This window comes from Lampris incognitus, chromosome 2 (assembly GCF_029633865.1).
Source record: "Lampris incognitus isolate fLamInc1 chromosome 2, fLamInc1.hap2, whole genome shotgun sequence".
NCBI classification, from domain to species: Eukaryota; Metazoa; Chordata; class Actinopteri; order Lampriformes; family Lampridae; genus Lampris; species Lampris incognitus.
The window spans coordinates 133,556,075-133,609,509 of NC_079212.1; the positions used below are offsets into that span (position 1 = coordinate 133,556,075).

Below are 53,435 nucleotides of genomic sequence, written 5' to 3' on the forward strand. Positions count from 1 at the left end.
AGCTTCCTCAGCAAGGAAACAACAGCTGGCGACATTGCTTCAGACTAGATGAGACTGGTTGGTCAAGATTTTGAAACTGCATTTCCACTAGAGAGAAAAGGTGAGAAAAGATAAATAAAGCTAAGAGCAAAAAAGAAATTAACTTCCAAGCACACAAAAACACATATACAAGTCACACTGTCTCTGACAATGGAAGAAGACAGTGTCCCACTGATGCGTCTTGCATAATATTAGATATTTATAATTAATTCATAGATTGTCAGGATAAAAAAGGAAGTGAACACCACTGATTAAATGTATCCAATGGAGTAGTCCTTGTGAGCAAATCGGTTTTGTTTTACATTCAAACGTTTCTCACCAAAACAACACCATGGGTGTCCTTGAGGCCCAACAAACATGCTGAATGCATTTTGGATCTCATAATAGATATGAAAAGCACTTTTTTTTAAATTTCCCCCTGATGTGTCTGATGGTTTGAGACAAAAAAGCAATAGAGTTTGTATGCTGAACATGTCATCTGGTTTTTCTTGTAGGAGTTTTGCACAAACTGGTCAATCCACACCCCACAGTGAAGTAATACTCACTTCTCAATATCTCAGCGGCGTAAAGGCTCTATTTGAAGTCGGATAAGACTCGTCTGATTTGGACCCTACTCCAACAATTAATGTGAACTAAAACATATTTCTCTAAAATTGTCAATTTGTGTCCCTAGTTTATGATGCATGTATTGTACCCTTTGAATTACACAAAATGAACATACACCACAAAACATGTGAATGTGTGTGTGTGTGTGAGAGAGAGAGAGAGAGAGAGAGGGCAGAGAGAGAGAGAGAGAGAGAGAGAGAGAGCAGAGGAGAGAGAGAGAGGAGATGAGAGAGAAGAGAGAGAGAGAGAGAGAGAGAGAGGGGTAGGTAGTTAGTATATCGATGCAATGCAGGTATTGTATCGAACTGTGGTGATGAATGATTGCATAAAATTAGCCCAAACGATAAGTTTTTTTTTCTTTCAATTCCTTCCTGCCCCTCGTGAGGAATCAGTACATGCACTGCAAAACCCCATAAATAAGGCTGAAATGAATCTTCTCCCAAGTTGGTGGATCATTTCTCCTGTTACTACATGTATTGAAGACCAGCATTGGAAAATCGTTTCCATGCATAGTGTCGCTTCAGTGAGTGGTGTGTTATCTTTACCTTTGTTTGCTGTTAGAGCTGATAACCTACCAAGCCAAGGTTTGTTTCACTTCTTTTGGTGTTACAGTATACTTTCCCAACTCCCCGAGCACTGCTCAGTAGTCATTTGAACCATTTAATTGCCTTTCTTCGAAACTACCACAGCTACCAATAAGTTCCTTGTAACATGCATCTTTTGCATAGTATATTGTGTTCACTGTGACTAATAAGTAACCAATGTGTGTCAACGGTGAACTCACGGTTGCTTAACTATCCGAGAGTGGCCCCTTGCACAAATTCAGATTAGTGTCGAAGCTCCAACATGAACCAAGTCAAACGTAACTAAAGGTAGTTTCAACGTTTTTATATTATAGATTTAATCACTTAAAAAAAAAAAAGACAACCAGCATCCGATTCTTTTCTATATAAAATGTTGCTTGAGCTGGGGGAAAAACAAACAAACAAACATGAAGGGCCTAATAGTACAATGGTCTGTTGTAATGGCTGTGCACCTGTTGCTTTTGACACACCGAGATATCCAGTTCGTCAGTCAGGCAAAAGGATAAAGGACTTACCTTTTCGTCCTCAGACGCTCATTCAGGCAGGAAAACGGAAAATTGGCTCTCCTTTTGTCTAGTTTCTGTTACTATTATTATTATGGATGTTTTAAGTTTTCGCTGTCAGTTATTGTCAAGTCATTAGAATGAGTCTGTAAGTCCCCTACCTAGGCACTCCTTCCGTCCACACAAGTCATGCTCAGCTGGACAAACAGGTTCTGGATCAGGTGTATAATATCTTTACAGACGGAGGGAGTATAGAAAGGAAGCTCAGCGCTATGGGGACTTGTTGCACAAGCGGACGTGTCCATTCTCAGTGACATGCTTGATACTAATTTACATACCCCCCCCCCACATGTACGATACTCGCTATGTAAATAAACCCGAAGGGTGTTTAAAACGCGCTTAATGTGACTGTAAGATGGTATAATTTCACTTAGTAGGTTGATCGGTTTATACTGTGGTCATCGGTAAAGATTTCAACCTTCAATTGATTAAAAAAAATAAAATTAAAAACGTACGAGGGCGTTCAGAAAATCAAGGAGGAACAAGTGGGGACTTTTACAAAATGAACGTTTTTTTTATGAAATGAAAGATTCCCAATTTTCTGATTTCACAAAAATTTCATTCGTAAATTGCCGCCCAAATCCCGTCATATATCACATAACAGATATCTATTAAGAAGAAGGAAGTTGAATATGTTAATTGACTGAAAGATGATAAGGAGGGGGGGGGGGGGGACAAATGTGTGAGGAGTCAATGCAAAAAATAAATAAATAGAAGAAGAAAAAAAGCACGCCAACGCTGTCTGTTAAGGAACCCATCGGAACCAAACTCCGGCGCTACCGGGCTAGCAGCGCCTCTAGTGGAGATTAGAACGCCTCACAGCCTCCCTCCGCTATCCCCGCTACGAGTCGTCATGGCAACTGTTCAGCATGTGCGCACAAAAACAACGGCAGCAGTCGTTCCGTCGTCAACGATTTTTTCGACGCCATCTTCTCCGCATCGGAAGGAGGACCGGGAGTGAGGCGCCGAGCGCCGAGTCGTGTCGTCATGAGCGGAGCTAAAGCCCGCAGCGACGCGCCTGTTGCTGAAAGCATCACCGGCGGAGGAGGCGGAGGAGGCGGAGGGCACGCCACCACCGCGGCCTCTACTCGGATCGTAAGCCCGCCACCGGAGGCATCCTGAAGCGGCTGAAGTCCCGGAGGAGCCAGGTGGACAGCAGGCCCGTCACGGAGGAGGACCTGCGGGCACAGAGTGGACAGATCGCGCCGGAGCAAGTTTTGGGACTGCGGGTCGCGACGAGAGGTGTGGGACTCTTTGTTTGTTTTCTTCGCGGAGTGTTCGTGTTGGTTCTGCTGACAACCCCCCCCCCCCAGGCCAAGTCTGCTGAAGCTTGACAGCTGAAGTTTTCATACCAAGATCTGATTATTTTTTTATATATATTAATTAAAAAAAAGCAAAGTCCGTCTTTTCACCCCAAATTGTCGAGGTGTTACACTGATATATATAAAACAACCCATCGGCAGGTCATTGGTGACAAGGCGTAACTGACGCTGTCGAGTTGCCGAGAAGACGTTATCGTCCCCTTATTGCTTCACGTGTGACGTTAAAGAAATGTTATACCGAGTCGTTTATCATCGTATCGCGTTCAATCAGTTGACTCTAATCACAGATAATCAGATCTTTGATTAGGGAACTGATGCGCTCAGAAAAATCGTCTTTTTAAGCCATATAAAAAGTACAAACTTTTATCAGAGATGTGGAGAACTCGGCTGTTGGTTGGAAATGAGACGTTGTGGACCGTGAAACTTGACATCTTTACATTTACTCCCTCTTTGGTGACAAGCACTAATTGAGGAGTACTTCTGGTATGCCAGTATTAAAGAAACCATTACTTTATATATATTCTTTGTTCATTGTATAACATTGTGTACAAAGGTCACATTAATGTACTCTGTGTGTGCATGTGTCTAAACAAATAAAAACATTTCATGGAGGGGTTTCAGTGTTGGAGCATTTGCTTTACATGTGTTAAACAATTCATACACAGTTTGTCTGAGAATCATCGAAGCGCTTTGCTAAATGTTGATGTGTCCCCCACTGTTTACAGGGTATCTCTGCAAACCTGAAGACAACATCTATAACATTGACTTCATACGCTTTAAAATCAGGGACCTGGAGACAGGCACTGTCCTGTTTGAGATTGCCAAGCCTCCACATAAAGGTAATATGCCACGGCTCATTTCGTGTGTTGTGCTGTATTAAGTTTTGATATGTGTGTGTGTGTGGGGGGGGGGTTGTTAAATGGGGTATGCATATATATGACCTTGTGAAGAGTTTGTGAAAACCAAAGCCTTCAGAGGCAGGTATAATTCACTCTATACCCTCAGTATGGTACTGTCACCTATTAATATTGTTGATGAGGTTCTCTGTGTTGTTGGTCCCAGAGGAGGATGAGGAGAGCAGAGATGGAGCCGCCAGTGCTGGTCGATTTGTACGGTACCAGTTTACCCCAGCCTTCCTACGACTGAGGACTGTGGGAGCAACGTGAGTGACTTACACACAGAGTCCAAAATTAACATTCGCTAGTTGCCAAATACGGGTAAATTTAGTCTTTGGTGAGTAATTATGGGACCACCCACCACCTCTGGCCGCTAGAAAAAAATTAATTTCCTACACTGTACTGGAGAAGCTGCTGTTTGCTGTCACTCCAATATGCATGATCTGCCGTGCCTGCGTGTGTCGTGCGTAGTACGTAATGCGTCAGTAATCAAACCATGTGATTTTTTTTTTGCTATAGTATTTGAATATTTGAGCACTTGTTGTCATCAGGGCAGTTGAAACAAACCCAGCTCTGTAGAGATTAGACAAGAAAGAGGAAAATCGCTTTGAGAGCGAACTGTGAAAAAGACTGAACATGCTACTATAGAATAAAAAAACATATGAACTATGACTCTGAACTTATTACTGTTATCTGTTTTTACTTGCTCTTAATTCCTCTATAATTTTTATAATCTCAAACTCTGTAATAAATGATCCTTCTTGCACTTAAAGGTGAATACCACTTAATTTATTAATTCAAATGCTTACACTTTAGAGTTGAAACAGTTTAATATTTCACCATACAGTTAGTGTTACTACTATTATTACTGTACACAACTATAATATTGATTGAGAATTGCATATGAGACCAAGATGACATGCTAAATAGTAATAATAACAAATTGCAATAGTAAAAAGCAAAACTTTATTTATTTATTTATTTACGTTTTTGCTGGTAAAACATCTGTCTGGCCAGTAAATTTTTAATTTTTTTACCAGCCACCTTGGCAGGTAAGCCAAAAAGTTAATTTCGGACCCTGCTTACATGTCACTGGTACACACCTTAACAAAACATAATCACCTGGGAAACATACAATACCGTGTACTGACAAGCAAACATAAGCCTCTAGCCCAAGTAGCTATAATAATGTAATAGTTGCACTATTCTAACATAATTACAACTTTTTTACAACTTACCTCTCTCTCTCTCTCTCTCTCTCTCTCTCTCTCTCTCTCTCTCTCTCTCTCTCTCTCTCTCTCTCTCTCTCTCTCTCTCTCTCTCTCTTTCTTTCTTTCTTTCTCTCTCTCTCTCTCTCGTTCTCTCCCCTTTTTATTCAATCAGAGTGGAATTCACTGTTGGAGACCGACCTTTAAACAACTTCCGCATGATTGAGAGGCACTATTTCCGTGATCACTTACTGAAGAGCTTTGACTTTGACTTTGGTTTCTGTATCCCAAACAGCCGCAATACCTGCGAGCACATTTACGAGTTCCCTCAGCTACCTGACAGCCTAGGTAAGCCCACCCGCATCCCATGCCCTGTTTGAAACCAATTTTGGAAAAATTTGATGAGCGACGGTCATCGCACAATACTTTGTGAAAGCAATCTCTGCACGTGCAGAGGAGCTTTTAACAGCTTATCACAAGCATTTGTGTGGAAAATGATGTGGTAATAATTGAGAGGACATGTATGTTTTCTGTCTTGCAGTATGTCAGATGGTGGAGTGTCCGTACGAGACCCGATCAGACAGCTTCTATTTCGTTGACAACAGAATGGTCATGCACAACAAGGCAGACTATGCGTACAATGGAGGCCAATGATACTTGTCTGAAGTCTAACTCACAAACGAACATGTAAAAATGCACACATGCCTACGCATACACATACATACTGTGTGTTTATGTGCTCATGCTCGGACGACACACACACACACACACACACACACAGATGCAGCCACAAAGAGTGGAGCATCACCTATTTGATTGTAAACACAAATCCCTTGCCCTCATTTTCAGATGATTTTTTTTGTTGGTATTACTACTACTTTCGGCTGTTCCCGTTAGGGGTCGCCACAGCAGATCATCTGTTTCCATCTCTTCTTCTTCTCTGCTTCTTCCTCTGTCACACCAGCCACCTGTATGTCCTCTCTCACCACATCCATAAACCTCCTCTTTGGCCTTCCTCTTTTCCTCATCCCTGGCAGCTCCATATTCAGCATCTTTCTCCCAATATACCCAGCATCTGTCCTCCACACATGTCCAAGCCATCTCAATCTTGTCTCTCTTGATTTGTCTCCAAACCGTCCAACCTGAGCTGTCCCTCTAATATACTCATTCCTAATCCTGTCCTTCTTCATCACTCCCAACGAAAATCTTAGCATCTTCAACTCTGCCACCTCCAGCTCCGCCTCCTGTATTGCAGGAGTTGAAATTGCCATGGTGTCAAACTCTGGTCTGACACAGAAGTGGAAGGTCTCTATTACGGAGGGACTCCAAGCTCATACATATGGTTGGATTACTTTCTGATTATTTTGAGCAATGAAAAATCTCATTAAAACCAAAACCAGGCTTGTTCACTCCACTGCCCCTGTGATGTGAGTCTCAAGCGGACTAAAGGGTTATTAAATAGATCGTTAGTTCCCAATCAGCAATTTTAAAAGGACATTCTCATGGTGATATCCTCCCCAATACACACATGAGCGTGTGCGCACACACACATACATGTACATGCAATCCCCCCAAGTGACACATAAAGGTTCTCAATGTTTGTCGTAAGCAGCTGTTCTCAAACGTACGGCCTTCACAATTCACTAAATGGCATCGAGGAAGGGAGAGAGAAGCTATTCGCAGACACTTCTGTCAAACACATATGGTCTCTCCTGCAACCGCCACCCTTCTCTCTGTTTCATATCTCATGCACATGGACACACTTAACTAAAAGTACTGTACATGAGTGTGACTGCAGTTTGTGCAAATTTATTTTGTTAAGTTTTTCTATTTCTGTGGCAAGGGAGTAGATCCGACAACCCAGCAGCTGTATTTTAATGTTAACTATTGGCAGCAATCATACAATAGATGGTAAACCACATCTAATTACAGTAACGGTCCAAGAGAATTACAGATTGTTTAGCAATTTTAATAGTTCAGAGAAGGAAAACAATCCGGCACTGACACACTGTCTAAAGCAGGGGTGCCCAACTCCAGGCCTTGAGGGCCGCAGTGTCTGTGGGTATTTGTTCCAACCATGCACTACACCACCTGATTTAACTAATTAGCTCACCTCTTGGACCAAGGAGGGAAAGGAATTAGTTAAATCAGGTGGTATAGTGCATGGTTGCAACAAATACCTGCAGATACTGAGGCCCTCGAGGCCTGGAGTTGGGCACCCCTGGTCTAAAGTGTATTCTGATTGAAGGTTGTGTTATGGTGATGTAAACAGTTTGGTATTTAGGGAACGTCCATCATTTTACCTGGTATATTGGTTTGGGAAACGTGAACAAGACATTCACTTGCTCCGAGGAGATGGTTATGTTGGTCTGCACAGAATAAGAATTTAAATAATTTTCCACATCCCAGGCTAATTTGTCATATTTTACATTTCCAAAATCCCCTTCGAACAGCATCAGCCTACGTTGTATTTTGACATTGAATGGTTGTTGTGTACCTGTAATGTACTTGTGCTCTTAAGTGTTTAGCTTTAAAGGTGGTGATTGTAAAATATAGTTTGTAAAAAGTGGGGAAACAAAATAAACAAACAAATAAATAAATAAATGTACATTTTCGAAGAACATTTCTGTGCGATCGTGGTGTTTTCCATTACAAAGTTGGCCCCTAAGAGTTAAATTGTCCATTTTAGCCACTAGGGGGAACATTATTGTTAGTACTTTGTTGGAAGTGAGAGCCCTGTTTACGTTTAAGAACCTCATGTTTGGTTAAATAAAAAAGAGAGAGAGAGGAAAAAGACAAAAACGCCCACACCAGCATTTTACAGAGTTGCACTGAATTAATTTTAGAAGGATTTTTTTTCTTCTATTTGTCGATTGGGTCCCTTTTTTTCCACGTCATTCGGTTTTGGGGTAAGGCAATTGTGTGATATGGTGTTGTCACAGAACAGACACAATAGTACTACGCAGCCATCTGAATTCCCAGATGTTACTGTGCGCTGCTAGGTAAGACGTATTTTGAAATCGTTTTAGGATTGTTACGCTTTGTTCACCCATTTTCTCGTTTGGTTGACGCCAAACGAGTCCTCTGGGTTTTAAACCAAATCTCTCTACCTTTCTCAAATTATTCCTTTCTCCATCCCCTCCTCTCTTATCTGCACGCCCGGCTCTCGATCTCGCCGAGCCTTTCTCAGTTTGCATCTCTCTTTCCAACTCTAATGTCCAAAATCTCATGGTGTTTCTCTCGCCCTCCTTTCTGTTCCCTCTCACCACACCTATGTGGCCCTCCCTCCCTCGCTCTCCCGTTTTGTTTTTCCCTTTCTTTCCTGCTCTCTCACCTGGTAACCAGACCTCCAGAGAGGAGTGTTGAGTTTCCACTTTCCCAGAGAAGAGGACAATCTAGGCTGCATAGAGAACCACAATGGAACCCCTCTGCTCGCTCTCTCTCTCTCTCTCTCTCTCTCTCTCTCTCTCTCTCTCTCTCTCTCTCTCTCTCTCTCTCTCTCTCTCTCTCTCGCTCTCTCATATTCTGCCTGCCTTTTCGACCCTTGCTCTGACATGCGCATATGTACTCGTGTAAAATAATATGTAAGACAGTAAACACACACACACAAGTAGGATTACCTTATACGCGTATTCTTTTTGTCTTTCTTTACCCTTTCATCTGTCGCTATTTCAGTCTCACATTTACATTTTCATTCTTTTCTCCTGATGAATTCCTGGCTTTCCATTGCTCCTTTTTTTTCTGCCCTGGAGCGACTCGTCTTTGTTGTTGCTTACCGAGTTTAAAATTTGAGACGTGCCCTTATACAACCTTAAGCTTAAAAACCATCGGTTGCATCACTTTCCCCCTAATGACATCATCATGGGCCTGCTGATTGATTGGCTGATGGGAAGATAGCTGATGTTTTGGGGTTGCAAATAAGGTAAGGACGTTTTGGTGATCTTTTAACCCTGGAAACACAGGTGGCGCTGTTAAGAGGCTTAACTTCCCCATAATTATCACTGAAAATGTTTAACCTTCAACAAAATCATGATGTTTTGAGCAGTAACTACTGGCAAATATTAAAACTCATGCCTAACTTAGTTAGGGTAGAAGTAGCCTGACAGACTCGCACCCACGCACACACACACACAAACCCTGTATCTTACTCTTCCCTGACTCACTGATTGTTTAGACAGTAAAGCTCGCTGATGAAATAGAAAATTACTTTTGGTCGGGCTGTAGGAGGATTGTGGCACTTTCCCTCTGTGGCATTGTACCACCACACTATGAATCATGGGTTGATTCAAAACAAATCCCACTGTCCCTGAACACAAATATTACCAACCAATACACACTTAGACACCCACACCCATGGACACACACGTAGACACAGTCATTTCCCCAACTTTTCAAAGATGAGCTGTCTGCCCCATAGGCTTAGTGGAGTACTTTTTAGCAGTCAGTTAACTCACACACACGCACGCGCGCACGCACCCACCGGAAACAACGACACGTGGGATAAATTAACCTCATTTACTCCTCCCCCAACATACACATACACACAAACTCACACGTACGGACACATAGACGCACACGCCACACAAACCTTTTAAAATTAGCTTCCTAGATATAGGTTTCATTGAATCGAAGCAACCCGAGATTAGGAGTGAGTTGCATTGGTTTATTGTGGTATCCCCCCTTGACACACACATACATACACATATAAGCGTATGTACGATCAGCCAGGGGGACGGGGGGGACAGCAGCCCCCTATAAATAGCAACTAGGAATGGCGTTGATAGGCCCTGTGAAAAGCAGTGGAGGGGGTAGTGGAAAAAGGATTAAAAAAGATAGAGAGACATATTGCAACTCAACTTGTACATGCCCACTGCTCTTCTCTCTCTCTCTCTCTCTCTCTCTCTCTCTCTCTCTCTCTCTCTCTCTCTCTCTCTCTCTCTCTCTCTCTCTCTCGCTCTTGCTCTCCTCCACTCTCGTCCCCCAGCGTCTCAGTGTGAATGTTTGACATTTGACGTTCAGTCGACTTAACTGCTGGTTTGATGCCTGCAAGTGTGATTCGTATGCTATAGCACACAACAAAAATAGCCCAGAATAAATCTATAGGAAAGCAGGGATGACTCGACCACCAGACAACAACACTTTTCCGGTCGGCGGTCTCAAATGATTGGTCCTGACTAGGCGTCTGTATCATGATGTCATCTCTCCAGTTGTTCAGCGGTATCGTTTCACTTCTGGAAAAAGATCAAACCAGACTTGCAAGCTCTGCGTTAACATCCGAAGTGATATTTCAAAGCGTTACATTCCCATTTTGAGAGTATAAAAAAAAGAAAAGAGTAATGTTCATCATTAACTATCTCTAAATGCTCTCCAGACACGGAGGACACGTTCTTGTTACAGAGGACCTGCTCTGCCAGGCCGTCTTCATGTTGTCAACCAAGGTCTTGAATTACCCACCGCCATTTAGTAGAAGTATTTTCATTCATCCTAATTTGTTGTCAGTCTATTTGGAAGAATACACCCTCCTTTTTTTAAAAATCACTGGATGTCTCGTTCTCGAGTTAAATGCTCTAACGTCAAACAGAGATTTTAATGGTGTACACATGACACGTGTTAATAGATGATTAGTTTTCTGCGAGTCTTATCTGGGAGTCTAACCGAGACAACAGTAGACTACCCATTAACACACCGGGACTGCGAGGCCAACTTCCTTGGCGGCATCTTTCATTTGGACGATCTGTCTCTGAATGTTAGGTCTCAAATGCACTGTGACTGGAAGCATTTGTGTAAATTGTGTGTGTGTTTGTGTGTGTGCTCATGTGCTGAGTGTGTGTGTGTGTGTGTGTGTGTGTGTGTGTGTGTGTGTGTGTGTGTGTGTGTGTGTGTGTGTGTGTGTACGCACTCACAGACCTTGTTATATTAATAAAAGGATAACTTAACCTCAGCCAACTGTTGAGGAGGCCTGGAAATCTCCCCCACAATCTCTTCCTTCCTCTCGCTTTCTCCCCTCCCTTTGTCTCTCTCCGTTTGCCACACCTTCCCCTGGGGGATGGAGGGATTGTGATCGGGGAATGGAGGTGGGGCTCCTGGCACAAGCACAGGTGTGCTCGTTTCCACCCCTCACTTCTCTCATGTAATGATTTCTTTAGCCTGCCACCTGCCAGCTGGAAAAAATACCCACAGCAAGCGGAGGGCTTTAAAATGGCCTCCTGGCCTCCACTCAAAGACATTTTTTCCCTCTCCTTCCTTCCTTGTTCCTTTTCTCTTTTATCCCTCGACAAACATCGCACTCGTTCTTTTTTTTCCTCTTCACTATCTGCTGTTAAGTCGGCGAAGTTTTCCGAGATCCACTCGCTAGTTGTTTACATACTGCGCTGCATGCAAATGATGGACGGTGCCATAGGAGAGCGCTGCTTGCAGAGGCCCACGGCCCACACAGCGACAGCCACTGGCTTTTAAGATGGTCAAAAACTGCCCGCGTCCCTCTTTTCTTTTACGGCGTTCTCTCGAATCTCTTTCAAACTGCCTCAAGGGTGTTTGTAAAAAGGTCCCAGGCCCTTAGGGGGTCAAAGGTCACTGCTAGACAATAGTTCCCCCACTCCGGGTCAGCTGTGGTCAAGGAAACAAAGGCAGGGAAGACCTGGACTGGACACACCATCTCAGTGTTTGAGGTGGTGATGTGGCAAGAGACAGAAAGAGGGATATGATGTGGGGGGAAAAAGAGTAGGGGGGATAGAAAGGTGCAGCGTGGACAAACTGAAAAACTCTCTAAAGCACACATATTAACACACGTACACACACACACACACACACACACACACACACACACACACACACACACACACACAATTCTGCTTTTCTTCTTCTCCACACTAACTTTACCAACTTGATACCAAGTTGATGTGCCAGAGGTGTCTCTTCAGCCTATAAAAGCCAAGTTTATTTGTATAGCCCACATTCACAAGGTAGTCCCAAAGGGCTTTACAATCAGCACAATATACAACAGTATACAACATATGACACCCTCCATCCTTGGACCCTAAACCCGAACGAGGGAAAAACTCCACAAGAAAAACCTTATCAGGGAAAAAAAAATAAGGGCGAAACCTCAGGAAGAGCAACAGGGGAGGGATCCATCTTCCAGGAGGGACAGACATGCAAATAAGTGTTAGATGCAACAAAAAAAATAATCTGACAAAGTTTCTGAAGTATTGCGAAGAAGAAAATAAATCTCTTTCTTTATGGTCTGACCAGCTTTCACATTGCTCTCTTGTAAATGATACACTTTCGTGTATGAACTTGTTTTGTAGTGTGATCACAAATAAAGCCCAGTCCCTATCTCTCCTTTTGCTTTACTTCATCTTACTCGTTTTCAACATTTCCTCACTTCTTCCCTCCCCTCCCCCATGCTGCTCTCTTTCTCCCTCTTTTTTATTCAGTGCCATTGATCATGCATGCAGAAATTCAGCACGCCCAACCACGGCCTTAGCCAGGATAGGCTAGCTGGTGCAAGGCCCTGTCCTACATACTGTTCTCTCGCTCTGGTCCACCAGGCCACAGTCACCCCCCCCCCCGCTCCCCACCACCACCTCCCCCATCACCAGTGCACACAAACGCCCTGCGGCCTGTCTCAGAATGCACACAAACACATACACTGATTATCACATGGCGCTGAGAATATTAGCTGAGCATTATTAAAATGCAGTAGTGGATTTTGAGACTATTTTTGTCTCTTCATCTGGCCCACACTAGTACGCAAGCACTTGCAAGCACACAAACATCGACAGACACACATACACGTGTTCCCACAGTAATACAAAGGGCGACGCTTGTACCACTGTAATCAGATCTCGGCGGCCCTATATAAGGGCCTAATATTCATCTTAATGGGAGTTATATGTGAGCTAGTTTTTGCAAGTCACAACTAACCTAAACTTGTGGGACTCTCCCACAACAGATAGTTCATCCCTCCCAAAAATTCACTTTTGAATTTATGATTTGATCTTCAGTTAGTCCTGCAGGTTAAAGGCACAAGCTGGTGAGTTAAGTGAGTGTATTTCCTAACACTATGTGAGCACTTCACTGTTTCAGTGAGTGCAGCCAAGGTGGTGAAAATTCTCAGCTGACCTGTCTTGCCCAGCCCAAGGAAGTAGCAGTCTAAGAGGCAACAACACTAATCTGCCACTTAGCTGGTTACAGCCGGTCATGTGGGGCGCGAGGGTAAGGCGCCCACCGGGGTTGGATGAGGCTAAAACATGGAAGGTTGGGTGAAAATATTCATGGAAGTTGGATGGGGAACAACCAAGAACTGGATGAAAACTGGACGAGGCTTTAAGAGATTTTCTCACGGCGTGTAGGGTTTTTAAGCAAAATCAGGATGAGAACTTGAGGGGAGACACTTGGGGTTGGACTGAAAACTGTCTGTGGATGGATGCAGTGAATAATTGTTGGGTTGGGGGTTGAACGTAGGTTGGATGACGGTTAAGGTTAAATGGAGGTCATTTTAGATTTCACCAGACCGGGCACAGATTGAATATAAAATATATTGTGGATGCGATACTAGGGATTGAAAGGAGGTCGGATGATAGTTGGTCGGGTTTGATTAGAATTGGATGGAGGTTAGACAAAAGGCTGGATAATGGAATGAGGCAAGCCCGGCTCCCTCGAGAGCGGAAGACATGACTGCTGCTGCCATTCGTCATCCTCCTTACCATCCAAAAACTAGAAGTATATTCCACTGATTTCACAGTCCATGCCACAATGCCTGCGTTTATATGCGTTGTGTTTATATTGGGGTCTCATATCCTCTTGCCCCCCCCCCCCCGCCCATTTCTGCGTCCCATCGAGATAGGCTGCTGCACATCTCAAAACATTCAAACGTTTTAATGGCCCACGTTGTTGTGATCAACGAATGCCGTGTGCGGTGGGGGGAACACTACAGAGAGCGCCACTTGCATGAATAAAGGCAATGTGCAGAGGGGAAGGAGGTTCGACTCTGTGGTAGGCTACGGGAAACGAGGTAGAGGCGGAGTCTCTTCGTGTGCGTGTGTGTTTCAGTGTGTGTGTGTGTGTGTGTGCGTGTGTGTTAGAGAGAGAGAGAGAGCAGCTCGATCCGCACTTGTCCCTCCTCCTTCACCACCCCCACCCACCTCTCTCAACCACCCGCCCCTGAGTCTGGAGCAGCGGTGCTCACTGCCTTTCCTTGCCTCACAGTGCGGGAATACAAGTGAAGCAGAATGGATACGGAAGGGAGCCAAAGCAGCCTGTCCTCCACGGACAACTCCCCCCACGATCCCTGGTAAAGCCTTCCCGCCGCCCGGCCTGCTCCTCAGACCGGCCCCGTTTCCGTAGGAGTTCACACTGGACTTTTTTTTAATTTATTGCGGAGCTCAGCGGAGCTGCACCGAAACAAAAGACAAGCATGCTCTTAATGCGTCCTCACTGTGTGTGTGTGCGCGCGTGTGTATGTGTGTGTGTATGTGTGTGTGTGTGTGTGCGTGCGAGAGAGCCTCTCTATCGTGGTGTAGCACTGGCGCTCACAGACGAGGCGCACGGCTCTTTTCTACTTTGTTTTTCCTCGGTTGACCAAAAAGACGTATTGCAACTTTTCCCTCGTCATCTGGAAAACGAGTCTTTTTCTCTCCCCCCTCCTCCCCCTCCTCCTCCTCTAGGGATTATAACGGCCCGAGTGGCCATCGGTGACTTCGCAACATGGCCGATATTTTCTCCTCACTTTGATGATGCTCTTGTTTTTAATCTAAGCCCCGGCAAACGCTTCGCTTCGTTGTGTGTGTTTATTAGAGTCGAATGAATGTTTCCATCTGTGTCACTCACGGCCTCTTGTCTCTTTTATTCAGCAAAATGTTCATCGGGGGTCTGAGTTGGCAGACGACACAAGGTGAGCTGTCCCGCACGGCACGCTACTTTAACAAGTCTATGGAGAAAGCCCCGGTTCTGTGCCCCCCCTTCCCCCTCCCCCCCCCGCCATGCCAGATAAGCGCAACGATTGTAGTGCAAATCGGCCCGTTTGCCAGAATAATTCCGTATGTTTCGTCCTCGGGACGCCGTCCGTACAGTTTGTGGGAGGCAGTGAATAGTTCGTGTAGCCCACGGTCTAAATCAAAGCCTCCTATTCACCAAGGATCAGCTCTTGGGATTTAGATTTGCTGAAATACTGAAGGATCGACAATGAACGTGCATATACAACTACTTGTCTGGGGGTTTGTCCCCCCCCCGGCTGCCATCACGTTATTATTAAGTGAATTCGCGGCGTATCAAATCGTCGATCGTGTATTTTGCACGCTTAGAGAACTTCGTGTCGTTTGACGCTTATAGGACCGTGTTTTGTTTTCGTCACGGCAATGCTGCACTTCTAGCTTCACTCCACTGAGCCCATTCATTTGTTAGCTAGGACCTACGAAGTCCACGTTGGGGAACACAATTTGCTCTGTGATGTAACGGCCATTATATTACGGCTGTAAGAAGCGATCGCTGTGTATCGTAGCTTTCTTTGTGGTCTGCAGGCCCTAATGGGGCTGTTATGCCGAATAGCCGAATGGCCCATCTTTGACTGAGCACTCGAAGGACACAAACACAACGTGGTCTTGCCCGACCCCATTGTTTCCGAGTCAGCGCAGCCCTTTTAGTTTTTTTTTCATCAAGGCCTCGTTCTGCGAGGCGATATTGCACGTCTTGTATTAACGTTATCGTTATGTTTGTCTCCCCCCCCCCCCAGAGGGCTTGAAGGAGTACTTCTGTAAATTTGGCGAAGTCAAAGAGTGCATGGTGATGCGGGATCCCGTTACCAAGCGGTCGAGGTAAGGGAGGCGTGAGCCCCGCCGTCCTATCACCGGCCTCTCACCACTTCGTGCTTGTGACTTTGTGTCCGCACCAGTGTTTCGGTGTAATCCTAAAATGTATATCTGCACATGTGTGCACCCTTTTTATTCACAGGGGCTTCGGGTTCGTCACATACGCAGACCAAGCTGGCGTCGACAAAGTTTTGGCGCAAAATAGACACGAACTGGACTCCAAAACGGTAAGTTTTTTGGGGGGGGGGGGGTTTGTCCCGTGATTTGTAGAGAAACCTCCATCGTCTTGCGTGACTTCTTCTTCTTTTCTTTCTTTTTTTTACATTTTCATTAAGGTTTTGGGTTCTGTGCAGTACTTTCTTTCTTTCGCGGTGCAGTTTTCCCACCGATGGCTTGTAAAAGTTAAAGAGAGTGTTCTGGAACAGTCCCACTCTCTGGCTGCTCGTTTCCCCTCCAAATCCCAGTTCAGGGCGCCAACATGAAAGCGTTCTTTCTTGCCCGTCATTGCTATGGTTACCTGGGGGACCTGAAGAGGGCAGCGGCTACTGCGCAACTCAGACTTCTGCAGGGAAAAAACAAACACACACACAAAGACAGTTCCGTTTGGTGGCAACTCTTGTCATTCCTTAAAAGAAAAAATTGGGGAGGGTAAATGATTGATGACAACTCCTGTGATGGACACTGTGAGCCCCCCCCCCCCCTCGAGATTGTCTTTTTCAACATGGCACAAGTCCCACAGTGCTGGATCAGATTTGAATCTCTGTGAAGGTGTGAGCGCTCCTGTCTTGGGTCATTTGGATGTAGGTTGTTGAAATGGAAATGATGGCGCCTTCGATAGTCCCCCCTCCCCACGCACACACACAAACACATACACAAGGTTGATTTGATAGTGAAAATCGGTGGCACAGAAAGGCAGCAGAGTGGCAGGGGTGGAGGAAGAGGTTAAATTGGCTGGTTGTCGCAGCAGGCCTGTTGCTGGGGGTGATACAAGCCACAAGAGACAGTGCTTTGACTCCAAAGCCTTATGGGATTTTCATCTCCATAACAACTTCTCAGCTTTTTATTTAACATCACCTTAGACCCAATTGTTTGATACGAGGTTTCCGACAGAGATTGTAATTGCATGTCGAACCCAAAGACATTGGTGCCTGTGTGCTGTGTTTGTGTGTGTGTGTGAGGGAGAGAGAATATCAGAGACTGTTTTGTGTGTTTTTAGGTATGATAATAAAAGTTTTATGAGTTTAAATCTTCAACGAGTAGATCAGGGAAGGATTTTGGAACTTCTGAAAAATTTAGGATAGTGAAACAGAAAAATTGGATCTCTAGAATTCAAAAGAAGTAAAAATAAAGAATAGCTGTTACTGTTTGATAGTCCCATTTACCATGAATTCATATCAAAAGGAGAACATATCAAAACCAATTGTTTTTTTGTTGTTGTTTTTTTTTTTTTTTTTTTTTTTACCTTTGACTAGCTGCCCAGGGTTATTTTTTAGGGCATTTAACTCCAAACTATGTATTGCGGTAGATGATAATTAGACATTGTGTGTTTGTGTGCGTGTGATGGTAATACTGGTTCACTGGCGTTGGCTTTCAGAAGCTCGGTTTGCCAGGACACCAGCAGGGTTAGGCGTTGCCCTATTATAAACCAAAACGTAGCACAAGGCTAAACAGTAATAACGGGAACAACTCGAATGTAATTTTGGGTTTTGGGGCTGTTGGGAAAGCGGTCTGCCTGTGAGGTATGCTGTGGTGACATCTCTCCATCCCTTTTCACGCATTTTTAATCAAGGTTAAAGATTGCCATTTTGTCCCATTTTCCATTTCTAAAAGACAGCGCAATATTTTGTACTATTTGCAAAAATAGAATTTAACATCCTACATTGTTTAGAGCTGTGACAAGTCAGAATATTTTTGCGACTTATGTCCACAATAGAAACCAAAAATGTAACTTACATAAAACGGATTGCTACGCTAGAAAAGTAGATCCACACTGCAAAACAGCTAAATTCTAAACCACAAAGACTTTTATATTTAGCTGGTTTTTCACCTGAGAAAGTAATTTCCTCATAAGTAAAGCACTTCTTAGAAGTTCACGTTTTCTTGAAACAACAGCATGGGAGGGGATAGAGCCTATGCAATCTATGTCAGGGGTGCCAAACTCAACTTTATTAAGGGCCACACTGGGAAATGAGACTCACATCATGATCCACATAAAGCCCTAAAAAAGTAAACAAAAAAATTTGCTTAGCCATCATAGTGTTCAGTCAAGCAAAATAATGCATTCTGAATACATTCTTATAAGTAGGCAACCATACAGCCAACTCACAACAGTCTGTTTCACAGACCTGAATATGACAACGCAATAGTTGTATCTAATAAAACGAAATACGTCCTGATGTAAAAGCAAAATAATGAAGCTTTAATTTTGTTCTTGCCCATATTACTGTTTAAAAAGCCCAATTATGACAACTCAATGGTTGTGTTGGACATTTTAATTAAAAATAAAAGTAAAAGGTCTTTGTTCATGTTGTTTACATGTCCCATACAGCCTAGCCTTCTGGCATGCAATCGGCTGCACATAAAACCCTAAAAATTACAAATAAACTTTGCAATCAAGCAAAATCACATGCAGCCTATTCCACAGACCTAAATATGACGCATCAATGTTGGCATGCTATTTAGCCACATGGATTGGCCTATTTCCAGCCACCAGACAACTGACATCTTTTCTTTGATGTAAGTTCATCAATGCTTGTCTTAAAGTCCTGAGCTGTAGCCACTTTCAGAATGGAGGCAAGATGTTTGTCTATGAGGCAGAGTCTATGAGAGGATTCGTTGATCTTCATCGCTGAGAACATTTGCTCACACAAATAAGTGCTCCCAATCATGCTCAGGACTTGAAGGCGGAGCTGTGGCATCGTGTTTGGGATGAATGGTGTGAATTCGCCCGCCCCAACAGAGTCAAAGCTGGCCTTCAGTGTGCCATTGCTCTGTAATTCTATCAGTTCCAACTGAAAGTGCTCTGGAGTGCTGTCCACAAATGGATCTGTAATCGTTATGGATCTGTAAAAAGCCCAAACCTAAATTTCAGAGTCTCAAAATTGGCAAATCTCCTACTGAATTCTGCTGAGTGTCTTCAGTTTTTCCGCGCACCTCTCTCCTGGGAAAGCAGTGGTAAGCACGTTTGCCACTGACTGACAGGTCGTAAAGTGAACGTAATTTCTCTGCTGCATTTGGTTCTCCCACAAATGCAGGTTTTGTTCGGAAGGCTTTCACTGCGTCATGCATATACGTGATCAGCTGTTTGCATCCCTGCAGACGGCGCACACATCTGTTTGGTTTGGCGCGTGCATTAGGCCTGTGTCACTGTGCAGACCACAGCTACAACTAGGCGGGGCAACTTATTGAGAACCTAAACTGATATGCTAGGGGCCGAATTTGGCCTGCAGGCCTTGAGTTTGGCATATGTGGTCTATGTTTTTACATGCTAACCTACATGAAAGGTAAGAAAAGAACGCGAAAGAAAGGGAGAAGGGCAAAAGGGAAGTAAAATAGATGAGAGAGGTTTGACAGAGTGATATGATGTGAAGTAAGTAAAGCATTGAATAAAGGCTAAATTTGTCGCATTGTTTTGCTAAACCACCGGTGCAAGGAAGAAGAGATCTTGGCAAATGACAGAAGTGGTCATGAATTGCATTGAATATATTGTGTCTGTCCCATAATGTGTGGAAAAATTGTAGAATAATCTAGCCATGCAAAATTTAGGCCATTGGCAAAATACTTATTTGATGCAATAATTGCAGAATTTCTGTTAATATGTGCTATACTTGAAAATTAATAGCCAATAAATAAAAGCAGGTCTTAATTTGGAGAGAGGTCTATTGAAGCTGTTTTTTTCACAAGAGGTTAGATTTCCTGTTGGTGCAGAAAAGATTGCCTTAGGGCAGTGGTGTGCTGTTGTATTATTCTGGACAGAGGAGAAGGACACAACTGGTATTTGTTTTCTTGGTGAACAGTTTTTCTGGAACCAGTTATGAGGAAGAGAAAAACATATTAGATACTTTGCAAAGTGCTCCCCGTGTTCATTCACTCGGGCACAGTCAAAAACTGTTGTTATTTTACCAAAATGTTCCATGGTAGGGCCAATAGAGTTTATAAGCGGTCTGTAATAACAAAGTGACTATCTATTTAATCTGCATTATAGTGGTTTAATGGCTAATTCGTAATTTGCATCCTCACTCATGCACTATGTGGTGGGTAATTATGAATTTCAAAGAACTGTCGATTGGTTTATTCGCAGTGTGTGAGATTCAGTATGGGTGTGTATCAAAATGACCCTGAATTCTTAGTAGGATTTTTGAAGAAAATACTATGGATTTGGCTTGAAAGAAAAATAGTGGGGGCTTATAAAAGTTAAAATTTTGTATTTAAAAGGAGAAATAACCATGTGGATGTGAAAGGCAATATTGCAAAGTTTTTTTCATACACATGCTCATTTGTTCTTGGTTTTATATTTCACGCACATAAACTAAACAACCATACTCCAAAGGAAGCATGGCAGGTGGTTGCTACTGCTTTTAGCCTGCCTGCCTGCTTGTAAATGCAGTGGTCACCAGTGGGGTGTTAACAAAGCTGCATCCGTACGCATGCTCGCCGATGACGTAGACTAGCGTCAGGCTCTATGAACTGATCCACAAGGACCGCTCGTGCTAAAGCCAGCAATGGCTAGTGGTTCAAGGCCTAGGCAGTGGTGCTACATGCTAGTGCTAGCTCCTAGCTGTCTGGAGATTTGCTGTTAATGCTGACGTGGACAAGACAGGAGGGGGGGGATGGGAAGGGATGGAAGGGAAAGACACACAGCCTATCTCTCCTGTGCTGTAATTAGTATAGATCGCAGAAGCAACTGATCGGATTGGAGGAAACAAACTGGATTGGGCTTCCGAGGTATAGCCACTGAGCTGAGGCTAAAGCCTGGACATGTCCCATAGTTGGATGCAGACACACTTCATACCACATGTGTGTATGCACATACACACACACACACTCATTAAACACACATATACACAGACACACAATAACTCCAGCAAGCCGTTCTAGCAGGGTCGTAGGGTAAGGGTTGGGGGTTCCTCATTAGAGAGCTTCGTTTACTAATTAGAGTGCCATTGTTCAGCTGTGCAGATTGACCCGGTTGGCCTGGGCCCAAACCGTCTCTCTCTCTCTCTCTCTCTCTCTCTCTCTCTCTCTCTCTCTCTCTCTCTCTCTCTCTCTCTGTTTCTCTTGTCTCTTTCTCTGTCAATGCACTTACATTCAAATTCATTTTGTCGCCTTCTCTCTTCATTACATTTTGCTCTTATTAAATGTATTATATCACTATAAAAGCGTAGTCCACAGTGCTTCCTATCTAACCCGGTGTTGTGTGGAGGGTCAGTGGATGCTGTCTGGGGCGGATGTGTGGTGTGTCATCAGAGCTTACATTTGGGTGTATTTGGCTTTGTTTTGCTGTGTATATGTTGATAAGCCTCTCGTTTTTTCTCGGGAGAGGTTGTGGCGTGTGTGTGTGTGTGTGTGAGTGACATGGACAAGACAGGAGAGGGGGATGGAAAGGGATGGGAGGGAAAGACACACAGCCTACCTCTCCTGTGCTGTAATTAGTATAGATCTCAAAAGCAGCTAATCGGATTGGAGGAAACAAACTGGATTGGGCTTCCGAGGTATAGCCACTGAGCTGAGGCTAAAGTCTGGACATGTCCCAAAGTTGGATGCAGACACACTTCATACCACATGTGTGTACGCATGCACATGCACACAAACATATACACAGACACACAATTACTCCAGCAAGCCGTTCTAGCAGGGTCGTAGGGTAAGGGTTTGGGGTTCCTCATTAGTGAGCTTCGTTTACTAATCACAGTGCCATTGTTCAGCTTTGCAGATTGACCCTGTCTGCCTGGGCCCAAACCAAGTCTCTCTCTCTCTCTCTCTCTCTCTCTCTCTCTCTCTCTCGCCTTTCATATTTGGTCTCCTTCTCTCTTCATTACATTTTGCTCATATTAAATGTATTATATCACTATAAAAGCATAGTCCACAGTGCTTCCTATCTAACCCGGTGTTGTGTGGAGGGTCAGTGGATGCTGTCTGGGGAGGATGTGCAGTGTGTCGTCAAGAGTTTACATTTGTGTGCATTTGACTTTGTTTTGCTGTGTATGTGTTGATAAGCCTCTCATTTTTTCCTTGGGAGAGGTTGTGGTGTGTCTGTGTGTGTGTCTGTGTTTGGGCATGTCCTTCTGTTTGTTTGTATGTGTCTCTTTGTAGCTTCATACGCTACATGTGAACTGTGTTTTGTTATATAGGTGTGTGTGTGTGTGTGTGTGTGTGTGTGTGTGTGTGTTTACACCGTTTTATATGGGTTGTTAAGTCTGCTCATGTGTGTACACATGCATGTGCATGTACGTATGTGTGCATGCAATGCGTGTCTGTGGGGGTAGCAGGGGTGCCCCTGTTCCTCTATGGGCCCATCTGTTTTGTCCTCTTTGTCCTGTTAATTAATGAAATCAGAGGGGCTGCCTGCTGGGACGGCCCCACTGCACCGCGCCACACTGGACAGGCCCACTTTCTCATGGGCTGGCTCGCTGTTAACCAGATGCATGTCTTCCTTTATGCCCGCTCTCTACCTCTCTTGCTCTCTACCTCTCTTGCTCTCTACCTCTCTTGCTCTCTCTCTCTCTCTCTCTCTCTCTCTCTCTCTCTCTCTCTCTCTCTCTCTCTCTCTCTATCTATTTCGTCCATTTTGTTTGTCTGTTTTGTTTGGCTCTTCAATCAGTCTGTCATTGCAACTTGTTATCCGTCCTGTGTTTTATCCTGTTGTAATGTTGTATTTTTATGTCTGTTTATCACCTCATTTAAACACCTTGGCCTTTCTTGCTCTCTTGACTTTACTCTCCACTGTAGCTTTTATTTCCACTTCTCGCTCGCTCAAGTCCTCTCCTCCGAACACATTTGCATACACACGAGGCTGTAGCTTGGACACAAGTACGTTTTCTTTGGTAAGAATTTGCTAGTAATGTGGCTGGTTGGACTATATAGCAGCCTGTCTCTTTGGGCCGGTGTCATGCCATCTCATCTAAAAGTGTGGTTGTGTTATTTTTCTAATTCTCCTTGCCCTGGATTTTTGTAAATCGAATGATTTGACCAACTTTTGCTTTTTTTTCTTCTTTCAGTTTATTACACTGGTGGACAGGCTGGGCCATGTGAGGTGACTATGGGATGTAGAATAGTTTAGCTTAACCACTAAAATCATATTCTAGCCTCAAATACAGCTATGCTACTTAAAATCAGTAGAGATCGGCTGTCACGAAGCAGGATGGACAAGTCAGTCGGACCATTTCATGCAAACTCAGTCATAAGTCTTTCCCAAGTGCCGAAAGAAAACGGACAAATCCCCCTTCTTCTTTTTTTTTTACTTTACCCCAGACTGGCTACCTTTTCAGTCAATTTGATTGGGCTGTTGTCTTCACGTCACGGCATCACTTCTGAAATTTCAAGCCTTTCCACCAAAGGAACAAAAGATCTATCTCTGAGTGTTGCAAACAATGAACTGGCAGAGTGATTTTATTTTTGCTTTGTGGCCTATCTGTCTTCTCTGAGGTTAACCTGCCATCCTAGCATGCAGTGTTTCTGATAGATGCTTAGGCCTCGTTTTGTAAAACCTGCTCCATCCTGCACACGAAACTGGATGTAGAAGCTACACACGGTAGTTTGGGCTTAAGTGGAATTATTTTTAACAGCATGACAAGTGACATAGCTGAGTTAGCGCTACTGTAGACCTTGCACCGGGTCCTGATTAGTCCGTTTGGTAGCCTTCTTGTTCATTAGATTATAGTCTTCATCAGTTGAGTACATGAAACATGGATGTTCTGCAAATGTTTAAAGAGTGGCGGCATTTTTTTTCTTAAGTCAAAATTCAACCGGTTACGACATGCAATAATGGGACACAGCTCACAATTTGTTCATTGCAGTTGCACATGGTACCACAAGTATGAAATAGACCCTTTATAATCCTTGTATTGTGAATGCTGCATTTTTTTTATGTATGTATTTTACTGACAGTATTGTTTGCCACATTTATGGCGGAAGGTTACCACAGTAAATATATTAGACAATGAACTCTGTCTTGTCTCATTGTAGCATCAGCACAACTCGTGTCCCTTTGTTCTGGCTCAGCAGTTAAGGTGAAGGGCCCTCAACGGGAGCCAGAAGTCCGTTACTGTCTTAAGTCCGCCCCTCTACCTCCTTACCTTACGCTAGGCTAGCAACAAGTCACATAGACAATGTCGCCTGTGTTCGAGTCGCAAAGTCTAGACCGCACATTTTCATGTGTGAGAATAAAAGTGTTAATGTGTTCAGAAAGAAACATTTTACAATACTGTGTAATATGATATCATGTTTGTACAATGCTGGCTACAGCAGTACTCCCTCATCATGTGCCTATGCCTTTATTTTCAATCCTTTAGAGTCCGATTCAGCCTATTCTGTCTCAAATGTCACACAGTAGAAGTGAATACTAGACATATATATATTGTGTTTGTCTGGGGCAACTGTGCGTCAGGTTATCCCATATGCTCTTGAATAGCTGGGGAAAAAAACCCCCCTTTTTTTGGGGGGGGGGTCTGTTAAAGCACTTTTAAAAAAAATCTTTCCTGCTAATTTAAGCTTTGTCTCATTTTCAATTAAGCGACACCAAGCCACTAATGTGTGACGTTAAATGTGGAAAACTTTGCAGTCTTCCTGTGCAGATTACAGCGTGGCCTTGTTTGCTGGAGCTGTAATACTGTTGTAGTACTTAGATGGGGCGGGGGGGGGGGCTTCGAGTGTCCTTGTCAACATTGTCTCTGTGTTAAGACCAGCTGGAGGTGACATGGCTCCTCTTGTCTTTGTCCTACTTCAAGGTGCAAAGACACCCGCCCCCACACACACACACGCCCGCCAAGGATTTTGCCCCTGCTTTTTTTGCTGCTTTGGTGTTTTGCCCGTAAAACTAGTTTCAAATCTTGTGCCATTAACGTGCCACGTGTGATATTTAGTTCTGTCGGTGTGTAATTATGCAGGCAGTAATTGGTATGTTTATTTCGTTAAGTTTATTGATAGTTATTTCCAGCTGTTTGAGTGTACCTTTGTAGGTGCTAACATCAGCCTGTCAGAGCTGCCCTATTTGTGTCTTGGGGGGTTAACACATGCCATTATCTGAGCAAAGATGGGATTCTTAAGTCTGTAACACAACACAAGGTCTTGTATTATAAACTCTTTATTCTCACTGGCTGGAGTCAAGATTATCATGAAATTCCACACAAGTTTCAGATGCTAGGCCGGCCTTTGCATATTGAGCATTATTAAAGGCCAGCTCATTCAAAATTCATTACGTTCTAATTTTATCTGTAACCTTGACGACTGATGACATTTCACTGGGGCAAAAAAAAATATGGGTACAGTAAAATCTGGCTAATCCAAAATGGAGGAAGCCTGTGCATTTAGAAAAAGAAAAAAAAAGTCCAAAATGTACTGTGATGACTGTGTATTTGAAAATACCCCGTCAGATTTGTGGCGTCGGTGAGATTGGAGGTATATTTCAAAACAAACTCAATGCAGAAATTCAAATAGTTTTAGCAACCAGTTAAACACATCCGTGTCCTCTTGCATATTCTTGCACCTCCAGTCCGTTTGTTTGGTCGGTCTGTTTTGGATTTTTGAGGTTTGCATAAATTAGGTTCTCCTGTATATCCACAAAAATTTAAGGCAGTTTTTTTATTACCAGGTAGTGTAAAAGGTTTCTCAAGGAAACCAGAAACAAATGCTCTGTGCTTATATGCTACTTTTATCGATCCCCGTTAGGAAATTGTCTCTGCACTTGGCCACCTCCGCAGGGAGGCCAAGCACAAGGTCAGCTGCACAACAGATTTTGCTCAAGGACACTTGGAGCCGTGTGGCTGCGTGCCTGCACGGGGGGCTCGGACAGGAAGGGCAGTTCCTCTACTAACTATCACAGTTTGCTAAGTGTAGTAATGTTGCTATCCTCCAGAGCCGCTCGTATACATCTAGCTACCATTGTTCTCGAGAGTCACCTCATCTTTCACCTCTTTGGAAATGAATAGTCGTCACACTCATAGATCGGCCGTGCCACCCTACTAAAATCCTCATTGAAACAGCAATAGAACTTATCATTAATACTTGGGCCGCTTGAAACTGTTTGCATCGTTGTCATCATGTAATATGCGAGTGTCCGTGACAGTGAGTGAGCTTTAAAAAGGAAGCGACGCTTCGCCTTCTGTGTTCCTCACGTTCTTCCTTCCCTCTCTCTCCTCTTTAGATTGACCCAAAGGTGGCGTTCCCCCGTCGTGCCCAGCCCAAGGTGAGTCTGGCTCGAAAGAGTTAATGTCAAGACCGAGTAGTGATGATGTCATGTGTGTCACTCCTAATCACCCAGCTGCAGTAGGCTGGATTTAGAGTCAGACACGTGACCAAGGTGGGGCAGCAATCTACTTGTGCGCCCTGACACTGTGACCCTCTACCCTGACCCGACCGTCAATACTATCAGCAGGCTGCCTCAAATACACACACACACACACACACACACACACAAATTGGCCTTGTTGACAGCCACTAGTGTGGCTGCATGTTTGCCTAATTACAGACATGCCCACAAATACTCTGTACACTCATATCTTAATCCACTACATGTTTTGCAGCACTTATTACACTTATCCATGTGTCTGCGGTTGCACGAGAGGATATCTTTTGCATGTGTTTTTTTTTTCCACTCCCCCCTTAAAATGTTGCGGCTTTCAAACTGAATTGAACGAGGTTGAAAGCTGAATAGTGTACACAGAAATCTCGAAAGATTAGATAAACACTAACAAACACAAGTCTCTTTATCGCCAGCATCTCCCCCTTGACTAATGTGATTAGTGGTAATGATGGCCTCTTCTTTTTCCATGCTGCTAGTTGGTGACCAGGACAAAGAAGATCTTTGTCGGAGGACTGTCAGTTAATACCACCATCGAAGATGTGAAGCAGTACTTTGACCAGTTTGGAAAGGTAAGTCACATTAGTGCGGGGCACCGAGCGCCACACAATGTTCTGTTTATTTGCATCCATCATATACCATTACATGTTAACGGAGACCCCCCTCATTTCTCATTCGGTCCCATTTTCCCTCTTTACACAGTTAATGCGAGGCAAAATGGGGGATGTAGAAAGTCAGCCTAGTCTTAAGAGAAAATTTTTTAAGAAGATAAAGAGGGCAAATGAGGGGAGGTGAAAGAGACAGCTTTTGGGAGAATGGCAAGGAAAAGGCTGCTTGGGCGTCAATTGTTCCGCTCTGTCAGACACCGTATTAGGTTGCGTGGTGTTTTTGTTTATCTGTTGTGCTGGCTGTTCTGCGGTTGTCGTATACAAGTGCTCTTGGGTTCTGCATTGGATTCGGATGAAATTCGGTCAAAAGGCAAACGCACACTGAGGAGAGAGGACGAGTGGCCTGGGAGGGGGGGGGGGAGTAAGAGGGGAAAGAGATGGAGAGGGTCGAAAGGCAAGAAAGGACCCTCCCGTAGAAAGAGCAGGAGGGAACAGGGAAAGTTTGAAGGGCAGGAAAAATGTGCTCAGAGGAATGTTGAGATGACCTTAGCTGACGAGGACAGACGAGCAACAGATTGATAAGGAAGTAACGTGCCACATTTTGCACTGCCGTTCTGTGTTATATCGTGTCTTATATATTCGATTTGGTTTTTTTTTTTACTTTGGACTTAACTTCCAGGTTTCAGGATAGGGATAAACGGAGGACAGGGGGAGTTTCCAAAGTGAAACGGGGAGCTAGAGAGGGAGCTGGAGAGTTAAAGTTGGACCCGAGGCCCTAAAGAGAAGTGCTGTTAGTTTGGGGCTCCAGTATTAACTAATCTAATGCAACAGCTGCTCCTGCTATAGACCCCCTCCATCGGCACAACCTCAGACACTGACTCCCCCTCTCCTCCCATATACAAACACACCCTGCTCCTGTCCCCACTCCGCCTGTTGCCGTGGCGACCCGCTTTTGCCTATTGTCCTGCTGTAATTCTGTTTTTTTTCTCCTCCAAACATTTTTGTGAGAAGTGCGTTTTTGCATGGATGGGACATGTGTGTGTGTGTGTGTGTGCGTACGAGTGAAAGCGTGACAGTGGGATTGCAATGGCAGTGAAGGCTTGGACACACACACACACACACACACACAAAGACACTCTGTCATCCAGCTGTCACACACACTCAGTGTCTGGTTCTACTCTTGTTTAGCAGCATAATGTCCAAAAATGATCACTTTTGGTCTAATGGGTTGGAAGAATTAAGCTGCAGCCTTAGCAGCTTTTCGTGTCCCGAGCCACCATTTTTCTTCAGCTGTTCGCCTCAGCAGTGGTCTGACTCATATCTGAGATACTGTAATATTACAGGAATTTGAATATTTGTAAAACGTCTCCCCCACACCTGTCTGTGGATCCTGGTCAACCCGGGTCACATTTGCGGGCCAGCATACAGTTAAAATCAGCTCGGGCTGAACAGTGTGGCTTTGCGACACCGCTGCTTGATTCGCGACGGTATGGTTGGTGGGAATGGATTCCTGCTAGGCCGTACACTTCGACCAGCGGTGGCCACAGCACTGCGAGATGCCCGGAGAATATCGAAAGAATAGAAAACGCGTAAGCTGCTCTCTCAGATCAGGGCTGATAGCGCCAATCCCACAGTGCATTCCTGCCGAGCAGGGGGTACTTTGTGTTTATTATCTGAGCCTGGTTACAACGTGGAGGCTTGGATGGAAGTAAGACTCAGTGTCCTGTTTATTTTCTATTTAAGTGGGGCCGCTCTAAGAAAGAAAAAAGAAAGGGGGGGAAAAAAGTGCTACACTTGCCCTTCAACACTTGGACAGGTGTTGAAGATTATGTACTTGAAGTCTGTGTTTACCAGTACGGATCTGTGTTCAAAGCATCTGGCTAGATTCGGATCAGTGTTGTGGTCCGAACCGAGGCATCACAGTCAAAGACCAGGTGCTCCTGCATGGTTTCTCCACCTGAACAAATCTGCATTTCCACGGCTCAGCCCCGATAGGCCAGTCAGGACATAGCAGCCTTGTTTGTGCCAAATTTCCAAGGTAAAGGCCTAGCGACTGTACAGCTTACAGCATAACCCGTGGGGATGTGGAGTCTCCCTTCCTAACTTAAAATCAGGCACAGGAACTGGTTGGCTTGGTTTGCTTTTCTTGATTTCAGTCCATTTTTTGGTTACATAGCTCTCAGTATTCTTTTGAAAAATCGAATTGTTTTCTTTCACTTGACCCTTGCTTTTTATTTTGTGTTCCTGATCACATCCAAGAAAATGATCGCTTGGGTATTTCGCATATCCCGGTGTGTCAGAATCCCTTTCTCAAACATTTGCTTTGATGTGAGAGAACGGGCCAGAGCAGGCGAGCAGCAAAGATGGTGGACGAGGTGAAAAACAAGGCGCGTAAAAGGACAGAAGGGAAAAGTTGGGACTCCACTCACCCATGCGAGCTGGCGATTATGAGGCTTGACTGAACACTTTGTCTGTTGCCCCGGATAGAGAGATGGTCAGAGAGAGAGAGAGAGAGATGAGAGAGGGGAGAAAGAAAAAAGGGACAAAGTGGAAGACAGTGAGGAGAGAATATGAATGCCACCTTTCATAACGTCGAAGGAATATTTTGGCCACTTTGGTACTGGACCTGCCGACCGGCGGGTTTTTTGTCGAGACAAAAGGCTGCATGCCTCACCGATAAACAAGGCATTTTTAACTGCTCCAGAAATCAGACGGGATCACTGTTGACTCCTATGTCAGTACTTGGTAGAACGTAGGCAAATCATGAGAACACGACCTTAACATTCCTCCACTCTTCAGATGCACACCGAGCAGCCAGCGGCTGAGCTGCTACTAAGTCCATCTCAGACCCCTATAGCTATCCAATCAGATTGTCTTACAGCATCCTGGGCCGCGGACATTGGAGATCGTTTTCTTTATTGGTTCTGTCAAGGGCAAGAGGCTAGCGTATGACCACGGCATAAGCTAAAACACGTGACCGAGCCCCACGCTAACACGCTACACATACGCGTACCAGCAAGGCAGGCGAGGCCAAGGCTGAGTGAGCGCACAACATGGCAGCGCACATATGTCTGTTTGCCTTTGCGTGTTGGTAAACTGGGTTTCGACTGCGGTGTGCTCGAACACATTCCCGCGCGCAGTGTTAACCAAGAGTCGTCGTCCAGAATAGACGTTGGTAATGCTAACAGGAGCCTGGTTGAGCTTGTAACTTTACCCTTATGATAACATGTTAGCTCGCAGCAGCTGTCTACTTACTTTCCCGATCCCTTGCTCTCTGCTGTGTCACTGAGTTTTGAAGACCGGAAGAGATAAAGTATGTTTGTGTGGGGGATGGGGGGGGGCATATTGGGTAGGGGGTTTCATAAGCAGAATATAGGGTAGCAAAAGGAGGGGGGGCAGAGTGTGTTGGTGTTTTATTCTATATGTTGAGTGGGATGAGAGCCCGGAGGAGGGACGAGGAGACCAGTTCAGTTGGTCTACTGATCACAGTGCCAACCTTGACCTTTTCCATGCTCACCATCACCACTCTGGCAAGGAAAATCCCCCCAATTTTTCCACTCTGTCACAGATATAAGTACACACCCATCCACACACACACACACACACACACACACACACACACGGTATTTGTTCCCTAGCACAGATCAAACTTGGGGACGTAGATGTGTTTATCATCAGAAGTAAAGGTTAGAAATCGGATGGCCTGGTCACTCAGAGCCTTACGCCACTCATGTTACACTAGCTTGAGTTTCAATGCTGTTGGCTAATGAAAATAACTATGTAGTCATACTCCACATGTGTCTGTGACTGTGAATGTGAGGCAGAGAGGGAAAACTAGGCCGAGGCACGGCGTTCTGTGTTGCGGGGGTTTTTTTTTTGTTGCAAGATGTAATAATTTCCCCTCTTCTCCACCGTGTTTTCATCAGGTTACCGCTCATCAGCACGGTGGGTATTTTCACAGCAGTGCCTCATCACGCCGCCGGTTTGTGCAGAGGCAGCTTTCCTCCGAGTGAAGGACGCGCGAGGGAGAGGGGGAGCGGTGGGGGAGGAGGGGGCTGAACAGGGCATTGGAGAGAGCAGAAGAGGGGAAAGTGGAGGGAGAGGAAGAACGAAAGGAGAGCATGTTGACAAAACCCCCGCTTCACCCTTCCGACCTTTCTCTCTCTCGCCCTCTCTCTTGCTCTCTTGCTCTCTCACCTGTCAAAGTATCCACTGACAGACTTTGTAACTTCTCTCAAAAAAAATAAATCTTCCATCTACTTGTTTTTAGCACCTCATTTTTCATCACCGTTTCCCCTGCCCTCTTTTTTTTGCCTCACAAGCTTTTTCTTTGTCTTTCTCCCCTCTATCTGTCATTCTATTCATGCAGAGGAGGGGGGCGAGCTCTTCTAATTGAAATTCTTTACAGGGTCTCCATGGGAATAGTAAACTTTGTGGAGAAGGAAAGAAAGACAGCGAGGGTGAACGAATGCAAGGAAGAAAGGGAGAGAGAGAACAGGACAGTTTGTGAAAAGCGAGCCCTTGCTTGTAGACAGAGGAGAGGGAAGGACAGAAAGAAAGGGAGGGGGGGAGGAGAGAGAGAGAGAGCAAAGAGTGGCAAAGAATGAAGAAGGGTGAATTTTTCCCTCAGCACTTGTAACGGGGAGCCTTCAGTCATTCTAATTCACACTGCTAGATTGGACCCTGTGTTTTCATACATCCCTCTCCTTTCATCACTCTCTTCCTCTCTCTCCCACTCCCCTTTCATTCTCTCCTTTTTCTTGTCTCCCTCCTTTGTCACCTGTCACCCCTCCCTCTCCCTTCCTCCATCTGTTTTCCCCACTTTTGCTCCTAAGGAGGGACAATGGAGCCCCATGCTGTGTAATGATGTGTCTGTGTGCGCGTGCTTGTTTTTCTTTTTGTGCATGCGCACATGCTTGTTGCGCGTGCACGTGTGTGTGTGTTAATGTGTTAACTCGTTGAAGTTCATCTATTCGTTGCTTTGTTCTCACAGGTTGATGATGCCATGCTCATGTTTGACAAAACGACCAACAGACACAGAGGTGAGGTATTGAAAATGATGTGCTGTCACACACACACACACACACACCCTGCATACTCTCGCAAATGTATACTAAACATGGTAACACAGTAGATGCGGCACCCAGAAGTTTGTCTCCAGAGCTGGTCGGACGTTAACAGATATTTGACCGTTCTGATATCAAAATTTAGGTTGCAGTGTGAAACCTGTGAAGATTTTGTCTGCCCCGAAAGTCATCGAAATGGGGACCTCCAAGAAAATATGGTTTAAATTTTTAGAGACTACACCCCGCTTCATCTCTTCTTTAGTCTCCCTCGCCCCGTCTTCTTCTCTGTCCTTTCTCAGAGAATCAGAATTACAGTGCCAGTCAAGGATAGGTACGGGCAGGGTTTAGAGAGGAGTCGGTATAAGTGAGTGTAAAAGTGTAATCTGAGAAGGGATTGGGAAAGTGGGTGCGATAATTAGTCACATGGCTTGATATGGACTCTGCGACAGCAGTTGCTCAGTGTCGATGCCTTGTGTGCAGCAAACTGACAGATGGGGCGTGCAAGGCTCCTCTGATCTCTTCAGGTCCTTGTGTCACGGAGGACTGGCAAATGGAGGAAGGGCACAGGGGATGGGGAACCATTTGTGTGTCAGAATTTCAGTCAACCCTTTTTCCATTAGCTGTCCATCCTATCAGCCTGTACATTCGAGTGTTACCCAGCATGGGTAAAAATGTCACTTCACGCTCATCCATTCATACCTCTGACCTTTAGGGTGAACCGGCTGCACTTGGCTTGAACTCTGTAAAAAAGATGCTGGTTGTCTTGCACGCTACTGATGCACTTGTAATAATCCTCGAGACCATGCAAGGTTGTTACGTAAGAAAACATCTGTATTTTAATTGACACTGTCATCTGAACTGTTCCAATAACAGTATTTTCCTCTCTCCTCCAGGCTTTGGCTTTGTTACCTTTGAGAATGAAGATGTCGTGGAGAAAGTGTGCGAAATTCACTTCCATGACATCAACAACAAAATGGTAAAATAAATACAGTGGGTTGTAAATTCAAAGGCCAACAGTGGTTTGGGTTTAGGAGTTGCATTTCCATCCGTGGGCACGTTGTTTTCATGTTTGTTTCAGTGTTTCAATTGTAAGCAATAGTCACAATAGAATATCAAGATTTATGCTTGAGCTGCATTTCTGGGTTTTCTGCCAGGGGTAATTATGCGAGATTGCAGCAATGAATAGTTATGGGAGGTTGGTTATTGCAACTTTGCGACTGAATTAATCTTTATAAATGATTAAATGTACTGAACTCCCTAGGTTGAATGTAAGAAAGCCCAACCTAAGGAAGTGATGTCACCAACGGGTTCAGCCAGAGGCCGTTCCAGGGTGATGCCCTATGGCATGGATGCCTTTATGCTGGGAATCGGCATGCTAGGTAAGATCCAAGTGTGTATGAAGCTGGGACCATGATATTCCACGATATAACCAAACAGGCCCCTTTAAGTCAAGTCAATTTTATTTGTATAGCCCAATATCACAAATACAAATTTGCCTCAGTGGGCTTAACAGCAACACAACATTCTGTCCTTAGACCCTCTCATCGGATAAGGAACAACTCCCTAAACTCCTTTAAGTGCCTTATTCATAAGCACCACTGATTCAATTTATGAACATGCGCCAAGGCTCAATAATCGAGAGGATTATTGACATTTAAGTGAAATTTTGTAAAGTAGAGCAAAGTGGATGAAAGTTTAATTCACTGTCATCGGATTGCTTTGCACATTCTGAAGTTTATTTTGGGGAGGAGGTAGCGCCACTTCAATGTTGCTGAATCCACCTCCATACTTCTCACGAAGGCCCCATGCTATTCGTGGTAAAAATTGATAATAACTAACAATAATAACTGGAGGAGTCCAATATCCAGAGTTTACTGGTTAAAAGTCGATAGGCCTATACACTTAACCGGGGAGTAAATGTTATGAATAATGCTCTTTTGTTCACATGGTGGTCCACTACGTGGAGATGTTCGACTTATCGGTGGCTGTTTGTCACCCTCTGCTGGACGTTTGCATCCATTCCTCTCATTGGACATTAATATATCAGTATACTTAGAGGTGGCTGCACGGGGTTGGTCCAACTTTGATATAATCATGAACGGTTAATCGATAATCCAGTTTATTAGCTTTTCAACCGCAATTAAAGCAGGGAAATTGTCCTTTGAGGTGACTTTATGGGTTTACTGCATTTATCAAGGAGGGACTCGTTTCTTTCTCACCTACAGGGTATCCAGGTTTCCAGACTACTACCTACACCAGTCGCAGTTACTCTGGCATTGCTCCTGGCTATACTTATCAGTTCCCTGGTGAGTGCATGTGATTACTCCTAAGTCAGCATTTGTAGCTCCGCTGAAAGAAAATTGAGTGTACAGAAAAGAAGAAAATGTGTAAGGATGCTGTCTGTGGTATTTATTTGTTCAGCTTATCTCCAGTATTTATGTTTTCTGGAGCGTTGGTGGCGGTGTGAGCTACCTGCACATGCAATGCACATAAGACACATGCATGTAAATGGATTGGTGGACGGCAACACAAACACACACACATTATAAACTGGACTGACTCTATGGCTGCATGAAAATGTAAGAGTGACTTCTATTTGTCCTTCATCCTCTCTCTAAAGCCCATGTGTTAGCTAAGCTATTTTTTAATCTTTCCATATCTTTAAATGCCAAGCTGTTTTTTCCCCTCGAACACGGATTTCTTGGCTGTGTACTTCTTGCTCTTTTAGTCAATATTCATGTTTATTTCATAGTCCCATTGCCTTTCTTTGCTCAATTCTTATCCCAACTCTCTCCCTTTCCTTCTGTAGATTGTTATTCCTTCAGTATCGTGCGGTAGTATGCATTTCCTTGTGCTTTTGCAACCTTGGTAGTTTCTTGTGGCCAGGTGTACTTGTTTATGTGTGTGTGTTTGTGTTTGTGTGTACAGCTTTGTAACCTGGCCGGTGGACGGTTACTTTATTTTTAAAGCGCTCTCTCTTGACCTTCTCTGTTTCTAGAGTTCCATTTAGAGAGGACCCCCCTCCTGACTTCATCCCACCCCCCTGAGCTGGCAGGTCAGTGGTCCTCACTCCTCCAGGAGTGCCTCAGGATCAGTGTGGCCTCCTGGGTCTGGAGGCTGCATTTTCATTGTGTTGTTTGTCACAGTTTGACATCTGATTTAATGTTTGATTTTAACAGCTCAGAAAAGAATTGAGGTATTACTCAAGTTACATTTAATGGTTTTAATTGCATTGACAATCAACAGTCAGATACGCCAAAACATCATTGCGGTTTTTAAACAGCAGTGAAAAAGCCCTCTGAGATAAATGTGCGCAGTCCTGTGACTTACATATTACCCTTTTTACTCAAGCAAGCTTATCACCATGGGCCTTGAGCTACGAACAGCTACTACAACTGTCTTAACACTGCCGCCTAGTGGTAATGAGTTCTATTTGTGTTTTAACCTTGGAATAGCATCATCGTCTTTCTTAAAGGTATCCAGTACAGTTTTTGTATTTTTTCTTTATATCCAAAGTTTATATCCAGAGCACATTGTGTGTCAAGAAATGTGATGTTACAGTGTTTAACTATTTTCTTGCTTACTGCCATGATACTCGTCTGCTCTAAAATTCTGGAAATCTGCCTCTGAAAATCACCACATAGCCGAAAGTGGCGTAGAATTTATTTCATTTTTTGGCCTTACCCTGCTATTATTATAAAGGGCTTTGTACAATGCTAAACGATGCTACTGTAACCTATAGTCTATTTCTAAATTCCTCTTTGGAGCTTCTGAAGCAGCAGATACGCACCACTAACAGTAGGCTACTACTTTTCAGTTAATTAAGAAGTTGTCTGTTTCATTACATAATATTTATCTATTAAGTGTACACATGTCAAATAGATGGTCATCAAAAAACCCTCGACTGCTTAAAAGTGATTAACTGTAGTGATTTTGATTGTGTGTTCAGTGTTGACACGAGCCTGGATGGGAGTGGTAACTATATTCCACCGAGATAAAACTGGGTGCTTTAAGTCCTGGTGTGCTGGAAGGAAGGCGAAACAATTAATAGGGGGGGCTGTTTGCTCTATAGTGCCACTAGTGGTCAAAAGCTGTATTGTATACCTTCAGATATCGGATTTACTTATTGGGCAAACCTCAAGAAAATGTTCCTAAATTAGATTGCGCGGTTTCGAGCTTGCTGAAAGGAGGTGAAAGGTGGGTGATCCCAGCTGTTCACCTTGGGCCAAAATCCTTTTCCTTTCTTTGGCAGTTGCTTTGGAGTAGGTACCAGTTCAGAGTTTGACGATAACATTATGCCAGAAGGTAGAGCGTATCTGAAAATGAGATACCTTTACGTTTTCTTTGAATATTTTTGATATTCTCGCATATGGCCAAAAAAAAAGGTTAATAACTTGTCCTTGATCAGGTGATGTCATCTAGGTCAGTGTTTCTCAACCGGGGGTCCGCGGTGTAATTGCAAGGGGTCCGTGAAAATAAAATATCTTTAAAAAAAAGATCCTATGACATTTATAGAAATAGGATTATTTTACTCAAATGTGACTGAGACCTTTATCTACCTAAACTATAAAGGGTAACGGGACTTTTTTCTCTAATTACATCTGTTTCACAAGTGTAATTTATTGTATTTTAATAAGAGATCTCGCTCCCGTTTGCATTGTTAAAAGTTACTGCATAAAAATTCTGTTGTTACATATATCTGAAAGTTACTGAATACATATTCTGTTTTGTTACATATATCTGAAAGTTACTGAATACATATTCTGTTTTGTTACATATATCTGAAAGTTACTGCATAAGAATTCTGTTTTGTTAACTATATCTAAGTTACAACTGAAAGCTCTTATTTTTGCCCCAAAGAGTGAATAAATGCTATAATGCAATTTAAAATGCAGTTTCTACTGTTTCTATCAAATTGCAACCCCCCTCCCCCAAGATCAGGTGGAGGGGTCCTCAGGGTAGATCAAAAATATGCAGGGGGTCCAGGACCCCAAAAAGGTTGAGAACCACTGATCTAGGTGATGTCATTCTGGCCATGTTTTATTACACGTGATGACGTACTGATGTAAAGCACCAACTTGTTTCTTCTGTCCCCCCCAGCCATTCCTTTGACAGCATATGGACCAATGGCAGCAGCAGCAGCAGCCGCAGTAGTTAGAGGTGTGTGTATTTCTTTGTTTATTTCTGAGATAGTATGCTGCGTGTATGGCTGAGACAGAGACAGGGCAGAGGGACAGGATGCATATGTGTTTTGTATAGACAAGAAATAGTAAAAAGAAACACCAATGACACTTAAAAATACATTTTTTAAATATTTGTGTGGGGCGTCCAGGTTGCATAGCGGTCTATTCCGTTGCCTATCAACACGGGGATCGTTGGTTCGAATCCCCGCATTACCTTCGGCTTGGTCGGGTGTCCTTACAGACAAAATTGGCCGTGTCTGCAGGTGGGCAGCCGGATGTGGGTATGTGCCCTGGTCGCTGCACTAGCGCCTCCTCTGGTCGGTCAGGGTGCCTATTCGGGGGGGGGGGACTGGGGGGAATAGCGTGATCCTCCCATGCGCGCCGTCCCCCTGGCGAAACTCCTCACTGTCAGGTGAAAAGAAGCGGCTGGCGACTCCATATGTATCGGAGGGGGCATGTGGTAGTCTGCAGCCCTCCCCGGATTGGCAGAGGGGGTGGAGTAGTGACTGGGACGGCTCGGAAGAGTGGGATAAGTGGCTGGGTACAATTGGGGAGAAAAACGGGGCAAAAAAAAATAAATTGTGTGTACTTTGTGAAGTGCTAAGTGGGTAAGTGGGGACATATTGTAGGTCCTCCCTTCTTCAAAGGGCTATTTAAGGGTTAGGACTTGGGTTTAGGGTTAAGGTTAAAGTTAAGGTCAAGGTAGGGCCCTATGATTTCCGTGATATAGTGAATGGATGAAGAATGGAATGGAGACATGAACCACGGAAGTGCACAGAATTTGGAGATTTGGGGGAATATAACAAAATTTATGACCATATTAGGAATTGAAAATAATTTGTCCTTAGACTGTCGCTCTCCCTTGCAGAAACCTTGTCACACTTCTGTGTCAGTGTGCATGTGAGTGTATGCATCACAGTGTGCAAACGTCACTAAACTTACATGGGTTTGCTGTGTCGAACACACACAAAAAAAGGGTCAGACATCAGAGAAAATGACGTCAGGAAAAACTAGGAAACGCCGCCATTTGCTTTTATGATTGCACAAAGATAAAAAATATGATTGATACAAAATAAAACCAAGAAATAAAAAATGGGAAAAAACAAAACGAATTTCATTGGGTCGGTCCCGTTAGTCATGCAGTGCCGACGGTCAGTGTTGGGGAGTAACAGAATACATGTAACGGCGTTATGTATATCGAATACAAAATATGAGTAACTGTCTTCAAATACAGTTACAATTTAAATTTATGGTATTCAGAATACAGTTACATTCTTGAAATTAATGGATTACTTAACATTTTTTTTCTTTGGTGCCATTCTTATTTGAAGAGGATTGTGACACAAAATGCAGTAAAAGTGATAACTAAATGTTAGTTCAAGAGTAAAACAGTATGCTATATTTTCATCTTTGTCTTGAGGTTTTTCATTCTAACAGCTATGGAAATAAAGAAAAGGACATGGAAAAGTTCTCTTCTTTCTTTCTTTTTTTACCAGATTAAAAAAAATCATAGATCTTTTGTGTTTACATACTCTTCAAGCCCTTGATAATATATATTTAAGGTGACCCATATCAATTCAGCCAGTTGATACAATAGAAGAAACAGAATAATCTACTCAAGTAAGTAGTGTTGTGTGAACGCTTCATATACTGTTACACAAAATGTAAGAGAATATTAAAGTAATCCAAAGTATTTAGAATATGTTACTCACTTTGAGTAATCTAACGGAATATGTTACAAATTACATTTCATGACATGTATTCTGTAATCTGTAGCGGAATACATTTTAAAAGTAACCCTCCCAACACTGCCGACGGTTAAGATTAGTGGCTAGGGAATAAATCCTACTCACTGAGGCGCCCTGTAATAGACAAACCGTTTGTGTGTTTGTTTCCCTGAATTGTGTAAGCAAAGCCCGGTGTTCTCGAACCCATACCTTGCTTTACTTCACATCCTTCAGGCTCCACCCCTTCTCGTACAGCAGGCTTTCTGGGCACCAGCAGCCCCGGCCCATTGACTGAGCTGTATGCTGCAGCCAATCAGGACTCAGGAGTCAGTAGCTACATCAGTGCTGCCAGTCCCGCCCCCAGCACAGGATTTGGCCATGGTCTAGGGGTACGTCACACCCACATGAGAACCTACCCAACATGCTTGTATTTACACCAACACTAGAACATGAACGATATGTATACACAAACACTAGCGAGTCGTGGAATTCGCATTTATTGTTGTCGCCTTTTGTTTTCCAGGGCCCTCTGATTGCTACTGCTTTCACTAACGGCTACCACTGAGACGGCTCAGGTAACTGAACATGGGAGGAGTTCTCCTTTTGCTAATCAGCCAATCAAACTGCTGGGTGCCTGCCGACGGCACAATTTGATTGGTGACCATAGGCTCTGCCAGGATACTGACTCCCTGCGACTCCACTCACCGACTGAAGATCTTTTTAAAAACGTGATCTGTTTTGCTGTACTAATTTCACTTCGACATTATTTCCCCTTGTCTTTCCTGTTCTTTTCCCCCACCGTTAGACTGATAACTAGATTCCCGCTATCCCCCCCCCCCACATTTGCTGCAGCTTGGAAGAAAGAAAACTGCAAAAATCTCTGAGGAAATTTGTTGCGCTCATGACGAGCACACAGAGAACTCTCCTTTTACTTACTATTTTTAGTTTTCTATTTTATTATTTTATTTCATTTCGATGTTGTTTCGTTATGAAATCCTTTGAATCTGTTACCGAGGCGAGTAGAGGGAATTGAAATGATGCGTGAGGTTGGGTCATCTTTGTGTAGAAGGAACCTAACCCTTTTTTTTTTTATCAGAGGAAGAACAAGTTCAACGGGCAAATTCTTTTCTTAACTCAAGTTTCACAAGAAACCTGAAAAAAAAAACAAACAAACAACTAAAATGTATATTTTGGTAGTCTTTAAAAGCAAACCTTTGTAATATTGTTATTAATATTGACAGTAATGATGATGATAATCTGTAAGGTATTTTATTCTGTAATTGGTTTCAAAGCAATGTTTTTATGTCTTCCTGTAAGATATTGTACATAGACTTTTGGATGGGGGGGTACTGAACCAGTTGATTTGTCATTGGTTGGTCTGGAAAGGGTTAAAAGTACTGGCAGCAATTTAACTGGACATTATCAGTCAATAAGTTTGGTCATCTCACTATTTGTGTACATATGGTATATGTATACACACTATAGAACAGTCTCCATCTGCAAGTGGCCAACCTCGGCACTGAACAAAATTCATCAGGCATATATCTAGTCGCCAAAACTACAATGTCAGTCTTCTCACAAATTTATCACTTGTCATTATCCTGTCTCGGGAAAAAAAAAAAAAAAAAACAAAAATACAAAAAAAACTTGTACGACTTTGTTAACTTTCTGATCATATTGATGTCATGACGATCCATACTTCTTTACGCATTGCTGAAGCACAGTGAGCAATTAAATACCGAAGTCACATCACAAACTGTTTTCAACTTTCGACTTACATATATATATATATACCATCCCATCCTGTTGACTTAAAAAAAAAAGAAAAGAAAAAAAGGCAAGACGAAAGGAGTTTCGAGAGAGACGAAAGGAGGGGTTTATGGGATCTGGGGTTGACCTGGAGTACTGCTCTTTGGAATGGATTATATATATAAATATATTTTTGGGCAATTTCTTTCAGTTTTTTTTTGTGTTTTGTTTTATTTTTCTTGTTTTTCTTGTCATTCTCTTATGCTGTGTCAACAGCCGTGAAAACAAATGAAGGACATTCTCGGAGGAGCATTTTCTAAAAAAAAAAAAATCATCACGGCCTTGTTTTGTCCTTTTATTGCTATTGAAGGTGCATGAGCTTCCGTCTGAGCGTGTGTTGTGTGAATGTTTGTGCGCATACATCAAGATGTAATATGGAACTACTTATGGAAACGAAGGAGCATTTCGATTGCTGTTTTTTTTTTTCTTCCTTTTTTCCTTTTTCTTTTTTGGTACTGAAAAAGGCTGCCTGGTTCCGTTTTGGTCTTTGACCCCTTTTTCTCTGCCCTTGCTCCATTTTGCATTGAGTGGTTATGTACTATATGGTATGAGCGACGTTTGGGGTCCCTCTGGAGGTCACACTCATCTGTTTGATCACACCTTCACAGAGGGGTCGGGGGGGGAGGGAACCAAGAATGGAACTGGGTCTCCTCCGAGTCAGTTCTGTAGAGAGGTCCTCAGTGTTGATAACACTGCCTGGCAGGGTGAAGGAAATGCTGGAATAAAAAAAAAAAATCAAATATTTGAAGCAAACTACAATATAGATACAGGTTGCTTGTTTGTGTAACCCTGGTGCTGCAGCCTGTCAGGTCCTCTGCACGACTTGATGCAGATACAGGCGCAGGCGTAGGTTTTGACTGAACCAGGCAGATTTTGACATGACTTCCCGGCCTGGGCCACAAGTACCTCTCTCAGACTGTCTGGGACACCCACACTGTAACTACTGCTGGACACCAACACTGTAACTTTTTAACTTTCAATAAAGCAATAAGTTATTTTTTACCTTACAAATAATAATAATAATACTATTGTTGCTGATAAGAGAAAACATGTTGATAATTCTGCGGCATTAAGACTTATTTTCAGAAAAAAAAAGAAACTATATTTTTCTGTTTTCAGATCTTGTTCCCCTTGTACAGTGATTTTAGTGAACCTTTTTTTTTCCGTTTGTGTTGATGTCAGGAAAAGGGCCAATGCTTTGAACGGAGCTTGAAGCTCCGACTACGAGGTCTTGAACAGTCAAACTAAACTCTCATTTGGGTAGTTTCCTACCAAGCTTTATCACAATGATTTTTTTTTTCTCTGGAAATTCCAATTTTTAAATTCCTAATAAATTATTCTAAAGCCTTAGAAGGTGTTGATGAATTATTGTGTCTTATAGCACTGTTTTGTTGTTGTTGGTATGAGAACCTGGTAGCAGGCAGGTTCAAACTGGAATAATAGCTGCTAATGGACATGTTTATGCTGTTCAGCTTCAGTCAAAGTAATGTTCATTGGCTTTGTTCAGTCAAAGGTCACTTGCTCTGACATCTGAAATATTTTGTGGAGGGCGATGTGCCCACTGAAAGCCTGTAGACAGTAAAATGATGGCAAAAAGCAAACAGATTAACCCTGATCCTTCATCCTCCCTGCAATTATGTCTGACTTTCAACTGAATTTCCTTCCACTCGAACCAACAACCCGTGATGGAGACAATAAAAAGGAGAAGGCCTAGTTTCATGTATGGGCGGGACACTTTGAATACTGCTCAGCCATTGAAGAAGTAGTTTTCGTGTGTAACGATGTTGTGTATTTCTGCAAGGTGCCAGCACTTGCCAACATAGTCCGATCCCCAACACCTCTTCCCGAGGCATAAGCCTGGACTGAGGCCAAAGGGTTAGTGATCTCCTCCCCTCTCACACCTCTCCCTCGCTCTCTCTTCCCCTCGGGTAGTTTTCTCTACTGAAGCAGAGGAGATCATACTCTGGAGGAGGATTTCAGCCAACAAAACAAATCTCTCACCCACCGCCATCAACCTCTTGCTAGCACTAGCAGATCCTTGAGTCCGACTGGTCTGGCTCATCTTTTCCCCTTCGGGTTAACCAATTTCTTAAAATGTTTTTTCCTGAAGCCTTTTCTTTTGGATTTCTTCATCATCCTTTCATATCCTTGTTGGTGTTTCTTTGACTTTATTTCCTCCTCTGTGTTTTGTTTTGCCCGGGAAGAATGATGGCTCTTAAAGTGCTTCATCCAGACGTGAAGAGTTCCCTGAACGGAGGTTCATTTTTTAGCTTAAACTCTATCGAGGGCCACGGACCCCCTCCTCCACTCCGTAGCTATCTTTTTTTGACCATTTTCACCTGTTTTTGTCCTGCATATCCCATCAATATTGTAGCCCTTGTCTTCTCTATCATGGTAAGTATTGAAAACCATCTAAAAGAAAAAAACAAGTTTGTTTGTGACCATTATCAGTAAAATACACTACATGGGGGATGCGACTGCATGGTAAAACAACTACAAAAATGTCCAAGCTATAATCATTTTTTCTTGACATGACAATAACAATAATAACAATAAATTAAACAAATGTTGGGTCTATTGTATCCCTCAACTTAGTCCCTCCAGTGGTCTATCACAGAAGTTTTGTCAAGGTTCGAAAGAAATGTCTGACTTCTTACCATCTAGAGGAATGTACTGTCATATATATATATATATATATATATATATATGCGTGTGTGTGTGCGTGTATGGAGAGAGATTGTCATAGAGTGGAGATAAACTACTCTGTTCGTGGAGTTTAGTATGTCATGTGACAGAGTTCTGAGGTGTTGACTTGAGGGGAGGTGGGGTCTTAAGTGTGGATGCACTCGACACTAAGATGTAACCCAGTCACCTGCACCTGCTCTGCCCATCAAGCAGACTCATCTAATTTTCCACTTAAGAAAATTGAACAAAAACAATGCATGTTACACATTTGCGCCATACATGTAAACAGCCAGTGAGGGGTTTAACTACAAACCAGCACGTTAGCACTGTACTGAATGACCTCACCTAAATACCCACATTTCGGATGTGCAGAGTAATGCCGTTTTTCCTTCAAAATGTTGTACTGCCGACGAAGACGCACCATCCAACGACTTTTACTTCTCACCTGGAGTGTTGATTTTGGAATAATGCTTGGCAATCAAATCTTTCAGAAAACAACAGCCTATACTTTTAACTGTAAATTGTTCTAAATAATTGATCTGCAAATCCTGGACTTAAGCCTGGTAATTCTGGTTTTGAAATTTTGGGACTTGGCAAAGTTAAACGCATGCTGAACTGTTTGTTAGTGTCAAACGCAGCAAGATAGTATCTAAATGACAAGGACAGCTTATAACACAGCAGGCATAAAGAATAAAGAGACTTTTCTGGTTTTCCCAGTCCAGGAACAGCTACGAGCTTGGGGACTATGAAGGGTCCAAACGACTGGGAAGAAACGCTCTCTATGTTGCCATCGCTTCCATCATCATTGGCCTCCTCATCATCGCCATCCTCTGCATTGTTCATTTTACCACTGTAAGACATCGTCCTAAGTGAACATTTCAAGTAGATATCAGCTGGTTTTCCTTTGATGCAAGAATCCTTTGTGTAATATAGTTTTCTTTCCATTCTAGATGGACTTTTGATATTATGGAACTGGAGAAAGGGGTGGAAAGAAAATGAGGGACTCAACAGTCTGGTGAGCTCTGGACTGGCTGAAACCAAGCAGCTCATAAACTTGTCAATCCATGAGAGGAATCCACATTCAGCAGGGCCCGCGTTTACTTGATATGCTCATCACAGGGCCCCTGCTCTCACTTTTTCTATTCTTCTTTCAAAGGAATTTAGGTGAAACACTTATCCAGACTGACTTACAATGAGTGAGCAGGTAGTGGTTGAGTGGCCTTCTGTAAGGACACTTGAACAGGACAAAAGACGTCATGGAAGCTGAATCCAGGGTATTTATTACGGGACTGTCTCTCACTACTGCAGCACCCTGCCTCTTATTCAAATGGAGTCCTCAAGGAGTAAGTTTATGAATCATGTTTGCTTATTTACCATCAAAATTAATTATAAGAAAAAAAAATATATGTTTCGGCAATGTCTCAAATGCAAAGGTAGGTTCCTACTAAGTTGTAGGGAAACCATCTACAGTTGGATATGCTTAAACATGCACACATAGAAATAAGGAGTGTGACTTTACATCTTGCTGGGGACTCCCTGGAATTCCATTGCTCTATTTAAGACTTTTCATAACATAATCAATATTTTGTAACATAAGATGTGAATTTATATATGTAATATCAGTTATTACGTTGCGTCTGTCTGGGAAAACAGTAATAAAATTATATTGGTTTTCCTGGGACTCTCTGAACTGGTTCTCATCTTTTCTCTCAAACATTTTTTTTTCAGACTCTAGCAGTAGTTGTCTTTTCTACATTATTGGCCTCAAAGCACAAGGAGACTAGGACTCTTGGGCCTGGACCTTGACTATTTACCACACACAAAGCAAACTCTTCAAAATAATGAACAAATACCATACACAATGGACATGACAACAATATCAGTCAGGAACAGTATCAGTCATATGTACAGTCTGTGACATAGTCTCACACAGCTCATACCATGCTACAGTACTAACACAGTATACTAAAATTCCTTTGGACTGTGGGAAAAACTGAAAAAAATACCCTACGGGCTGAAAATTCAGATTTGATTGGCTGATCAAATGGTCAGTTCAGAACTATGCTCTCATTCATTCTCCTAGAGACACCCTGGAGAAGAATATTCTAATTGGTATAATTTTTTTCCATTTAAAAAATATTCTGATTGGTTGAAATTTTCCTTTGCCACAATTAACCACTAAAAAGGGAATTGCAGGTATAGTATATCACAAATAAATAAGACAATCTGAGGTAAGGAGTTATTGAAAAGGATTCTTTCCCTGAGGATTTACAGGACCTTCTGTGATGGTCCCGAAGGGCCAGACAGTTTGTGTTGTGTAAAAGATTTTTAAAGCTACGGCTATGATACTTAGCTACTATGTCTCCCAGTTACACTAAACGCAATTGCTGCAGTTACACCAAATTAGGTTGGTGATATTATGTGAATGTCCAGTCAATGCCCAGGCTTGGACACCCGCCCAAGATTGTCTCAGTTAAAAACAGGAATGGCAAAGGTTGACATCAAGTGCACAGCACTCAACTGACTGATCCTAAGTCTCGCACCGTTTCTCCTGATGCTCCAATCACAGCTGAGCAACCGCTGCAAGCCACCATAACCTCAGTCAACTTTCCTGCACTGTTTGCCTTGTTTGTAGTTTATTGAGGACACAGTTGATCTAAGATGGTTAAAAGATATGCCAGAGAAACATGTAAGGTGACAACTTTTATCCCAAATGAATTGATGACATTGTTTTCCGGGTTTTACTGTTGTTGTTTTTTTTTAAATTTCAATTCCAAAAGTGAAAACAAATTTGTAGGATGACAGAATGGTGGTGATCAGACCCAACTGCTGTTACAGCCATGTTTTATGGGGCTATTCAGCACTCAGCACTCAAAAGTTAGATTGTAGAAAAGTGAAGAATAACCTAATGTTTGACTACTTTTTGCATAAATTAGCTTTTCTACTTCGTCAATAGCTCACCGGACTGTGCAAGGTTTTGTACCAGCGCAGGTTGTAGCAGTCCAAGATTCATCCTGGGCATCAGACACAGAGCAGATTGCTATTCTAAAAGAGAAATCTCTTTTCAAATACCTAATTAGCAATAGGCAATTCTACCCAGCAGTACAGGAGCAATGCTGATTTATCTTCAGCCTCAACTGACGACTGATGAAGATTTTCTGTTTTTTGTTATGAGCAGAATGACTTAGCCTCAATTTTTTCTCTTAGTTTTGCCAAAGTTTTTGTGTTTGATTCACATATTTTACATCTTGTAAATATCCTCCATATGTAGTTACTGGCATCATCATGTTTTCTACATTCATATTGTCATTTGGTAGCACCACCTGCAAACACAATACTAATGCACATTCTGGCTGAAAATTCTTGATGTTTTTAGGTAAATGAGATGTCAACAGACAAATTACAATCATCTATTCAGTGGTGTTTCTGGCACGGAAAGCCTGGTGGGGCACAATAAAGTCTGTATGGGCAGCATCCGACTCGTTAGTGAAACTACACACAAACCTACTTCCTCAATTAATCCAAACACAAACACACCTTATCAATGAATGGAATCACAAACGCACACATTAACATAATGCGGTGCAGGAGTTAGCAAAGTGGGGACAGGGATATGAGTGACATCAACAATAATGGCATTTGATCTCACACAGCTGGTATATTAGCTTGTATATAGCATTGCATTACAAATCCAAAGTTATCAAGCAGTATACGATCACTGTGGTCTGCAACTACAACACATCCAAAGCAACAATTCAGAGCAGGGAAACCCATTGCATTCCGGGCTATAATCTACAGCCAAATTAACATGCTTTGTAATGATGTTCATTGCTTGAAAAGAAAAGATGCATGACGATCTTTCATTGACAATAATTTTCTATCGAAGTCCAGCAATCCATGAACGAATTCCCTTTCAACTGATAGCATAGCAAGTGCATTTAAACTTTGTTGCCCCATGGTGTTGGGTGAAAATGTCTTAATCCTTTTCAACATTGAAAAGTTTCTCTGCACGCTAATACCATAACGATGTTAACTAAACGTCTTGACGTATACACTGTTGCCGGGTCAAGGGTTCGTGGCTCAGGTCTATGGAGAGAGAGACGACCTGTGAGTCGGGTTTTAATTGTGATGTGTATGGCGTGGCTGTGGCCGACAACAGCCTTGAATAAAGCATCGCTCAGCTTTGAAGTGTGCTTTTTTAATAGCGGCGAATGCTACAATATAATCACATCGCTCCAATTTCAGTAATTTCTCAAAGGCTACCAATAAGAATTTGAATTGATTCTTTTTTAAATCTTACCTTTCACTTTTAAAACATTGTTGAGTCTGGCCTCAAGCTGTATTGCAGACCAAGGGCCCATTCTTACTGTAAGAAATTGTAGGTCTGGGGCAAAAGGGGACAGACCTTTCATCATCAGTGATCTAAGACTGTGACCAACTTGAGAAACTTAAGGGTGTACTCACACTAGGCGATCCGTACTGTGCCTGAGCATGTTTGACCCCCCCAAGTCCAGTTTGTTTGACTAGTGTGATTGCTCCGCACCGTGCCCTGGTCCGCTTGAAAAGGTGGGCTCCAGCGTGGTTCAGTTGGACTCCGGCACGGTATGCATGTAGTGTGATCGCTAATCGTGCCCGGGCATGAAAGTCGAACGCTATGATATCCATTATGCGACTGTCCCATTTTTAAAAAAAAGTTTGGTCTTGAATGCTGAATAAAACCCCAAATATATGGTGTTTTCAAACACTAGGAAGTTAGAGTTAAATCGGAGCATTGTTACTACTCAAGGTAAACAAATTGAGGCCGTCTCCACCTACAAATATTTGGGATTTTTAATTGATGACAACCTCTGTTTTAAGCCCCATATACAGAGTCTTGTGAAAAAGTTGAAACTGAAGTTAGGTTATTTTAGGAACAGGTCTTGTTTTTCTCTCGATGTCAAGCGAAGACTGGTTGAAGCAACATTCTTGCCTTTTCTTGACTATGGTGACTTACTGTACATGGACGCATCAGCCCATTGTCTCCATATGTTAGACATTGTATATCATGGAGCATTACGGTTTGTTACAAACTGTAGAGCCCTCACTCATCACTGTACCCTTTACTCCAAAGTCAATTGGCCTACTCTATCAACACGGCGACTTAGTCACTGGTGCTTTTATCTATAAGGCCATTCTGGGTACCCTCCCCTGTTATTTATCTATCTTTCTGTCCATAAAACATGGCACTTATGGGTTACAGTCTCAGGACACCTTGCAAATGATTGTTCCTAAAGTTCGGACTGAGCTGGGCAAGAAGGCCTTCATGATTTCTGCACCATCTGCCTGGAATAGCCTGCAGAATAGACAAACTCCAGGACTTGGTTACTCTAGCCGAATTTAAAGGTATGGTTAAGTCTATGGAATCTGTGTCTATTGGAAATTGTAAATGTTTCAATTGATAACAGGTTTGTATCTTTTCCCTTACTTTTTATGCTATTTTGCACTTTGAGCTATTCTGTTGTCTTCATGCGAGTGTGTGCCGAAACTGATGTACTGCTGCCATTCTTGGCTAGGTCTCTCTTGTAAAAGAGATTTTAATGTCAATGGGACTAACGTGGAAAAAAAAACACGCCGGGCTGCGTAGTGGTCTATTCCGTTGCTTAACAACACGGGGGTCGGCGGTTCGAATCCCGGTGTTACCTCCGTCTTGGTCGGACATCTCTACTGACACAATTGGCCGTGTCTGCAGGTGGGAAGCCGGATGTGAAGAGTAGGGTAATTGGCCAAGTACAATTGTGGAGAAAAAGGGGGGAAAAACATGGCGCCAAAGGGATCACTTTGGTCTACCACAGAGGTGCAGTGTTTGCTGGAAATTTGGGCGGACGAGAGTATACAGGAAAAACTGGATAAAACACAGAAAACGGCAATATAGCTGGTAAAAGTCGCGACTATCTTCACGCTCGTGGATACAACAGAACCACTGAACCATGTCGCGACAAGCTGAAAAGTAAGGACTGTGTTTCAGTCATTATACTAAGGGACAGAACAATATTTTGTGTCAAATTACAGTAGCCTAATCACAATAATGTTAGCTAATGTTTACCGGTTAGGGCTACTACTTGTGTGTGCACTACCGTCATAATTACAACAAACATATTATATTACTACTGTTATATAGTACACTTTTCAATTCATTCGAGAACACTTGGGTTGATAGCGGGTCTGGTTCTCACCTTGTCGATGGACGTGAGTTGTAGTCGGCGAGTAAAACGGCAAATTCCTCCGTCGACGTCGGGTGCCTCCGTAAAAATCTTCTTCTGCGTGCAGCACGATTTATTGAAAATCGCTGCGTTGCATAATTGATAAATCTATACGGCATGTCAGCGGGTCGTGTGTCACCGCGCTCAAAACGACTCAAAATAACCCACAAGCTAAATAAAACCACGAACTCCATTGCGCAACGCGAGAGCGCTTCTCTTCAACACAAAAAGTCGCATCGCGATGACGTAGGCGTCGCCGGGCCTGGAACGTTGAGCGTAATGTGAACGCGTCATGTTGGGCTCTTTAAGTATGGGGTTAAATACTAGAAGCAGGATGTCTTACATTGCGTTAGAGTTCCATGCTCGGGCATGGTTAACTATAGTACCGAGCGGTTAGCGCCTATACGGTCCGTACCGTGACCCAGCATTTTGACCCCCAAAATCCAGTTCGTTTGACTAGTGCGATTGCTGCCTGTTAGAAGAGGTGGGCTGGGGCACGGTTCAGTTTAACTCGGACATGGTACGGATCGCATCCCCCCCCCCAATTATACTTGGCCATTACCCAACTCTTCACATCCGGCTTCCCACCCGCAGACACGGCCAATTGTGTCTAGAGACGCCCGACCAAACCGGAGGTAACACCGGGTTTCGAACCGCCGACCCCCGTGTTGGTAAGCAACGGAATAGGCAACGGAATAGACCGCTACGCTACCCGTGCGCCTGCTACGGAGCGACTTTTTTTTTCAAATTTCCCCCCTTTTTCTCCCCGTTAGTATCTGGCCAATTACCCGGCTCTTTTTGAGCCATCCCTGTCGCCGCGCCACCCCCTGTCTGCTGATCCGGGGGGCGCCCCGGCCGACCAGAGGGGGCGCTAGTGCGGCGACCAGGACAAATACCCACCACATCCGACTTCCCACCCGCAGACACGGCCAGTTGTGTTTGTAGAGACGCCCGACCAAGCCGGAGGTAACACGGGGATTCGACCTGACGATCCCGCGTTGGTAGGCAACGGAATAGACCGGTACGCTACCCGGACGCCGTGGTACGGATCGCCTGTGATCATGGAACGCGAATGCTATGACGTCAATTATGCGACTGTCTCATTTAAAAAACATTCTTATGCGTGCAGCGCTATTTACTTTTAGTTAGTAGGATCAGGATTATTAGTTAATTTAGTACTTAGTTTAGTAGGATCAGGATCAATAGTTAGTTTAACACTAAGTTTAGTAGGATCAGGATCATGTTTTGTATTACTTATTATGAACCTGCAAGTCTTTTTACTGTTAGGGTGAGTTTAATTTCATGTTTCATCTTTTTCTTTTCTTTTACATTTCCCCCTGGTCCCTGTTCACTAAAACACTTTGTGACCATCCATCCATCCATCCATCCATTATCCAAACCACTTATCCTAATTAAGGTCGTGGGGATAAAGTTAATTTTACATTGTCTGAATATATCTAATAATATATTACTACAGTTTTATCTTCCCAACACTGATCTAATTTTAGCTTTACATTTGATTTTAATAATGGTCATTGATGATTTTTACAAATGTATTTATACTTGGAAACATGTTATGCCCAGCTTCACCTTTTTAACGTTTTGTTTGATTTGTCAATTGTTTATTTGGGTTTGAGTTTATTTTATTTTTACTTCTCTTCCTCTGTCCGCCACCTGAACACACTCCTTGAGCCAACAGCAATCTGCCATGTCGGAAGGATTTTGTAGTTTGATATGTCATCGTATATCCCTATCTAAAAATAGGCTATTTCCTCTTGATGTTGGACTGCTGGCTTGTTCAAAATGTTCTGTCAAATGTGTTCACACAGTGAGCCAGAAATCATACCGAGGGACCCAGTTGTGAAGTTATCTGTAACATCGTAAAGGGAGCATAAAAAGTAATGGGAATGAGTCTGTTCAGATGGGCTGAAGCAGGGATTCTGTTACGGTCCAAAGACTTTGTGTGTTGAGGGGTGTTTTCAGTAAAAAATTAAAACATATAGAGCATTTTTTAAACTTCTCTGGCAACGAATGAACTTTTAAGACACTTTTAAAACTATACAAAGGAGGCACTGAAGCCAATGAAATTAATGAGCATGTGTATATACTATGCTGTCTGCATATACTTTCATGCAAGAGAAAACATTTTACAGACTTTTTTCCCCTATCCATTGTGATAAATTAATCCACTTGTTTAGATCATGTTTCATGTCTTTATCAATGACAGAGCAACAACATACTGCACATAACTACATTAAAATCAAAGCATCCTCATATTCCTCAGATATGATGTAATTCAAATACAAATAAAAATAACCAATTTTAGTGACAATTAATGTCTCATTTAACTAGAGACAAGGGTTTCTACTGCCCCCTCCATGATGTTGCCAGTCCAAAAAAAAAGAAGCTTCTCAAGGAATAGGGTTTAAAAAAAAAGAATTAAGAAAGCAAACAGTGACATTTTCTATGGCTCAGTAGGGTAGATTTTCTATTTGGTCTAACATCTGACATCACCACTACATAGTCAAGTTCATTTCAATTTCATCCTTCAGAAATGACTTCACAAAGACACCTGTTCATAGTCAACAGAGCACCTCTAGCCTCGATACTGGTCTCTGTTTTCTTCATGAGAAAGCTGCTTATATCTATAGAGTGAAGTTTGATTTAACTGTTGCGTTGCCATGTTTTCTACTGGCTAACATGGAATCTTTGAGTAGTCAAGTGAAGTGCTAATGAATGTTAATAAAGCAGACACTTACATTGTAATTTTCACCAAATACAGCATCCACACACACATGCATTACATGAAATATTCCTCCCACAGATTTACAGCGTAAACCAGCTGGGACAAAAATAAAGAATAAATGACACTATGGCTACTACTACCACTACTACTACTACTACTACTACTACGACTACTACTACTACTACTACTGCTACTACTACTACTAATAATAACAATAGTTTCATTGATAAAATGGAGCTATGATGGGAAAACCTGGCGGACTATGATTTGGAGGAAGGGCCTGCTAGACTTTCACCTGAATTGTGGTTGTTACTGAAATTTTCATATGGTTTTTACAATAACTCATCCACAAAAGATAAAATTAGACCTTTTATGTTCAAAGATAATTTGTTTATGTTAAACCATTCTGATAGGTAAATAGGGAATTATTTACCTCTCTTTTGGGGGGGTTCCCCCCCTTTTTCTCCCCAGTTGTACCCGGCCAATTACTCCACTCTTCTGAGCTGTCCTCAGTCGCTGCTCCACCCCCTCTGCCAATCCAAGGAGGGCTGCAGACTACCACATGCCCCCTCCAACACATGTGGAGTCACCAGCCGCTTCTTTTCACCTGACAGTGAGGAGTTTTGCCAGGGGGACATAGCGCGTGGGAGGATCACGCTATTCCCCCCAGTTTCTCCTCCCCCCCCAAACATGTCCCCCGACCAGAGGAGGCACTAGTGCAGCAACCAGGACACATACTCACATCCGGCTTCCCACCTGCAGACAAGGGCATTTGTGCCCGACCAAGCTGGAGGTATTATTCACCTTTCTTATCAAGGTTTCAAAGCTTG

The 53,435-nt window shown here is 43.1% G+C and overlaps 3 protein-coding genes and 1 long non-coding RNA gene across 5 annotated transcripts; 3 read left to right on the plus strand and 1 right to left on the minus strand.

The window, feature by feature from the left end:
• The first annotated feature begins 2,704 nt into the window (after positions 1-2,704).
• Positions 2,705-7,826, plus strand: LOC130107561 (protein unc-119 homolog B-like). The gene is given in 6 exon segments (XM_056274218.1): positions 2,705-2,878; positions 2,881-3,034; positions 3,840-3,953; positions 4,177-4,276; positions 5,394-5,566; positions 5,760-7,826. Coding segments are annotated over 6 exon segments (753 nt in total). The 5' UTR covers positions 2,705-2,779; the 3' UTR covers positions 5,873-7,826.
• Positions 7,827-14,430: 6,604 nt separating this feature from the next.
• LOC130108463 (RNA-binding protein Musashi homolog 1-like) lies at positions 14,431-42,288 on the plus strand. 2 transcript variants are annotated; one of them, XM_056275396.1, is made up of 15 exons: positions 14,431-14,513; positions 15,073-15,113; positions 15,951-16,032; positions 16,169-16,253; positions 26,387-26,428; positions 27,022-27,114; positions 32,144-32,192; positions 33,110-33,192; positions 33,478-33,595; positions 34,442-34,522; positions 35,215-35,271; positions 37,317-37,376; positions 37,448-37,456; positions 39,310-39,515; positions 39,650-42,288. In XM_056275396.1, exons 1-15 carry the CDS (start codon positions 14,452-14,454, stop codon positions 39,689-39,691), a joined length of 1,110 nt encoding a protein of 369 aa, XP_056131371.1. In that variant the 5' UTR covers positions 14,431-14,451; the 3' UTR covers positions 39,692-42,288. The 2 variants fall into 2 exon arrangements, with proteins under 2 accessions (XP_056131371.1, XP_056131372.1); XM_056275397.1 differs by lacking the exon at positions 35,215-35,271.
• LOC130108466 (uncharacterized) lies at positions 41,195-49,960 on the minus strand. The gene is made up of 2 exons (XR_008809881.1): positions 49,833-49,960; positions 41,195-41,651 (listed from the first exon to the last, which is right to left on the minus strand). It is a non-coding gene; the product is annotated as an uncharacterized LOC130108466 (long non-coding RNA).
• On the plus strand, positions 42,893-45,290 carry LOC130108465 (transmembrane protein 233-like). The gene is made up of 3 exons (XM_056275398.1): positions 42,893-43,329; positions 44,338-44,472; positions 44,571-45,290. The coding sequence occupies exons 1-3, from the start codon at positions 43,141-43,143 to the stop codon at positions 44,580-44,582; spliced, it is 336 nt and encodes a 111-aa protein (XP_056131373.1). The 5' UTR covers positions 42,893-43,140; the 3' UTR covers positions 44,583-45,290.
• Positions 49,961-53,435: the final 3,475 nt, after the last annotated feature.

Coding starts and splice junctions, on each gene's coding strand:
- LOC130108463 (XM_056275396.1), top strand. CDS start 14,452: ATGGATACGGAAGGGAGCCAAAGCAGCCTGTCCTCCACGGACAACTCC. Junction 27,115..32,143: donor ACTTTGACCAGTTTGGAAAG/GTAAGTCACATT, acceptor TTGTTCTCACAG/GTTGATGATGCCATGCTCAT. Junction 33,596..34,441: donor GCTGGGAATCGGCATGCTAG/GTAAGATCCAAG, acceptor TCTCACCTACAG/GGTATCCAGGTTTCCAGACT.
- LOC130108465 (XM_056275398.1), top strand. CDS start 43,141: ATGATGGCTCTTAAAGTGCTTCATCCAGACGTGAAGAGTTCCCTGAAC. Junction 43,330..44,337: donor CCCTTGTCTTCTCTATCATG/GTAAGTATTGAA, acceptor TGGTTTTCCCAG/TCCAGGAACAGCTACGAGCT.